At 31.9% G+C, this 58,534-nt stretch overlaps 8 protein-coding genes and 1 non-coding gene across 13 annotated transcripts; 4 read left to right on the forward strand and 5 right to left on the reverse strand.

Annotated features, from left to right (window-relative positions):
• Positions 1 to 5,071: 5,071 nt before the first annotated feature.
• On the forward strand, positions 5,072 to 8,066 carry LOC108340401 (4-hydroxy-3-methylbut-2-enyl diphosphate reductase, chloroplastic). Its single transcript, XM_017577761.2, has 10 exons — positions 5,072 to 5,420; positions 5,755 to 5,951; positions 6,127 to 6,306; positions 6,419 to 6,550; positions 6,643 to 6,717; positions 6,806 to 6,911; positions 7,007 to 7,101; positions 7,247 to 7,432; positions 7,523 to 7,609; positions 7,876 to 8,066. The coding sequence occupies exons 1-10, from the start codon at positions 5,156 to 5,158 to the stop codon at positions 7,939 to 7,941; spliced, it is 1,389 nt and encodes a 462-aa protein (XP_017433250.1). The 5' UTR covers positions 5,072 to 5,155; the 3' UTR covers positions 7,942 to 8,066.
• A 294-nt stretch (positions 8,067 to 8,360) lies between these two features.
• On the reverse strand, positions 8,361 to 13,407 carry LOC108340399 (cytochrome c biogenesis protein CCS1, chloroplastic). 2 transcript variants are annotated; one of them, XM_052877421.1, is made up of 9 exons: positions 12,873 to 13,407; positions 11,241 to 11,460; positions 11,049 to 11,160; positions 10,104 to 10,376; positions 9,752 to 10,017; positions 9,506 to 9,662; positions 9,353 to 9,436; positions 8,928 to 9,101; positions 8,361 to 8,565 (listed from the first exon to the last, which is right to left on the reverse strand). In XM_052877421.1, the coding sequence occupies exons 1-8, from the start codon at positions 13,390 to 13,392 to the stop codon at positions 8,946 to 8,948; spliced, it is 1,788 nt and encodes a 595-aa protein (XP_052733381.1). In that variant the 5' UTR covers positions 13,393 to 13,407; the 3' UTR covers positions 8,361 to 8,565; positions 8,928 to 8,945. The 2 variants fall into 2 exon arrangements, with proteins under 2 accessions (XP_052733381.1, XP_017433249.2); XM_017577760.2 differs by having other exon boundaries at positions 8,361 to 9,101.
• A 713-nt stretch (positions 13,408 to 14,120) lies between these two features.
• Positions 14,121 to 25,333, reverse strand: LOC108340503 (uncharacterized). Of its 3 annotated transcripts, XM_017577949.2 has the most exons (23): positions 25,177 to 25,332; positions 24,733 to 25,058; positions 24,476 to 24,579; positions 24,195 to 24,263; positions 23,713 to 23,773; positions 23,470 to 23,609; positions 22,720 to 22,909; positions 22,363 to 22,424; positions 21,833 to 21,921; positions 21,629 to 21,698; positions 21,483 to 21,542; positions 20,520 to 20,666; positions 20,376 to 20,414; positions 20,222 to 20,259; positions 19,333 to 19,419; positions 18,742 to 18,907; positions 18,486 to 18,563; positions 17,791 to 17,927; positions 17,320 to 17,396; positions 16,650 to 16,719; positions 15,963 to 16,028; positions 15,056 to 15,222; positions 14,121 to 14,486 (listed from the first exon to the last, which is right to left on the reverse strand). In XM_017577949.2, the coding sequence occupies exons 1-22, from the start codon at positions 25,234 to 25,236 to the stop codon at positions 15,088 to 15,090; spliced, it is 2,271 nt and encodes a 756-aa protein (XP_017433438.1). In that variant the 5' UTR covers positions 25,237 to 25,332; the 3' UTR covers positions 14,121 to 14,486; positions 15,056 to 15,087. The 3 variants fall into 3 exon arrangements, with proteins under 3 accessions (XP_017433438.1, XP_017433437.1, XP_052733589.1); XM_017577948.2 differs by lacking the exon at positions 14,121 to 14,486 and having other exon boundaries at positions 14,777 to 15,222; XM_052877629.1 differs by lacking the exons at positions 14,121 to 14,486; positions 19,333 to 19,419 and having other exon boundaries at positions 14,777 to 15,222; positions 25,177 to 25,333.
• Positions 25,334 to 28,343: 3,010 nt separating this feature from the next.
• LOC108339639 (probable 1-acyl-sn-glycerol-3-phosphate acyltransferase 5) lies at positions 28,344 to 32,078 on the forward strand. Of its 2 annotated transcripts, none has more exons than XM_017576814.2 (4): positions 28,344 to 28,620; positions 29,752 to 30,579; positions 30,885 to 31,015; positions 31,390 to 32,078. In XM_017576814.2, exons 2-4 carry the CDS (start codon positions 30,008 to 30,010, stop codon positions 31,830 to 31,832), a joined length of 1,146 nt encoding a protein of 381 aa, XP_017432303.1. In that variant the 5' UTR covers positions 28,344 to 28,620; positions 29,752 to 30,007; the 3' UTR covers positions 31,833 to 32,078. The 2 variants fall into 2 exon arrangements, with proteins under 2 accessions (XP_017432303.1, XP_052733228.1); XM_052877268.1 differs by lacking the exon at positions 28,344 to 28,620 and adding an exon at positions 28,665 to 29,161.
• A 1,330-nt stretch (positions 32,079 to 33,408) lies between these two features.
• LOC108339905 (UPF0496 protein At4g34320) lies at positions 33,409 to 35,514 on the reverse strand. The gene is made up of 2 exons (XM_017577131.2): positions 34,985 to 35,514; positions 33,409 to 34,769 (listed from the first exon to the last, which is right to left on the reverse strand). The coding sequence occupies exon 2, from the start codon at positions 34,747 to 34,749 to the stop codon at positions 33,628 to 33,630; it is 1,122 nt and encodes a 373-aa protein (XP_017432620.1). The 5' UTR covers positions 34,750 to 34,769; positions 34,985 to 35,514; the 3' UTR covers positions 33,409 to 33,627.
• Positions 35,515 to 42,424: 6,910 nt separating this feature from the next.
• Positions 42,425 to 42,910, forward strand: LOC108340076 (putative lipid-transfer protein DIR1). Its single transcript, XM_017577303.2, has one exon. The coding sequence runs from the start codon at positions 42,484 to 42,486 to the stop codon at positions 42,787 to 42,789; it is 306 nt and encodes a 101-aa protein (XP_017432792.1). The 5' UTR covers positions 42,425 to 42,483; the 3' UTR covers positions 42,790 to 42,910.
• Positions 42,911 to 44,886: 1,976 nt separating this feature from the next.
• On the forward strand, positions 44,887 to 45,023 carry LOC128196880 (small nucleolar RNA snoR83). The gene has a single exon (XR_008249286.1). It is a non-coding gene; the product is annotated as a small nucleolar RNA snoR83 (small nucleolar RNA).
• Positions 45,024 to 47,051: 2,028 nt separating this feature from the next.
• Positions 47,052 to 51,459, reverse strand: LOC108340473 (dolichyl-diphosphooligosaccharide--protein glycosyltransferase 48 kDa subunit). The gene is made up of 13 exons (XM_017577882.2): positions 51,130 to 51,459; positions 50,817 to 50,953; positions 50,105 to 50,230; positions 49,834 to 49,887; positions 49,620 to 49,733; positions 49,199 to 49,254; positions 49,063 to 49,104; positions 48,778 to 48,853; positions 48,574 to 48,645; positions 48,348 to 48,473; positions 48,155 to 48,259; positions 47,661 to 47,744; positions 47,052 to 47,277 (listed from the first exon to the last, which is right to left on the reverse strand). The coding sequence occupies exons 1-13, from the start codon at positions 51,389 to 51,391 to the stop codon at positions 47,230 to 47,232; spliced, it is 1,302 nt and encodes a 433-aa protein (XP_017433371.1). The 5' UTR covers positions 51,392 to 51,459; the 3' UTR covers positions 47,052 to 47,229.
• A 1,385-nt stretch (positions 51,460 to 52,844) lies between these two features.
• Positions 52,845 to 54,464, reverse strand: LOC108340474 (probable NAD(P)H dehydrogenase (quinone) FQR1-like 2). The gene is made up of 2 exons (XM_017577883.2): positions 53,659 to 54,464; positions 52,845 to 53,290 (listed from the first exon to the last, which is right to left on the reverse strand). The coding sequence occupies exons 1-2, from the start codon at positions 54,207 to 54,209 to the stop codon at positions 53,065 to 53,067; spliced, it is 777 nt and encodes a 258-aa protein (XP_017433372.1). The 5' UTR covers positions 54,210 to 54,464; the 3' UTR covers positions 52,845 to 53,064.
• Positions 54,465 to 58,534: the final 4,070 nt, after the last annotated feature.

Below are 58,534 nucleotides of genomic sequence, written 5' to 3' on the forward strand. Positions count from 1 at the left end.
ATAACTCACCTAAATTCCTTTAGGCTAGGACCTTCTGCTATTCTCACAACATGACTTATCCATCTCTATTTGAGAATTGGTAATCATTAGAATCTCAGGATGAACGCCGTGGATTTCGCTATCCATATTCATACTTTACCACTTTGATAACTAACCACTAAGACATTCCTCCTTGGAACTCTCTTTCATATTCACAGTACAAATCTCATACCATTCTTTAATATCAACATTATTTCTCATACATAATACGTTTAAACAACTGGAATAAACACTCAGAGTACAACATAATCACAACATTTTTAAAAATCGAAAGCTTCCTAGCAAGGTCAAATCGAATGGTAAAAACCACCACTACCCATGAACACTACCGAACGGGGCAGATCCACTTAGCCCATGAACAAGACCGAACGAAAAACACTGATAACATGTAAACATGACCGATCACTAAAGCATGGTTGAACGATCATTAACAGGTAAGGCCCATAGGAGGCCTAATACCGAACACCAGTACGAGACCGAGTACTAGTGTAAGATTGAGGACCTAAACTAAACCGAACACTTAAAGCAAACCGAATACTAAGGTTATACTGAACACCAAGACTTAGACCAAGTCCTGAGAACCATCTAACACTAGAATTAGTACTATTACTAATATCAAAGTTGAACACTTAGAGCGAAACTAGATACTAATATAAGATCGAATGCTATACTAGACCGAATACTAGTACAAGACCGAACGCTAGTGTAAGATCGAACACTAGTGTAAGACCAAATACTAGAGCGAGACTGAACGCTAGTGTAAGACCGAACACTAGTGTAATACTGAATACTAGAGCGAGACCGAACGGTCATTAACTGTAATATTCCGCAAAGGCTGAACACAGCTAAGATCGAACACAAGAGTAAGGTCGAACGGTCATCGACTTCCTCTTCTCATACTGCATAATTCTGCAATATAACTACAAAATTATGAACTACATTTTTACTCATTCCCAACATTTTTCCCAACTTATAATTCTCCAGACTTATATCATATACCTATTTACATTCTTCTAAGGATATCAAAACCTTTCTATACATTTTCTAAAGGGTTTGCTACCAGATTCACGATCTAAAATTGCATTATCATCAACTTAAAGACTCAAATTCGATTCTGCTGGTTTTAGCACATTTTGAATGACTTAGAGACTCTAACAGATCCTAAATAATTCCTCTAAGCTCTCCCAACTGACCAATTTAACGTCTGACCCCAAATTCCCATTTCACTACTCCACTTCCTCACAATTCACTCGGCACAGTAACAAAGAACTTTGCAGAAGAAATCAACATGATCACAAAATTTTGACAGTTCATACAAACAATACCGATCACAAAAAAAATTCAATTTCATACACATGCAAAACCAGCAAACAACATTCACATACGCCATAGACTCATCAATTAAATTAACTAGCTTCCCTTACCTCTTAATCGAACCGAACAACTTATACCTTTCCAGAAATTTGCTCACACCTCTAAAAAATCCTAAGAACACATATAGCTCACTGATTTGTGAGAATAGACCAATCAAAGGACCAAGAACGAAGTCAGAATTGAGGAGAGAAAGCTGATTAACACATGCAAACCGAAATGTTGCTTGCATGTGCCAAAAAGTTTCAGAATTTCACAAGACTCAAGGGAAACAAAACTTATCAGCTCTAAACATGAAACTGATCGGTGGAATGGAAAACTCTTGACAATAGGATTGCTTAGGTTCTGCCTGATTGTTGAATAGATGAATTGAGATTGAAGGAATCTAAAGAGAAGGAAGAGAAAAGAAGAAAGTAGAAGTTTTGGAGAGAGATAGCTGTATTCAGAAAAAATGAGACGAAACTTTTGAAATTTTCATTTATATATCACTCTTGTTTTAATATAAACCGCTCAGTCTTATTCTTTGTCTACACCTATCTGCTCCAAAATTTATTTAAACCTCTCACTCTTACAATTACAAAATTCAAAAATAAAATGAAAAAATAATAAAATAAAATAATTTTGTTGGAGATCCAAATTAAAATTATGCAATTATGTAGATTAGTTTTTCCTGTCCCACCATTAATTTACTTGAACTACAAATTATGTGAACACAAACTTAGCTTATATTAACATACTAAAATATTCAACCAACTTACATATCTCATCCTTATTACCAATTTTTTTTGGGATAAATTGTATAAACACAGTCAACATACGCATTAATAATATTCAATTTAATTCACAATTTACTAGATTTTTCAACTTTTTATACTTTAAATAACTATCTACTTTGTTTACAATAAAAAATCGCAAATAATAAACAACAAACTAAAATAAACTAAATATTTCAATTTAAAATTTTAAAATTGTTCACACAATTTATTTCATAAATAATAAACAAATAAGAAATTTAAATAAAATAATTTTAATTTAAAATTTAAAGATTCAATTTTATATGTAATTTGTCTGTTTTACAAATACACCTGATATATATATATATATATATATATATATATATATATATATATATATATATATATATATATATATATATATATATATATATATATATATATATATATATATATATATATATATATATATATATATATATATATATATATATATATATATATATATATATATATATATATATATATATATATATATATATATAGGAATCGTGTGAACCTGAATTAAAGAGTTTGCTTCAAAATATCCAAATTAAATTAAAAACATTGGATCCACGCCAAACATGACATATCTGCGTGCAAAACAGTTGATACAGGTACCATACGAGGTTCAATTCAAATACCTACTACATATATATCTTCTCAAACATTTTTTATTTCTAAAAAATATTATTATAACTTTGACCTGGTAAAGAGAAAATAATTATTTAATTTAGGGTGCTTCTTTAGTCAATAATGACCAAGTCCTCATATTTCTTTCTTCACAATTTATGGTCTGTGCTTTCAAACCAATAAAGTCTTCATACAAATTGACTAAATAAATTAAAAATAAAAAATAATATTTATTTATTTATTTATTTTTAGAGGAAAGTTTATTTTTCTATATGTTATTTTAAAAAAATCCGGATAGAAAATAAAATAAGGAAATTTATAGATAATTTATTTAAAATTACATTAAAAACAGAACAATTAAATACTATCAAGAGAATATTAACATATTAGTTAGACGATTATTCTGAAAGTCTGATCTGTTATATAGTCAAAAACGCCACAACAAATCAAGTCAAAGCTACCCGATCTTGAAAACCCTAATGAAAATTTAAACATAGTTTTACGCAGCCAGTCAGCAAAATTTAAAAAATTATATAGCTTGGACTTTGTTTGCGATATATATTTTAATTAAATTAATTTGACTATTATGAGAAATTTTTATGGATGAAATTCTAGAAAAGAAAAATATCAGAGTTCTGATAAAGTTGTTCAATTATCGCCAGTTGTTAGACATGCAGTACCTACCTAGTTTTTGTCCCATTAAATTAGACTCGGTTTTTAAGAAACTAGGCCCGGTCTTTCAGGCACATGAATTGTATTTTAATTGCTTTAATATCTTATATTTTTAATAGTTACGATGTATGGTTTGTGGTGAAAACATAAATTTCTCAGTGAAGATCTAAGAAAATAATTAATTATTGTTAGAGTTAATTATTGTATAAGGTATTATTTATTTTGAAATTTTATTTATCATAGTTTTATTTTATAAAACGTCTCATAAGATAAAAATGAAAATATATTTAAATGATATCTGATATAATTTTAAATAATATAAAATTATTAAATGTGATAGAAATAATATGCTTTATCCAAAATTTCCCTTTACATAAAAAAATAGTAGTTGTATAATAGCTGTCTCCCAGCAAACTTAATAATTTTCAACCGTTTGCTTATCCAATTAAACAGTAGTTACAGTAGTTCCTCAGATGTGTCAGTAAAAGAGTTCTTTTACACACTTTTTAAGGTATAGGAAGATACACGTGAAATACAATTTTTGAATTCTTAATTAATTTTTAATGTATTTTTTAATTCTTTTTCTTTCTCTGTCAAATTATTTTAGAGAAAAATAAATTATTTAGAGTATTGTAAGAAATTGGGTGGCAGCCTATTCACCACTCTTTAAAGTAAAAAATAAGTAAAAACTATTTTTTTATTATGAAAACTGCTTTAGAGATGTCTAGTTTTCTCTTAAAGGACACATCAATACATGAATCTCATGTTTATGTTTTATATTTTTAAAGAAAATAACATGTGGTAATATTTTTATGTTCTTATTTTTTGTTAATTACTTTATATATATATATATATATATATATATATATATATATATATAACAATTATTGAAATAATATACTTGGATCTATTTCCTATTTATCCACCACCTTAAGGTGTGTTTGGTCATCAGTTGCATTCAATGCAACTTTAGAATCCACCTTTATTGAAATGCCAAAAAGAACCCTTGAAAGTGATTTAAATGGTTTTCCAAATACATATTATTTATTAACAATAAATTTTTAATAAGTGACATTAAGTATAACATAATATCATATTCATAATAATATTATTTATTTTAAATATATATTATAAAATATAAAAAGCTGTACTATATGACATGTTAGGTTAATTTCCACATTGAAAGGATAAATTGAATTTGTAAAATTTGTATCAATGCATCACTTGGTAACCCTAAACAAAAAAAGGGGGATTTTTTTTCACAAATGAAAATTAAGATTATTAAAGGGGGATATTTTTTAATGTTTATAGATTCAGGAAACAAATAAAAGAAAAAATAATTTTTAATCCCAGACATGGCTTGTCACGGGGGCATTGGGAACTGTTTAATATGGTTAGCATCCTAGTCAGCTAAAAAAACAACGGGAACCTAACCAGAAAAAAGGGAAACATTATAAAAAAACAAATTTCAAAATGAATTGTGAGATTTCATATTACATTTCATCATATTAGAATGTATAATAATAATAATAATATAAAAAAAAGCTGCTTTGAACATAAATAAAATAAATAAAGAAAAGTTGAAAAATAAAGCAGGGAAGACGAGTTTGCAGCCATAAAAAACTGACGCACATTGAGACATTGTTGTGTTGGGTTGAAGTTCTGTAATGCTATCTGTCATGGCTTTCTCTGCGCATCTTTGCCGTCTCCCTGCCTCACGTGCCGACATCGCTTTACCAGAATCTCTCACCAGAATCCGCTGCCGGAAACCTTTCTCCATCCGATGCTCCGGAGATTCCCCTTCCGCGTCTGTGGATTCCGAGTTCAACCCAAAGGTGTTTCGGAAGAATCTTACTAGGAGTAAGAATTATAATCGCAAAGGCTTTGGGTACAAGGAAGAGACCCTCCAACTCATGAATAGCGAATACACCAGTATGTCTCCTTAAATTGAGTTCCAAATTAGTGTCTGACTTCTTTTTATGTGATTTTGAATTGATTTGCATGAAAAAGCTTGGTACTTTCTTTCTGGGCATGCGTTTATTTGGGTCCCGAGTTGGAGCGGAGAGAGATTGGATAACTTGTCGTTGGTTGTATTCTTGTGTTGGGACGGGTTTCTTACGTTTCATGGAAATTGAACTCTTTGTTAGTTTTTAAATGTTTTTATTATTGGGGGTTTACCTAAGATATGCTCCTCTGTAATTGCATGTCATGTTTTGTTCGTTGTTGTAGTGATTTTTTTCATGTGTACTATTTTGTGTAATTGTAGGTGACATCATTAAGACTTTGAAGGAAAATGGGTTCGAGTATACATGGGGTAATGTGACAGTGAAGCTGGCTGAAGCATTTGGATTCTGTTGGGGAGTTGAGAGGGCTGTTCAAATTGCTTACGAGGCCAGAAAACAGTTTCCTACTGAGACAATATGGCTCACCAATGAAATCATTCACAATCCTACCGTTTCTAAGGTCTCTTTGGATTTCCTTAACCATAAATAATGTCGATTTTTTTAGTAGGTAGTTTGAAGTTATGCCATTGTTCAGGAAGTTGGTAAAAAAATTTATTCGTGTCCTGAATTTGATGGTCGATTGCCGCCCTTTTTCTTGTACACTGTTTTCTAATGTTCATGAGTTTTTCATGCAGAGGCTAGAGGATATGAAAGTGCAGAATCTTCCTCTGGAAGAAGGTTCTAAACAATTTGATGTTATCGACAATGGTGATGTAGTCATATTGCCAGCTTTTGGAGCAGCAGTGGAAGAGATGTTGACTTTGAGTGAGAAAAATGTTCGGATTGTTGATACAACTTGTCCATGGGTTGCAAAGGTACTCTTTTTTGTATATATGGTTTGATATTGTGCTGATCTGCACAACTTCAATTCATATTGTCATGTATCACCAAATACTGAGATTACTTCTTCAATAAATTGTCTTTAAGGTTTGGAATTCCGTTGAAAAGCACAAGCAAGGAGATTATACCTCTGTAATTCATGGTAAATACGCCCATGAGGAAACTGTGGCAACTGCTTCTTTTGCTGGAAAATATATAATTGTGAAGAATATGTCAGAGGTCTGTCCTAGGCTGCTGCTTTACTCAATATGTGTGTGGTGAATGCCTTCAAGAATTTGTTGTAATTTTTGTATGACTGTTACTTTATACAGGCTGAATATGTTTGTGACTATGTTCTTGGTGGTGAACTTAATGGGTCCAGTTCAACCAAAGAAGCATTGTTAGAGGTACGGTTTTGTTATCATGTGATTAATCTTGTTTTCTAAACCCTGTAGTTTTCACTATCATGATTGTTTATTATTTATTTATGTGCAGAAATTTAAATTTGCTGTTTCCAAGGGGTTTGATCCAGACAAGGACCTGCTAAAGCTTGGCATCGCAAATCAGACAACGATGCTCAAGGGAGAGACAGAAGAGATTGGTTTGTATTATTTTTGGAGGTTTTGTTGTGGGTGGTGTGTAACTCACATATCTTTATCTTAAGTCCTTATGGTATGTATTTTACTGATTATGCAGGGAAACTATTGGAGAGGACTATGATGCGCAAATATGGTGTGGAGAACGTCAACGAGCACTTCATGAGCTTCAACACAATTTGTGATGCTACACAGGTGTGGTTTCACTCCCCTTGTCTATTGTGATTTGACATGCTTGTTCAGTCAGTAGCATATATTATATATCTATGACTTAATTGCGGGTCAGTTCTGTTCTGTACGCTTTCTGTCTATTCAACAGCTAAGTTGAATTTTCTATCAGGAACGACAAGATGCTATGTACAAACTGGTGGAGGAACATGTGGATCTTATATTAGTAGTTGGTGGATGGAACTCTAGCAATACATCACACCTGCAAGAGATAGCTGAGGAATATGGAATCCCTTCTTATTGGATTGACAGTGATCAAAGAATTGGTCCCGGAAACAAAATAGCACACAAGTTGAACGTAAGCGTGCATACAGAGATTTGTAGCTTGTTAAAGTTATTAACTCATTTTAGCCTTATTATTAATAGAATGTTTTTTCTGGACTATCAGCATGGAGAGCTAGTGGAGACAGAAAACTGGTTGCCAGAAGGTCCAATAACAATTGGTGTAACATCTGGTGCATCCACTCCAGACAAGGTAACTTGTAGCCTTTCATTCTTCTTTTTTGTGGATTTCTCCAGCATAGTTCTGCATTTTTTAAACTTGTAGCAAATGTATTTTCATCTCCTATTTTAAACTATCGTGCTATATCCAACTCAGATGGTTACTTACCCATGAAATATCTGATACAAGTGACCTTTGTCATATTTATTTAAATTTCTAATGACGCGGTGTGCTTACTTTTTGTTAGTATTCTATTCAATTTCGTTTGATACTATTTTGCATAATTGGTTTTCAAACAGGCTGTTGAAGATGCGCTCATCAAGATTTTTGAGTTGAAACGTAAAGAAGCTATGCAACTTGTGTAGAGTAGGTCTGCATACATACATTGTCAATGTATACATGAAACGAGGGATTTATTTTATAGGAGTTTTATAGCCCTATGTATTGTTGGATTTATTATCAATAACAAAAGTTCAAGAGTTCTTATAAATGTTGCCATGTTACCTTACAAGATCTCTGATTATGCCTTTGTCACTACAACGGAAATGGGAATATCTTAATAAAATAAAAGGAAAAGACAAGAGGTTCATCTTAATGCAGTTAGAATAGTACCCTGTACATTATGGACTAATCAAATTTAGAAAAAGCTTGATTAGCAGAAGTCACTCTCCGCGAGCATATAGATATATATTTTGCTTGTGGGTTTCGGAATATTTTGTGGATCATGTTTATGAAAAATATTTCTAATTCTACTTGATTCTCTGTTCAATGAGGAGCTAAAATAACACAAGACATATGAATGTTGATTAAACTGGCTCTATAGCAAAAAAAATTACAGGAAATATACATGTATGTTGAACTGAGTGTACTTGAAATATACATGTATGTTGAACTGAGTGTGTATCTAAATAAGGTCATGCAATATAACTGTAAAAGTTTTCTTGAGTTGCTTCTGGAAGGCATCCTTCGAGCATTTGTAAAATCCTTGGCTGATCAAGTAACAGGGCACTTCATTGATGGAGTTCATGTATTTGTATACCAAAGTACTCTATCACTTCTATATAGGTCTAATTGGATAAAATTTGCAATAACTACTTATGAACAAGAAATAAAGAAGTGAAATGAACTAAACTTATTCGAGATGATAAAATCAACCAAAACATCCCCAACTTTTGAAAAAAGTAATGAAAAGCTTGCAAAAAGATTGAGATGCATAAGTTGATTTTAATTCATAAGTTTGATTCATTTACTTTTTGTTTTCTTTTCTGTAAGTGTTAATGAACGAATTTATCCAAATTGATCATAATAATCCATTATAAGTTGCAGTCATCCAACTGAAGAGCAACTTTACCCATCTTGATGTCTCAAGCTAACCACTAATGCTATCAGCTTGCTTAGACAGAGTTGATTCAACAATTTCGGGGACTTTATCAAGTAAGAGGTTCATCTCCTCCGGAAACTCCATCTTTGCTCTGTTAGTCTTTCCTCCAATGAAGACTGTTGTTCCATCTTGTAAAGCCCATATCTGAGTTGACCAATAAAAAATTGACGGTCAATAATATGCAATTTTTCAGTCCTGGTCATATAAATCATGCTATTTGTTAAAAAATGTATGTGCTACATTGACATTGACATTTCCTTGAAAGGAAAATTTCAGATGATATAGCAATATTATTTAGCCAAAAGTCACTATCACTTGTTTCTTCGTCAGAAAAAAAACGCCATTATCACATGGAGAGAGAATGGACAATGTCAAACAATTAGAAGAAAATTCACCTGTGAATGAGATAAATAGCTGATGCAAGTAGTGATCATTAGAGCACCAAATCCAGCATATACAACTGGCACACCTGGATCAGTCTGTATAAATAAAACGAGTTAATGACAGAGTTGAAACACCTGCTGAATGTTTTGAGTTTAAGGTGGTACCTTCAAGTCCAAGCCACTACTTCCTATTGCATCAACAATGACAATTTCTGATCCATCAATATTGATTGGGAGCTTTGAATTAGGGCGTCTAACTCCCACAAATTTTCCTTCTTTATCATAAAGGACGATTGATTGTAGATCACGAGCAAGCATAGATCTAAAATTCAACACAACACAAGAAAGTAAAAGGGATGAGATGAGATGAAGATGATGTTTTGGTATCACACCTAATTTCCAAAAACTTACATTCCCTTAACGTCAGGAGAGTTAATATCTCCAACCGGTAGAAAAGTACCAAAAAGTTTCTTATCTCCATTGATCTGTAAAGGTGCCATAGCCAAGTTATACGGTCCTTCATTATCCTTAAGAATTTGCAGAGCCGAAATACTCCAATCTGTTTGATATATGGTGATACCACCGTATCTTAAAGGATCATTTACACTGATTGTCTTCCTCATTACTTCTTTCCCATCCATGTTACGAAGGGAAAGATCAGTGTAGAACTGTGAAACCTGTAAAATAAACCAAGAATCAACATTTTACTGACCTTTTCAAGTATCATTATGACAATTTCATAGAAAACAAAAATCTCTTTTACCTCTCCACTCTCATAATAATCCATTGAGAATCTGTTGACATGAATTTCTGTATTAAAAGCCTCAGTTGGAGAGGAGAGAAAGCCAGAAGGAACCAGAACATCACCAACAACAAAATTCAGGCCCTGGGGCACAGTGACCGAACCTCTGAAGCTCCCAGCAGCACTAACAGTTCCTCCAGCCATTACAAGTAATAGTGCTATATGAACTCCAACAGGGGCCAACCTACCTGCAAGTCCTTTAAAGGCATATAAAGATGGTCCTTTCAAGAATACCTATCATCCAAATTACACTTTATCAGCCCAAAAATATTCAAGTTCATTGTTGGCCAGTAACAATGAGAATGAAGTAATATTTTATGGTAGTGAATATTAGATTTTAAAGGGATAACAGAACAACAGAAAAAAGGTTGGAAGAGCAAGGATGAGAATGTTAAGATAGATAGATTTGTGAACAGTTATATATATATATATATATATATATATATATATATATATATATATATATATATATATATATATATATATAAAAGACAAAACATAAAATGATTGAGTATGATGACGCATGGTGTGGCACCGATTGATGAAAGATTGCAAAAAAATCAGTTAAAGTGGTCTTAACATGTGCAAAGGAGATCACTAGACACACTGGTAAAAAGAGTATTGCATGGTTTTTGAGTCTATGAAGAGGGAAACCCATAAAGACATTGAAGGGAATTATTAACAGAGATCCTATGATGAGTAAGTATATTATTGATAATTTGGCCTTTAACTGACTACAGTAAAGTTATGTAAAGCATGTAGCAGTCTCACTAACTGATATAATGTTTTGTTGTTACTGTTGTTGGTTAATAAAAGATCATTTCCTAAATATGTCTAATGGGAATGTTTGATTCTATAGGATATAAGGAAAAGCAAATAGTTGAACATGAGTAGGGGAACTACAACCTCGTATCCAGCTCCCATCAAAAGAGTACCAACATCTTGGATTGATGCTCTTGGCAATGATTCTGAAAATTCTTGCTTGCGTATAGCCTCAGCGGAATGCAAAAATGACCATCTGTGGAACAATTTAGGCCTTCAGTGGAAAAGAAACTTCCCAACTCAGGCATTATGGATACATAAAAATGAGAAACAAACCTTCTTGAAACCGTGATAAGGGGGAGTTGAGTTGTGTATGTGCAGGCCATGAGGGATGCACCCAGGAGAGCCAACACTCCAAGAAATACAGGGGACGAAAACATGTGATCAAAACCAAGGGCGAGAATCCATCTCCAAGTAAAAAATCCAAACACAGGATCATCTTCAGGGTATTTCTGGATATAAAAGTCAGGAGCTTCACCTTGTTCAATAATTGTTCCTGGCATAGAAGCATAAGTTTAAGTCATTGTGATCATATTAAAGCACATTTTGCAGTCACAGAAAATTCAAGTGATGGTATGTAAAGTTACAATGGCACCCCTTAAGCCATCATAAGATCTCCCAAAAATTTCAGGAGCTTCTGCTTCTGCTTCATCATCAATCCTCTAAATAGAAACAAGGATAAACGTGCAAACATTTATACAGAGCACATTGTGATTTCCAGCGCACTTCACCACCAATAAAATAATTGGGCATGAGCTATATGATCATGATTTTATATGTAGCAAGAGAAGTAAAAGATGTTTGGTTCATTTGAACAAACTTATCATATACATGAATGGAAAAACTAGAATGAAAGTGAAATCAATTATTCTATAAACTAAAAATAACTTATAATTTGTAGAAGCTATTTTTGTATTAGTTACAATAAAATTATTGTTTTAACTGAGACATAAGCTAATTTAGCTTATAGAATTTTATTTTTTTCTCTTCTAAGTTTGATGGATGAGTTTTCTCTCCACATGCCCGTTGTCTCTAAAAGGATTGTAATGTTAATCTTCTAGAATACACTTGGGAAAGAAAAGTTAGGATAGTTCACTAAGTTCTATACTTGTATACTTTAATCTTCTTGTTCCAATTGCAGTAACAAAAGAGAGGGAAACAGAAAGAATCTCAATTAAGGAATACTCTTAATTCAAGAATCTAAAAAAAGTTCATTGAATTAGAGAAGAAGGAACTGAAATAGAATCAAGAAAAGTAATAATCAATTATCTTCTAGGAATTGGTTTCATCATAATAAGCATAGATGAATCCACAAAGACCACTACTTGTTTGTTTCGAGTAGACATTTCATGTTTTCATCTCCTATTCTACTAACAGTTACAAAATGGTACTCATTTCGTTCTTTTTACATATAAATCAACAACCAACTTTCATGAAAATATTAAAAAATTTTATTCTTTCTATGTCTATTTAAATTAATTATAGATTAGATAAGCGATGAAGGTCTAATAAATTAAGAATAATTAATGTCGTCTTAAACTTCAAAACTTATAGCTAAATAAAAATAGAAAAACTTTAAAAAATGACACTTTAAATATATAAAAACACAGTTTTTACATTGCCCAAAATACAAAATTACTCCTACATCACTATTCATAACATTTTTCTCAGAAATCTGATGTAAGATATTTTTAGTTGAATGATGCATTAATTATATTTTCCCTAAAATTCTCTTAACCAATTGAGAATGTTTTTATATCTTACAAAACGGTATGTTTAATGAAGAAAAATATCGGATAGGTTTGGAAACTTGATACATACTAATGACTTATCATTGAAGCAAAGGTAACATATGGTTAATTGATGGTAATAGAAAGAAAAGAGGAAAAGTGAAGCATATATGCATACCCAAAGCCATCAAAGCAGCAGCAGCAAACATGTCCGCAATAGCCAATGGCAAACTAGAGAGAATCTGCAAAGTCTTTCTTCTGAGTATGTTGAGCAACCCAAAAGGGCCACCCTTTTTTTTCTTTGAGCTCTGTGGAACTTCCCCAGTGTCACCATTGGTGACACCATCCTCAGTAAGCGGTGGAGAGGAAGCTTCTGATAAGACAATCTTCTGGGACACGCTCTTCCCTTTGTTTTCGACATCTTGGGAGCTTTTCAGCTTGCAGCTGATGGTGAATGGGAGCTTGTGAGCTCTGTTTGCATCATGGCCGAATGGATTGAATTTGAAGAAGGGATGAAAGATAGGGACTTTGAGGAAATGGGTATTGGGAAGACATGGATTTGTGGAATTTATGGCACTGAAAGCCTTCATGGATCCAAACTTTGGGAACACTCTGTGTTGAGGATTCGTGATTAGCTCTCTGCGTGTGACCCATAACGACCACACCAGTTTCTTTATCCATATGCTAGATATTTCCATATAATATATAAAATAATAAACACGAACTTACTTCACATAATAGTTTTTCTTGGGAAAACAAATATTATTGTTATTCTTGTTGGTACTCTTTTGATTTTATAAGGCACCTTTTTCTTAATCTAGATTTTTCTGTAACAAAAAAAATGTGCTTTTCATATATAAGCAAGTTTTGATTATAAGATTATATAGATATAAATTCAAATTATATAAAAGTTTACATACTTCATCATTATTTAAGATAATATCGTAGGTTTTCAATGATTAGATTAGTAAATTTTTACATGATAAAAGTTACAGGGTGGAGTAAGTGTAGAGTAAGTTAATTCCTTCTTTATTGTGGCAATATATTAAAGAAAAGTATGTGATAATTATATTTAACATCACAGTGCATATAAAATAAAAATTATTTCACACACGTTAAATGTACTCATACTCCGTAAATATTTAAAAGATATACAAGATTCTTCGTAAATATTTTTTAAAAAATACAAGATTTCGAAAATTATTAACGAATCAAGATTAATCTATAATTGGATAACTTCCACTTTTTGGGTTTAAATTTAAAGGGGTAAAACGAATGTAACTGTGATTATAAATACAGTATAGGAATTATTAATTACATATTCATATATAAAGCATGTTAAAACATTTGATAGTTTAAATTATTGAACACAACAGACATTAAAAAGAAATTTTTTAGTTGAAGCATGGTCCGTCTGTTTGATGGATAAGATCAAAACGTGCACTCTTAAATAGAAAAAACAAACACGCTGGTAGCACACATACTTCATTCACGTCCCCAAATGTTAAATAACTAATAACCTAACATTAAAGCAAATTATAGAAAAAGACTAGAATGTTCTCAATTGCTCAATTGGCTTACACAATCTATCTGATAAACGTCTCATGGTTTTTCAACTATAATTATGTCAGTAGGGAGTGGAAATCTGTATTGTAGGTTACTGCTGCTGAGCCACTTTCAATGAATCTTCTAAAATGAAACAGCTCCTTGTTTTTAAATAGAAAAAGATGACAATTTTACACTCTAAACGGTGATATTGGTTGCTGACTTCCTTTTAGTACAAAAAGTAATCCTGCAAATACAGAAAATGCAAATTAACAGCGTAAATCTAAGCATGACTATGATAACGTGTTCAAAAGTGCCCCCTCTTGGCAGGAACTAACGACGAAGTTTAATAATTTAATTATCGTTATGAATTTTATTTTGTATGAAACTTGGTTACTCAGAACGAAATATTACACAAACTTAAAGCTCAATTGACGGTTCTCTCTTCTCCCATACTTGGTATGTATGATGACAAGATTTTATCCCAAGCCAGACTTCCATTCTATTTTCCATGATGATCATGATGGAGTCTAGTAGTAAAAGAATGGAGGGTGAACATGTAGACAATGAAAATAATACAATATGTACCAAATTGAATTTGGAATGAAGCTGAAAATTCAATATATATGCGACAGAATTTGGAAAATGATTTAGAAATGCTGTACACTGAATAATTTCCGTTTCCAAAGAAGTCTAGACCAGATGCTTTGACCCTCACCCCCAAAGACAACGCCAAGAACAATAAAAAAAAGGAACCTTGTGTGCATGTGCCTGGTACGGGGCACTAACATGGGCGTAAATCGTTCTTCTTTTTACCTTCATTTTATTTGGAGGAGCGGAACACCATTTCAGGTCTGCTTTGTTAACAGCTCAATGTCAGATCCGACTTCAGCAATCTTGGCATCCTTAGAACCCTTAGCTGCTTTTGCAATGTTCAAAACATCAAAATCCAGAGCTATTTTTCTGACGAGACCCTTAAGCATCTGTTTGAAGAAGATTAGACAAATAAAAAAATTGAGTGAAGATATTTAGAGGTAGATATGCTTCAAAGCACATGAGTTTATCATAAAAAAAATATTGTCTAGCGTGAAATTTTGTTGAATAATAAGCTTCCTTATTAGTTTCCCAGATTCATGGATTGTCTGCATATATAAATATTTAGACACACAAAGAAGGATGTTTTTGAAATTGTTAGCTCTGGATTTCGTAATAAACAAAGTGTTAGTTTTTATTCTAGACCCGTAGTATAGTATATAATAACATAATGTCATATCTTATTCAAGTAAATCGTGTCTTTAAGACAAAGGTGATCCACTGACTAGGATATGAAACACACCTGCAGCCAAAATAATCTGCAAATAGGTTGAGTAGCAGCGAGAGTAGAATAGTGTGATAAAAGGATTGGATTATTGAGTTTTAAAAAAAGAGTAAATTGTAACAAATAGGCAAAAATCATACAGTCACAAAGTTGGGACACAAATGCAGACTAGCTTGGCTTCCATCCTCAATAAAAGAAATTGAATTTATGCACAAATACAAGATATGTAACAGTAACAACGGATATATACTATAAAGGATTTGGAAAATCTGTAATCACAAAAGCATATATTAACAAACATGCAAAACCGCGTATTTAAATGACACTGAAATGCAACAGTTTGCCTTATATAGATACAAGAGAATGTTATCAAACACAAGACATCAGATAAAAACTAAAAATTACCAGAGATCCAACAGCAACCAAAGCACGAAATTTGGAATCAACTTCCACATTTTCATCCTCGGCAAGCTACACAAAAACAAAATGCGTAGTTTAGAAATAATAACATCTGACGGTAGGATATTTGATTTTGAATAATCCAGACGCGTACAAAATGTAAATCAACACTGACTAGGTCCTTTTTTAGCAAGTGTGGAGAAAGAAGCTTTGAATTTGGAGGTTTTCCATTTATGGGGAATATGGCAGTGCATGAGAAATGCAGGTTTATTATAACAAAAATTAGCATTGTTTAGGGCTAGAAATTTGCACTAATTAGATGACATTAACAAATATTTTAGATGTCATTGTAGTTGCGACGTCCCTCAAGCCTTGATTTTGAAATTCTACAAGACAAGTATAATAGACCCAAAGATTGTCCTACAAGCGGTTTGATCATGTGAAAGGAACAATAGAGCCAACAGTAAGAGGAGGGAGAGAGTCCAAGATAATCTAATTAACAAGAGTAGAAGCCTAGAAGGAATACTGAAGAAAAAGGAGGAATAATTTAAAAGACCTTGTCCTAAATGATTTTATTGAAATCTTGTTTTTTGACAGAGACTAATGGAATTGATAAAGTCAAATTAACCTAGTAGAAGGTTTGGGGATGTAGTGGCAATTGTCATAGCTAGGTAAAAACAGTATAAGCAATACCTCAAGAGCTGCTGATAGAACTTGAGATTGACCTTCTTGATCATTTGATTCAATCAACAGCACAGCATAACTGCGAGGACCACATAAGAAAAAGTTACTGCATACTTAAATTCTGGACTATTAATATTGCATTTCTAAAGGGAAAATAGCTGCAATGATAAAATGTGAACTGAGATCTAAATACATAAAAGCCACCACCACTTTTCGTATCTATACTTTTGTTCATGCAGCAGGATGGTGAAGTAGAGTGACAAACCAAGCAAAAAAGAAATCATATGCCAATTACCCTCGCTTCCATTTTTTTCACCCACAAAGATAATAGAATTCATTTGATCTTTCTTTTATTTTCTTGGAGTGGGAAGAGGTAATAAAAGAACCAGAAAGCACTAAAGCACTTCAGCACCTGAACATAGAGACAGTATCTTCTATTTGGAATTAACACAACCAAAAGAGAGAGAGAGAGAGAGAGAGAGAGAGAGAGAGAGAAAGAGAGAGAACTTCCAAAAGCTAAACTAAAATTACAAAAGAAATTAAATTTAGATGAAAAAATAATAGTGGAATTATGTCAGCCAAATAATAATAATTGATCATACAGTTTTTTTCCAAAACAATGTTCACTAACTTATAGTCAAGATAAGACTAGATCATTTGTCCCAAACAAAGGACTTACTTTAGTAACAAGGTAGAGTATGACAACTGCAAATTTTTGTTTGGAGATGAACTACAACTTGAGAAAGCGTCAAGTATCTGCCCAAGTAAAAGATGAACAAAGAATTGTAGTCCTTCAGAAATGAATTTTGTAAAGCAAAAATAACAGTATAAGATAGCCCTGGTCATTGAATTAATGAATTGACACCTGTCAGTAGAGATGAATTGTGAAAAATTATTAAAAGACATTGAGAAGTATATCTTCAAATTAATGAATATCACTAAAAACACATGAACACAGGAAAAATAAAAAACTCTAAACTCATCACAGAAGGTACGTATTTATGAATCTTTTTTTTTAACTTTACTGTAATTGAATTTTTTTTTTACAGCAATGTTGCGTAAGAAAAATTTCTATAATAATGATAGTCTACCAAGCACTTCTTCAAATCCTTCAAAATTCCAAAAAAAAATACAATGAAGAGGTGCTAACCTCACTACGATGTTTCTGCAACCAATTGTAGTAGCATGAATTCCTGAAGAGATTAGTCACAGCACGAATGCTGGTCAACAGATTCGCAGGAACTGTCGGACTTACAGTGACTTTCTTAATCACTTCCACTACAATGTCTGGATATAACACACGAGAAAATCAATGAAAGATTACACACCAGCAGAAGGTAGAGAAAAAAATATTCTACAAGATCAAGGAGTATCAGAACTTGTGCATATTTCTGGTAGAAAGACAAGGATAACCAAAATGTATAATCAAGGGGTCAAAAGGGGCACAATGTGGAGGAACAAACTAAGGGAGAGAAAAGATAACTAACTACTAAGGTAACTGCTGAAAGCATATATAGTAACTGGTATAAATCTTTTCTCCGTCAACTGCAAACAAGCAGTGTGGGGTGGTACCACTTACATAACAATGCTTACGTGTGACTAGTCAAAGAGTTAGTGTACAGACAGCCCACGTGATCATTGGTGCAGGGGAAGCATGATGAGATGCTACTATGCTAGGATTCAATTAAAAGGTATGGGACGGGAGTCTCACACTACAAGCATGGGAGTCTAGAGTGGTTCTCACTTCTCTCAATTTTCAGACCAATTTCACATAAAAAAATGGGATTCTATTGATTGCTATCATAATTTAATGTCAGAAAACAAAATTATGGTTAACATTGATACCGTTTTCTGCTTCAAAATGCTTGTTAAGTAAAATAGCCCCATCTGGATGAAGAACTATCATCCTTATCATATCAATGACTGCATAGAAAAAGCACAATAAGTAAGGAGACCATTTTCCTAAAGACTAGAGAAGTTCACTGATATAAGTGAGGACAAAAAATTGAAAAAAAAAGAAATTCCAATGATTTTCTCAAATTAGCAACGAAAGCTTCTTGAAGTACAACAAAAAGGAGCAACACATGAGACAATAACTAACCAGGAAATATCATTGCAATAGGCCATGATCGAAGCAGATTCAGTAACAAGTCTATATCAGAGTCTGCAAATTTACTAGAATGATAATGTGAAGTATCTTTCAGAATTTTAACAATGGCACCCAGTCTGGAAACATTGAGCTCAGTCAAAGACAAGTTCTGCTTTTCCTGCATGAGATTGAAAAAATATAACCAATTTACACAGCACACTTTATTTTTGAATTCATGTATGCTCCGTAAAAGTTGAAGCCCACTTGCTAAAATATGCAGCTTTATTGTTATTAATTCTTATACATAGTTCATATGCAGAGTTTCTCATTAGGTAGTTGGAAATCGTGTTTAAGTCCGTTGTATTAAAGGACATCATAAACTTCAGATCTCAAGTCTTTAATCAAAAGGCAGTTTAAGTTATCATCATCAACAAGCACATTGGAGTTCGAAATGATCATGGGTAAAGCAGACATGTAAGATTAAAACATTCCCCAATCCTGAACATCGCAACTTTGAAGTTCCTTTGGCCAAAAGTATATGATTTTAACAGTATCTATAACAAATTAATAACCAAAGAAGAATAAAACATCTACCATATCTACCTGGTCAGATTGTAATGCATTATTGAACTCAATAATCTTTTTAAGGATCCCGTCAAACTGAGCAGCATCAAAAACAAGCATCCCTTTCTGACAACAGAATTTAATATCAGGGTATGAGCTAAAAAATTACATAATAAGTCAAAGAGGGAAAAAGTACAAAGTTCCTCACAGAAATTGTGTTAAAAGAACTATTACACTACTTTTAGTACCATCCACTTCCAAATGGAATCAAATTACTCGTCCATTGAGCAACATTCTATAAAGATGATATGCTGGCCTTCTTGTAATAGTAGCAGTAAAAATGAGCTAATAATAGCAAGACCATAAAGGCCAAATTACGATGAAAGCAAAACTTTGGAGTTACTTGACACCAATTTTCTAAAGTGAAGCCCCATTTGGAACTAATAAACAAGGGCATCATCAAGAAACATTAATAGTCATTTCTTCCTATTGAGCTCCATTTAGAGTAATATTCTCCATGTACCGATTCAAGGGATCCCTATCTTTAATACAAAGAAACAGTAGGATACATAGACCACAATTACATCAAAGTAAAAAATTTACAAATTGCTTATGCCACAACATAACAGATCAGATGCTAATATTATACATAAATTTACACTTAGGTTAGGGCACACAAAATATAACATGCTGGGATCAAGGACTTTGCTACATAGCTGGACTTTAACTGCCCACAGAACATGTAACCCAAGCTAAAAATTAAAAATGCATTTTTTTATTTAATAAAAAGGAAAAAAAAAAGTACTACTAAGTAAAAGATAAAACAGATCATTTTCATTTTCCAGACTTAAGGACTCCCAGGTTGAAATGTATTTCCCCAAGACAAAATATGTCAACCACCTCCAATACAAAGGGTATGAAAGCACACCTTAGGAATATGCTTGAAAGTGGGTTTTGCAGAAATATCTGTCATTAAATATTAAAAAAAAACAAAAATTGGATGAGTCATACAAGGATGAGATAAATACAAGATGAACATGATGAAACTCATGAATGGCAACATAAAGCTGAATTTTTATTACCAGACAAATGAGAAGGTTGTCCTGGTACGTAAGCATGGGCTGAAACAGAAAGTAAAAAGCAATTAAGTAAAAAAGGAGGACTACAAGGATAATGGACGTCATTAACCACCATCAATTCTGTTATTTAACAAACACTATTCTTACAGCCAGTATAGGGATCACGAAATGAGGCATCAAAAGTAACATTGTTTTGTCCGGTATTTTGAAGAATGAACTGTACAACTTGTTCACGAAAAGAAAGTGGAAGATTCTCCTTGAGTAGCCATTTATCAGCAACATCATATGGATTATCTGGAGACATATTAAAGTTTTATTTATTAGTCAGCAATTTTCATTCACAGGCATAAAATTCTTACCATCTTGCATGGGTCAAATAAGACAAACAATTGCAAGTGACAAGAAGGCTTAAAGCATAAAATGGGCAAGAAAGTGTCCTATCAAGCTTAATGGATAAGTACATCAAAATGATGTTGTAGAAACCACATTAATCTTTCAAGGTCCTAATAATTAAACCATTCATAAAAGAGGATGGTATATTCACATCAGACATAGGGACAAATATTTTGAAAAGATTGACACATTCTCTTCTACATAAATATCTCTCTACTATCTTAGGTACTGTGACTCCAGACTACAGAGCATAAGCGAAAATCAAATGCAAGGAAAACAAAAATATTTGAGTGCTATTTTACTACCACACCTCATTTTTTTCTATACAGGACAGGGCAAAACAACTGCTTTATTTTCCTTAGTACATTGACCAAGTATGCACACACGCGCACACATTCTAGAAACTGATGCAATCTACCATAACAGTTTTGATACCTTGGACCAGAGTAGTTCATGATACACAATCCAGATTTTCTAGTGGAATATGAATAAATCCATCTACTTCTCCAAGTTTTCATAGTTGAATTATACAACACATAAGAAACTAATGAAATAATAATTAATACGTTTCTACTGACCCTATTAAGTCAGTTAAAGTCACTATTCCAAAACATTCATAGAACAACAAGATAACTTCTCCTGATGTGGCACAAGAAAGTGAGTCTGTTCATTATTAAATCAGGATTAAACATGCTGCCTGGAGGTAAAAACATGTACCTGATCGATTGTATGGCAGCTTACGGATAGGCATACCATCACCAATATCCACATCAAACACTGAATAAACACAGGCAAAGTTTATAAGAAATGAATCTGAAGAAGGCAAACCTAATTAAGTATTCAGGGAAACAAAGAAAACTGACCATAATCATACTGAATACCATCAAACAGTTGGCGATTTGATTCCTCAGGTCCATCAACAACTTCACCGATCTTTAAGTAAACGAGAATTGTTAATAAAAGATCTTATAATATCATCTATATTTGCCACTGTAACTTGGATTTGAATTAGGCAACAGAAATAGCGAGTTTAAGTGAAACACAAAATATAGAACAGAGGGAATTACTTTATCCCACTTCTGTTCTCTCTTGTTCCATCCATATGCCACCCCATTATCCCCCTCTCTCACTATTTTTGTCTGGCCATCAGTTGTTCCTGTTAAGAACCAGAAGATGCTTAAAACAGAAACCATGTCAAAGACGAGTGCTCGAAATGCAAGAAAGTTATAACACAGTTAAAAAGAGGAGGGGATGTTCATTCTCTAACCACGTATCATGCAAATGTATAAATTACAGAATGTCATTAGCCAACAGGTATAACAGAACTGTGGAAAACCTGTAAGTTATGACTCATTTAATGCTACAATTTCATTCAATCAAGCTTGGCTCTCCTATCTGAAAAGACATTCAAAGCTGAAAATAGCATCTGATTTACAAAAGATGAGCAATCTTCAACCAATGTGATGCCATTACTAGCAAATTATATCTGTCTCCCCAACCCCGATTCCAACACTCCAAAAGAAGAAACAAATGGTGGGGGTAAGGGGTAATGCTCATGCTAAATGGAATTTAAAGAGAAAAACAGTTAAAAGTATACCTGGGATCTTTAGTGCCTCCAAGCCTGGTAACTCTTCTAATTTCAATCCTCCAACCCTCTTCCTAGCAAAAATAAAAAGATCAAGCTGAGTTCATCAATAATAGCAAGACATAGTTAATCCAAGCATAACATAATATATATAGATTAAAATTTAAAAAAAAAATGGATTTTCAAGTTGTAAAATGTTCACATGAAACGGAAGTCATTTATTCACCAAGGAGAAATGAACCATATATTACCATGGTCAAGTGAAAATCTTGGTTAAGAAATTATCAATATGGACAGACAAGAAAAGGAAAAAGTGATGTTACAAAGGAGTAGCCAGCACATTCTGACGACCAAATAAAATAAACATACCTACTAGATTTGTATAGAGAAAGTTGTGAAGTGTATAAATCAAGCTCTTGCTGTTCAGCAACATTATTCTGATCTACAGTCCAAATGCGTACGACTCCATCTGAACACGCTGTCACAATATCCCCATTTTCCATAAACTTTGCATCCCAAACACAACCAGGATGTTCTATGCTCTGAACACAAACTCCATCTGGAAAAGTTTCAAGAGAAAAAAGTCTGTAATTTCAAACCTGAGATACATAACTTAAGGCAAAAAACCGAAATAATAGCCCGGTGAACTAAAAATTGATGCCTTTGAGCTTCTTACAACCTTGGAAGATTCATGTACATGGCAAGTTGAATGGTGAAAATGAAAGAGAAAGGTCTCTTCATATGACACTACAAAATAAAACCTGTACTCTTGTAAAAAATAATTTATATTTGAAAAAACAGTTGCGAAATTGTGGATATTGACATAAACCCAAACCTGTGAATTGTAAAATTTATGGCAAATGAAATATAATATAACTGATTATAGTTTTCTAAACGTAAGAAACAATAGAAGACACACGCCCCCTCCAAAAATGCCTTCCCTTAAACTTCCTGAAGACCAAACACTGACATTAATTTTGTAGCTCACTTAGAACTCCCAAAACTGAACCAGGGCCATTAAACTCGTAAGTTTTCATTATTGTCACTGAAGTAATATATGCTGATAATATTCCATATGATCTCTGTCACGATTCACGAGAAGCGATAAAAAGGTATTACCTTTCCAAACTTTGGCAAAACGATCTTCGCTACCACTGACAATAAGTCCCGATGCATGTGAATCAACTGAATAAACAATAGCAGTATGACCAACCATCTCCATTAACACTTCACCACTTACTGCCCATAATCTAAGAGAACTGTAACAACAAAAACAAGAAAGGCAAGGCACATATATTTTCTGAAGCACAACCAGGGATTCACTAATTAGATCAAGAGGAGTTTGTGTAGACATGAACCTACCCGTCATGGGATGCAGATAGGATTCCAAGACCAGACATCACAGACAAGCCACGAACTGTATCTGTACACTCCTCAAAGGTCATCAGCATTAGCAGATACATTAACAACAACAGGTGGAAGGGAATGTAGTCCCTAAAGACATAAAAGAATATAGTATGACTGCTAAAACATGTTACCAAGGTAGCATAATTGCTACTAGCTTACAACCTCTCGGACGTTCACTTATTTCGAAAACACAAGCCAAATTGGCAGAAAACCACCAATTTGATAAGATAATACGTTTACAAGATAAAATCCACTCACAAATATGACAAGCAATATATTAAACTTCAAGATCAAATTATAAATTCCTCACCGCCCAAAGAAATGTATAAGGAAGATCTAAAAACTACAACGAACATGCATAAAGAAACAAATTAAATTTCCGAAAAAAGATAAAAGATTAAAATACAACGTGCATGTCGAAACACAGGAAAACAAACCTGAATGTCCTTCAAAGGTATGTACGCAAGTTTTTCCTCTCCAAAGCTTTAAAGTACTGTCACTTGAACCTAAAATTGTGAGACCATAAGTTTAACAAACTTAATTCACTCCATATCCTTCCCATAAAATAAAAGCCTTATAGGTAACAAGATCTCACTACACGTAGGCAAAAACCCAAGTATAAATTCTCGCTTTCGAACATTACTATAAACTGACAAAGGGTAATAAAAAAAATTCCTGCCAAATGAATTAACGAGTAGCTATACTATACTATGCCTACCAGTAACAAACTCTCCTGATGGCAACTTTATAACTGCTTGGACTGGTGCCTTGTGAGCTTCCCACGTCTCTACAGTTTGCCCATTTCTCCACCGCCTTAAGGTACTACGCAGCAGTGAAGAGTGCAAAAAATGGATCAAAATTGAAGCAAAATCGGTTTCAACTTTTAGAAGACTTTGAAACAAGGAATCCAAGCAAACTGAAAACGAACTACAATAAAAATAATTGATATTGTTAAAAAAAAAACGAAAACCCTACCAGTCAACAGAAGAGGACACAACATCCCCTTCATCAAACACAATGCCAGTGACCTGCAACTGATGGCCTTTGAGAGTATGAACCGTCTCACCAGTGTTCAAGTCCCAGACAAAGACCAAAGTGTCCATGCCGCCAGACACAATCCCACCAAGCGGAAACTCCGAATTCGGGGGAATCCATGCCAAGGGTCCCACAAAGCTCGTGTGCCCCAAAAGAATCTTGGAACTTACGAACTTGCGGTTGCTGTCCAGAGACCACAATCTAACCGCCCGGTCCCTCGACGAGGTCGCAATGGCCTCACTGCCGCAAACGCATATTCCGCGAACCTGAATTCAACCAATCAATGCAAATTGAAATGAAAAAAAGGAAAAGAAGGGAAAACGACGGTGTTTGAGTTTTGGAAGTTTGAGGATTTTACATGAAGATTTGAAAGATAAATCTTACATCGTCTTCGTGGCCGCGAAGCTCGCAGCGCAATTGGTAGTCTTTGAAATCAATGTCCATTTGAATGTTATGAAAGAAGAGAGAAGGTTTGAGGATCGCTACACAACACAGAAAAATGCTTCCTTGCTTCTCTTGTTTTACTTCCTTTTTATTTCAGTTTTTCTTTTTTTTTTTTCGTGTTTTGGGCTACAGAGTTCACTTCTTTGAGTCCACGGAGAGATAAAATAAAAAGTTTTATTTTAGGAGGTTATTTTGAGATCAAATAGAATTATTTTTTAAAATGCATTGGTTTATATTTATTTTTTTGTTAATCGATAATTATTTTAACAGTCATTATCAATGTATATTTTTATCATTGTAAATAAGTTCACTTTTAATATTTATAGAAATATGTTTTCAATAGTTAATAGTTAAAAGTAATCTTAAATGATAATTTACTGTAATTAAAAATTATTGGTAAAATCATGGGTGTTCAGTTTTATGATAAAAATAATAATAAACTTTTAATTATTATTTACTTAAAATTATTAAAAATAGTTATTTTAGTTTAAAAAATATTCAAATAAAATAATGATTAAATTTAAAAAACAATCATACCAAATAGTAAAACAGATAAAATAATTATTTTAATTTTAAAAAATGTAATTTAAAGACTAAAAGTAAAAAAAAAAAACATGTGCATCAAAAAGGAAAAATTCCTTTATAATAGTTATAAATGAAATTTAATTATAATATGCTTTATATGTACATGAGCTCTCAAAACTCGAAAAATAAAAATAAGGTGAAAACTGAATGTGTTTATAGGTGAACAAACTTTATAATATGTTTTATGATATGTAACAAGTTTACAATCAACGTATTAATAATCTAGCATTAGATTGGTATTAATAACTTATAATTATGTAATGAAAATGTAAAAGTATTTCTTTTGACTTGTATGCAATAAATTGTGTTTCTTAAAAACAATGAAATAAAACCAATTTTAATAAGTTATGTTGTTATATTAAATTGTAGTGTTGTTACATATTTTTAGTTTTAATGTGTTTTGATCTAAGACGCTTTTAAATTTTGATGTGTTTCAACCTGAGACGTTTTTAACATGTTATATTAAGATATATCTCAACTTGGGTGCTTTTAGATGTTTTTATATCTAAATGTATTTTAATTTAAATGTGTTTTAATTTAGGGCGCTTTTAGAAGTCTTTGTATTGAAGCGTATTTTTAGATTCGAATATATTTTAATCCTCGTATATTTTTTCAATCTTAGTGTTTTTAAACATTTTGATGTTTAATTATCTTTCAATTTGAGTTTGTACAGGACTTTGTCTCTTACTTGGAGTCATGTTTCAAATGTTGTCAAAGTTCATTTATTCGCTTAAAGTTGTGTCTTGATGATGTGTGTCGATTGAATCCAACACCTTGTTTTATATGTGGCATTAGTTTAAAATATGTTATTTGTCTATACCAAATTATTGATAAACTTAATAATATGTATAAGCACAATAATGTGAATTTTCTTTATTATCTCATAATTGGGCACCATCTTCAATGATGACAACATGATTCACGTCGTGCAATTTATGAATGACATCACAGCTACACATTTCACTTCACAATATTGTAGTAACGAACAAAGACATTAGCTTACCATAGTTATAGTCATAGCCAAAACCAAGAGGAAGGAGTAACTTTGTCATGACTCACTAGAATTAGGTTTACCAGAAGTTTCTACGATAATGCAAATGTTGAGAAATTAACCAAAAGGTTTAGGTCAAAGATAATGAATTAGTTAATCAAAGGATTTGAGGAAACGACTAATAAAGTTTTGTCGTTGTCATTAAAGGATGAGTATTTGGATATGTTAGATAGCAATGATGCTATTGAACTTTGATGATAATAATTGGTGAATAAAGCATTGATGGATGATGTGATACACACAATTGTGGACCAATTAAGAGGGTGAAGTCATTCCTTTAAGGTTAGGAGAGCAATTTGAACATGATGCTTAGTGAGTATTATAATTTCAAAAACATGTTTGGTTAATTATAAAGAGTTTATGACTATCCACTATATGTAATATGGTGGGGGAAAATTTTACTTGATTTTAAGGTGAATGCTAAATATTCATATATGAATTCGTTAAATAGTCTTAAAGGTAAATGAAAGATTTTAATAGTTTAGAATTATGTTAATTCAAGTTTGGCCTGGGAGAAAAATTAACATATAAAAACTTTATAATATTTAAGTTAATAAAAATAGGTGGATAATATGATAATAATAAATAATATCAAATAAAAATAATGTATATATATATATATATATATTATGAAATTAACTATTTATTCAACTTATAAATAAAATATTAATAAATTATGTTGACATATATTATAAATAGTAATAAAAATATATTTAACATTATTTTCAATATTTTAAGACAATTATCAAGTGAGATTATTGTTATTTTTAAACTTATAAATTAAGGCGAGTATGTACAATAAATATAACAAATATATAAATATTTTAAGATGTGTTATTTTTATATGTATCTCATATTAATAAAAAGATTAAAAAAAGTTGATATTACGATAATCAAATAAATTATTTCTGAACTAAATATAAAACACATATATTTGGAGTCTTTTTCTTTCTTTTTTTACTCTTTAAAAAATTCAGAAAAATGTAAAACTTACTTGTCTCACTTCATTATCCAGAACCAACTAGACTCTTCATAACAATGAGTTAACATGTTAACAAAGAAAAAAGCTTTTAACATTTCCCAAAATCGCTTTTACCACTGCAAACGAACATCAACGTATCTGTTACCAAGTCTCTGTTAATCCTTCAACTCCTAACTATCATTTTCTATTGTCAAGACAATCATAAACGCATTCGACATCAATTACAAACAAGAAAAAAAATTGTCAAAATCATCCGCATAATAAATCTAGAAAAATGTGTTTAAATTTTAGAGGAAAAACATATTTTACAAAACGTATTTAAGATACATATTTCATAATAATAATATTTTATTCTAATTGAATATATGAGATTAGTGGTGAAAAGATTATTTAATAAAAAGCTTATTTCAAATAATAACACCGTACAGATTTTAGTTACCTGTGTGTTGAAACAAATGAAACTTCTTTGGAACATTAAAACGTACCGTGAAAGCAGGTGGCACGCTTTGTAGTTTCCTAGATTTTGGAGGCTTTTCTTTCACCAGTACTGTGTATGTTGTTAAACTCGAAACATCAATAGTGGAGATGAGGGTACTATTATTGCAGGAAGAACACTCCCCTACCCACATTCTACACCTTGCTTCTAACTTCTATCCAATCTCACTGTTCAACCAAACCAGCTGCAACCTCACTTTTCACCTTGTGTTTTGTTGATATCACTCAGTGTCTTTCTGGGGCCGAAAAAGTGCCACAACATTGATCAAAGGTGAGGATGTTCAGCCTCATTGCATCATTACACCTCAGAGGTTTTGCTGTTTTCCAACTTTGCAAGAGATCAGTGTTCTTTTCCAAAATTATAAGCTTTTAATTAAAAAAGATCCGAGCTTGTATAACAGTGTCTGCAAATGTAAGGTTTTTGGAAATGGGGCTTCATCCATCTTGTCCCTTATTTTCTAAAATGGCAAAAAAGAAGAAGAAAATACCCTTTCTGCATAATGTGGTTTTGTTTTATACACAAGGTCGTCAACAGTGTCCCAAGTGGTCGTGTTTTTTTTTAGCTGTGATCATTCTTGGTATCATAATGTTGTGTTTCTAGGATGCTGGATGCATGCCATTTTTATCTGTTTTAATCATGTTTATGTTTTTGTTCCCTATCTGATGTTACCGTATGTTGAGATTGAGGGAGATTGTGTCTTTATTTGGGTGGAGTTTGACTTGACCTACATAGGGGTTTCCATGACGCCTTGTTGCAAGGATCACCAGAAATAAAGGACAAGGAAAGATACCGTCTAGTCATACATTTGGATGTGAGTTTGTGTCTTAGTTGGTGGTAAAATCCCGATTTTAGTGCATCATGTCTTTATGATATAGAACAAATGTTTCTCTCATGCTCCCACACTCTCCTCTTATAACTTATCCAAACAGTGGTGTTATTATTGTGATAACAAAGTTGGTTGATTTTCCCCACAGCAAACCCCTTTTGCATCATAAGCTACTTATCTCGTTGCTACTCTAACACATCACACATGCTGGATGCTTTGATTGTCTTTCCTATAGTATAGTATATAGTGTTGTCAAACAATTGAATTATTTTGGCCCAGCTGGAAAAGAATGTTACTCTGGCATCCTTTCTATTCGTTGCATATGTTTCCCTCATACATTGGCTTTATGGAAAGGTTGATTTTTCTTAAGATCACTGTTTATTTACTCCTTGATCTTCGTCTAGTCGAGTTATTACAAGTAATAATACCTTGCCATTTTTTATTTTGCATATGCTGAAGTTGTTCTCTATTAGTAATGTGTAGGCTTTCTTTTTTTGATTTCTTTTGTTCTCCACTTTCATGCTTCATGATACTCGATGTCCTTCATGGTAAAGATATGCTGGACTTTCTTTCAGGTGCATTCATTTTGTACCAAAAGTGTCAAAGATCATTCTCTTATTGAGTCATCAACTACAAGGTCAAAACAGCTGGCAGAGTCCAGCTGTTCTGGTCAGCGTCACTACCAGAAACCCAGTTGCCAGAGCAATTCTTTCTGTTTTGCCAATCCAGGATCATTGATATCTCATATTTGGTCTATATTGAGGAGGCAATTCTGGAAGAGGCAGTGCAGTATTTTCCTCTTGTATTCTGTGATTGCTTTTGATATAGGATATGGCTGTTCATACACCTGCAAGTTCATGTTTTGGAGCAAAGTATCAGACTCTAGCACCATTGAGAATTTTAAGGGGTCTGGTGTGTCTACTGGTTCTGCTTTCAACAGCATTTATAATGTTAGTGTTCTTTGGCTTTATAAGTGCTGTTATAGTTCGACTTTTTAGTGTCCGTTACAGCAGGAGAGCAACTTCCTTTTTCTTTGGTGCCTGGCTTGCCTTGTGGCCCTTTCTGTTTGAAAAGATCAACAAGACTAAAGTTGTGTTTTCTGGAGATGATGTTCCTTCGAGAGAACGGATCTTACTGATCGCAAATCATAGAACTGAGGTTGATTGGATGTATTTATGGGACCTTGCCTTGAGGAAGGGATGCCTTGGATATATAAAATATATACTTAAGAGCAGCTTGATGAGACTTCCAGTTTTTGGTTGGTCATTTCACATACTAGAGTTCATCCCAGTGGAAAGAAAGTGGGAGGCAGATGAGTCAATCATGCGCCGTATGCTTTCAACATTCAATGATCCACAAGATCCTCTCTGGCTTGCTCTTTTCCCAGAAGGCACTGATTTTACGTAAGAAACTTGCCAATGCCTTTTCTTTTTACCTAATGGCAATCATCAGCTAAATCTTTGTTGATACACTGTTAAATATCTTTGATTATGATCATTGCTATTCTGGCATAAAAAGTCAGGTTTATTTTAGTTGATAATCTTGCTATTTTTCTCTTGAAACATCCATAAAACAAGTTAGGAAAAAAATATGCTGTCACCACTCTTCAAATGGTTACTTTCAAACTAAACAATCTTCTCTCCCAGTTTGAGTTGATGTAGCATATGTAACTCTGTATGTGTGTTCTGTTAATTTTTTTTTCTTGCAGTGACCAAAAGTGCCTTCGGAGTCAAAAGTATGCTGCTGAACATGGGTTACCAGTTCTGAAAAATGTTCTACTTCCAAAGACAAAGGGCTTCTGCGCCTGTTTGCAAGAACTGAGGGAATCTCTCACTGCAGGTTATCTTGTTTGTCCTTATTTCCTGTCTATATAATTATTGGTAAAGTGTTTGACACTAGTTTTATTCATAGTTAGTCCGTATACTCTTTCAAGAATTGTTCATGGGCTACTTTGCTTTTCCCTTTTGATACTATAATGCAAAATCTGCAGCATTGTCATCTGTCTATATCTTTTAGCATTTGCAAGAAAATAAACTTGTGTAGAAGCCACCTGATAAATGTAGGAGATCTTAAATAAGCCTTTTTTTTTTCCTTTTGTATAAAATGACATATATAATGTTATTTGCAATGATATCAATCAATAGAAAGTTGAAAGTGTAACAGTTGTAAATCATATCATCCTGCCACTAAAATTCTTGTAACTTTTCATTCAGTTTATGATGTTACCATTGGCTACAAAAACCGCTGCCCATCTTTCTTGGACAATGTCTTTGGGGTGGATCCTTCTGAAGTTCATATGCATATTCGTTGCATCCCCATCGATACTATCCCAGTATCTGAAAGTGAAATGTCCACTTGGTTGATAAATAGATTCCAGTTGAAGGATCAGTTGCTTTCCAATTTTCAAATCCAAGGTCAGTTTCCTGATCCAGCAACACAAAGGGACCTCTCTGGTGTGAAGAGTATTTTAAATTGTATGACAATTGTTGCCGTGACAGGCACATGCATGTACTACAGTTTTTCCTCTGTCTGGTTTAAACTTTACGTGTCTCTAGTATGTGCTTATTTGGTTCCAGCCACCTATTTCAATATTCGGCCACAGCCCATTCATACCCTTTTGAAGATGAGATCAAATTACCACCTTTCAAATACATGAATAGGTGGAAGGTACTGTCTTTTGTTGTATGACTGCTGTTATAGTATACAAGTATGAAACTTGATATTACCACGTTTTGGCTTATTGTTGCTCAAGCATAATTTGCAACTTCACAGGTCTTACGTTTTTTATACCACCCATTTCCTGTTTCATATGTAACAAGTTCTTGTCACAATTAATATTTCGGTGCCAGTGGTTTTATCTGAACAAGATCTTCGCGTGTCAAAGCAATAAAATAAGTGGTTGTGCAGTTACAAGTATGAGAAGTAAAAGTAGTAACTATACTAAGCAAGCAAAGGTACAGTTTTGATAAATGTTAAGACATCAAAATGAGTGCTTGTGCCTTCTCCTTCTTTGGGTGCCCATAAAAAGGTGCATGTGCTTTAAAAACACAGGTAAACATTAATTGTTTTTCACATCTTACCGTTGATTTCAACTTGAGTTGTACATACGAAAGCTCCATCTCCAAAGCTGACGGTGAACATTTGCAACGTCATTGGCCTAACGTTAAGAACTATTTAAGGGAATTTCGGATAAAGTTAGTGGAAACTACCATTTTCTTATATTAAACAATAAAAAACGATGCAAACCAAATTTGGTAGCCATTTTCAGTTTCTGTAATCCTTATGCTCCATCACCTTTAACATTTATCAATCAGCACTTCCGTGTTAGTTCCAACTTAGTATATTTTTTTACGAAGGAGAATTAAAGGAAGTTATAACTTATAAGATACCGCCCCAAGATCACGTTCCAAGAGTTCCTTCGGGGGAAAGTTTACTCGCATTTGGCAATAATTATTCCCTTTAAGGAGAAACTCAACCGATCTTTATAAGACATATTGTTATAAATTAGGGGGTCCCATTATCTTGAAAAATATATAATAACTTTTTTTCCCATTTAAGAAGATATGTATAATTGTATATTATTTGCTAAATATTTTAGGACTTATCCTGAGGGAATTCATCATTCACAGAAAAAAGGTAAGACAATAAATGTTAATAAAAAAAGGTCAAAGAATAAATTTTACAATGGTAAACAACCAGTTATATTTTTTTTTTCACAGAGTGAAAGTGCATTTGAAAAAAATAAATACATAAAGACGTTTTTACATCAACTTAATTACATATTGCATGTAACAAGAATCCATGCATCACGTAATGCATGAATAGACTAACACAAGTTTCGTTGTTTTAATTTAACTCGCAATTCTAAGATATATATAATTGTGCTAAATATTTGGGAAGAGAGTTTATTGTTCTTAAAAACTGTAAACATGGCGTTCTTACCATACTCTAGCAAGATTACCTTAAGTAAAGGACAAAAAGAAAACAAGTATATCACAGTGATAATGAAAAGATACCGTTTGGGAGATTATTCCAAGAACAAGCTCTCTGAAAGAAAATTATCACAGGTTCGGTCAATCTCACGTCAAACTTAGCATGCAAGTATTTGTTTGTTTGCAGCTCAACGTTGATTGCATTATCAACTCGGTTGTTGAATTGATTTGAGAATGTATTTCGAGATATATATATATATATATAAAGACTAGCAATTTAGTTTCACATTTCAGCAAAGATCCAAATCAAGTCATAAAATGAGCAAAGAATAAATATGTACATTAGTGCACTATTATGACATGAATTAAAGAATAGATGCAAGAATGAGGCATATCAAATATGCCAGGTAATTATTCCTTTAATATGAACCTATGAATCTAGAAAATTTATTATAGGAGAAGGTGTATTCTCCATCTAAGAGTTTCTACTGGCAGATTAGACATGACACGAGACTGTCTTTAGTTGTGGGGATGCTTTATGATCCTCTGCAGGACCACTGTCCTTGCCCTCCTAATGTCACGGCTGCACATATCAGCTTGAACTCCCAAGTCTTCAACATTCTTCATGAACACTCCAAGCTTTTTTTTTATTTCTTCTATTGCAACTTTCACAGCTCCTTCTTCAATGGCAAAATTCACATTACGCAATAGAGATTCAATCTCAATTTCTAGCCTGTCAATGAGAACCCTAATGCTGTCCAAGTCCTTTATAGCAACATAGGTTCCAGCCTGCATTGAGCTAATCACTTCCTTCTGCCCCTTCAATGCATTTTCATAGTTCTTCCAGAGGGAGTCCATCCACTTTCCCATTGATCCTATCGGGATCGATGTAGCTGCAGCTATTGCAGCTGCAACAGGTGGTGCTGCTATAGCTGCTGCAACAACGGAGCAGATCAAGACTGCAGCAAAAGTAGCCACAAAGATCATACTGGAAACCTTCCTCCAAGACTTGATGTATTTGAGCTTCTTATCAAGCTTGTTCTTCCTGAGTTGCAACTTCTCAAACATGAGTATGTGGTGCTTGTAAACAGATTGAAATATCTGGAAGAATTCTTCGGTGAAAGGGTCACCAGCTGCCTTGAAATTCTTAAATTCTTGCAATGTCCTCACGTACCGGTTGTCACCCAATCCTGTTTCCTCCTCAAACTGTTGAAGAGCCACAAGGATTAGCAGCTGACTGTCACGAGAACGTTTGAGGCACTTTTCCAATGCAGTGCAGAAGTCCAAAGTTTGCAGACTGTTCTCAAAGTATTCCTCAACCAGTTCAAACAGTTCTTGACTTTTCCATATGTCTTTCTTGCAGTCCAAGATTACCTTCACAATTTCCTGGTTCATCTCCAGAAGGCACTCTGTGACTTGTTTTAGAGACTCAAATGAAAGGGCCCGAACTTCAACACCAGCAGCAAGAGTATTGATAACCTCATTTGTTCTAGCTTGAAGTGTGATGTCAAAGAACTGCAAATCAGAATCAAGCTTGCAAGCAGCCTCATAAGAACTCAGCTCAGTTTTGTAGTGCAACAATTCGGTGCCGAGGCCAACAGTAGAAGTTTCAGGCATCTTCTTGCTCATGTGACTCCCCATTCCGCTATAATTCAAATGATCTAATAACCAAAATAAGCCAGAACTCAGAAGTCAGAATCATGTGCTATTAATTCCTTACCCAAGCAATCAAGAGAATGATAACCAAATTTACTATTTTCGGTCCAGATTTCACAGAAAAGAAATATGATTTAAAAGAACTGCCATCAGAAACATAAATATCATTCCAGTCACTCCAAAAAGACTATAAAAAGTGAATAAGAAAATTGAAACAGACCCAAATGGAGATATAGAAAAAGTTGAGGCCTTTGAAAACGATTGAAGAAAAGGAATCCGGGACAAGGACAATGAAAGGCGAAGGAGCAAAAGGTTGGTTTTTTATTTTTGTGTTGTGTGTGGGGAGAGAGGAAAGGAAGAGGATGAAGCAATGAAGTTGAGATGGAGGAGGGTATGCAGAATCTTAAAGGCAATTAAAGCGATTAAGAACCAAGAAATGTGGGTGGGTTGAAATTATAGAATGGCTTGCACGCATGAGGAAAATGAGGTGTTAAAAGATGGAAAACGCTGCAAGCAACGAAATGGCCCTTCTTCTCTCTCTTGAAACTGGACCCTTATTGTTCTGTGTTCCCCTTCTTCCCGTTTACACCACAGAGTGCACAATTTTAACGCGCAAAGCAACCAAGTTGGCGACGAGAGAAGGCGTCAGAAGCAACTTAACGAAGCTCGAGAACCAGAAGAGCTAGCTTCACCTTAACACCACACATTTACTGAACAACCGACTAAGGTTGTTTGCTCAACAAGTCCCAATGGCTGTCTCAAAACGCGGTGGGGGCGCCCAAATTTCTCTGCTCAAATTAGTTTAAGGAAAAAGTTTCTTACAGCACCACTTTACAAGCACCACTTTACAAGCACCACTTACAGAGTATTTTAATTATTACAAAAGTTATCTTTGGTATATACAAAAATAATAATAAATATAAAATATGTGTAAAAATTTATTGGGCGTTAAATATAGTTGGACTCCAACCTTTTTTCTCCATATTTCATTTAGAAAGGAAAAGTCACACAGAAACATACACACCCTTTATTAATATTTTATTTTATTTTTTCATGTGTTTTTTATTGATAGGAATAAACCACTTTGTTTGTTGTAGATTTACTATTTATGTACGTGTTCTATGATTAAGTAATACTTTTGTTTGGAGTGTGATTTAGAAGAGTTGTAGGAGATGACTTTTATCCATCCGTACGTATTGGAAGAGATTTTCTGGTAAGATGTATTACGAAGGATGCATTCAAAGATAAAAATAACTTTGTATTTTATTTGAAACTATATTGTCTAACGTACGTGAAGAGATGACTCTCGTGGTATGAATAGTAAGATTTCCTGCTGAACAAGGAGATTCTTTTGTACATCACAACCTTTAACAAAAAATGAGGGGTAAATGGTTGTATTAAAAGGCCATCAATGTGATCGTTTTTCAAACTCATTTATGTGTTAAATGACTTATGGGAATGTCCTCCTCGTATGTTGAAATAAGTTGTATAAGATGATGACAGAAGATAGTGGTAGTTTGGGTGGTGATTCTTTAAATTAGTTTTTCTAACAATTAGTTATATGTAATATTCTATGGTTATGGTACATTGATATTTGACTTATCTTTGATATGATACGTTATAACTCATGTTTTGTGGTTAACTAAATTGAAATGTTTTATTGGCTTTTAGTATGTATTATTTTATTTTTATGTAATGATTAGAATGTTGTAATGACTTTATGAATGAATTACACCTTTAATGACTTGATACCATTTCTTATATTTACTATAACACAAACAATTTATTATGAGATATGATTTCGTCTTTTTCAAGTAAAAGATAAAAAGTGGTAAAACATGTAAGAAAAAATTACATGCAATTTTTGTTGATTACTTACCTAAACAATACTTAGATCGACTATAGTAGACAAAGTGGTTCACATCCTCAACCTAGATGAAAAAATATAATGTCCATTTCTTTGTACGAAATGTATTGTCACCTAAAATCATAGTGTCATGGTTCATTGACAAATTGATGTTGGAGTTCATACAACCTCTATTGTTTCAAGGTTTAACATTTTTTGGGCAGTTTCATAGTCTTCATTATTATGATAGACTCTTTGAAGTATTTTACACAAACTGAGTTATGAAATGCAACACATGGTAAAATGAAACATCATGTCTTTTCTATATTGAGTTATGAAAGTCACACTAGATTGGATCGAAATCACTACTTTGGTACCAAAACATTGTCCAAATTGGACATTGTTAATGTCGATGACATTTGACATGGAAGGGTAGATGATGCAGATGATGATGATGATAATGACATTCCAAATGTTGCAGAAGATGTTGTTGACATTGGACCACAAGTCCAAATTCAATAACAAGCAATACAACAATATGAAGTCTAGAATAAAGATGACAAGTTTATGCAAATTTTGGACAAAATTGATGACATCTAAAATAGTCTTTCCAATTTGTCATTGGTTATGAACAATGATTCAACAATACCTACCCAATATTGCAAATTTTGGAAGATCGAATTGATATATTGTATTAAATAACTTTTCAAAATTGTTAAGTTTAATTTATTAGATTTATATTAATGAATTATATTTTGTGTTTAAAACTTATCTCAATTTACGGTTTTTATTTACTATGTCAAATTTAATATATTTTTAGTTAACAATAATTTAAATAATAATATATAAATTATTATGTAAGAAAATATATTTAAAAATTATTCCTACAAATTCCTTTTAAAAAATTTAATTTTATTTTTGCAATTTTATTTTTTATCAATAACATTTCAATTTCATTTTAATATAATTCTCGCTACTTAAATTTAAATTTATATCAAATTTTTAAACAAAGGTAAATTTATAATCATTTATTTTTATCAATTACTATTTTTTAAATTTATCACACTCATCGTATCATTCACAAACTCTTACAATTTTTTTCTTCAAATCCCTCCATCAATCCTCCAAATCTCTTAATCAAAACAATACCACAATCCCATCTTTATCTCCTAAAACACATCCATTCACTCTCCCTTACATTCATTTTCCAATCCAAACACTATCCAAGAAAATAAAATTGTGTATAAATGTTTAAAAAAAAAAATGTAGGGGAAATTATTATTGGACATCTCTACATCGCCAGAAAAATAAAAAGGAGAAAAGATAAACAAAAAAAATCTTCTTTTTACTTAAGTCTTATAATTTATAAGTTTCTAAATATCACATCTAGATATATATTATTTAAAGAAACATCCAAATAAATATGATACGCAACATATATAATACGATGAGAAAATATAGTGAAAAATGGTAGACATTGATAATTTAAAATAATAGAATATATTACTCTCTGCCTGTTTAAGAGATAATTAGAATGAAAGCGTTCATCAAATTTAATTATCCAGAATGACGACATTTTCATCAAATATTTTTCACAATATTTCTATTATTTTTATTTCATACTTATTATTTTTCACTTTATTTTTTAGATTATAGAATAGGTTTAATTAAAACAGCGTTACTTTCATTTACTTTGAAATATGAAAAAAATGGGAAATAAATTTAGATATAATATTTTTATCAGGGTTATTTGGTTAGTTTTTAACTTATTTTTATTATTTAAGAAGCTTGGTTAATAAATAGCGTCAAACGTTTAACAATTTTTCATGATAACTTTTAACGCTATTTGAAGTAGTTTTTTTTTTAATATTAACTTCTATTTTTTTTATAATTATTCTATTTTTATTTTTTAAATATTTATCAAATATTCCGGTTACTATTTTTTTTTCAGCTAAAGTGAGTTATTTCTAACTAGTTTTGTAAAAGTTTTAATGGAGTTCCCAACTAAAAATATTTTATAAGCATTTAATTATATAAGGTGACTAATAAGTGTGTATGAGATTAAAAAAAAGTTCATTTAGTTTGATATTTGGCAGAATTAATTGATTATACTTGTAAGTCTTGTAAACATGATTTCCTGGGGCTTGTGGAAGAAATTTGAATAATTTTGCATTAACTAGAAAACAAAAATACTATAATTATGAACATAGCTTTAAAGTTGTAGTTGTAGAAGAGTATACACATATGTAAACCAACCTATGAGTTCCTCCAAACGTTATTACTTTACGTAGCGCCCGCAAAACATACCACCATTTTTGCATTCGTGTTTACATAATAAAATTCCAATAATGTTTTTTTTTTCTCCACACGAATTTACTGATAATAAACGCAATAATTAGTTGTGATAATACACAAAACATTGAACAGATAATAGTATTTTTTTTTTCTATCTTTCTATTCTTATTTACGACATCATATTTTCAATTATGTACTTTTCCAAGCAAAAACATGATGGGAGAAATTATTGTTTTCACCTAAAACAGAAAACCAATTCGAATACAAACATATACCATTATTATTATATATCCACCACGTTCCTTTCACTTTCTCTGTCAGAAAGTGTTAAGTATTAGATATTCATTCAATAAAATAAAATTCATACGTAATCTTTATCCTAATAGAAAAGTGATTTGATAATTTAAAATAATTTGCTTCAACTAATCACCCTTGATTATGATCACTAAAATATTATTTTCTTCATCATCATTATTATTGTATGTATTAATTTAACAGTTTACAAAACACAAATCGAATACATATTTTGGTTCCAAAATCAAACTGATCCAAACTTAATTAATTTTTGTAAGATAATTATAAGATATTCACAATCTACCAATATCACTGAACTTATCAAATATAATTTCTTTCTTGATCAAGGTTGGTGAATTGAACTTGTAGTGAATAATCCGATGTATCCATTGAACTATAATTTTGCTTGTGAGTTAACAATAAAGCTTAAAAATTGAATAAGTTTAATCTAATCATACAAAATCAATTTGTAAAATAAAATTTATATTTATATAATTTAAATTTGTCTTTTACATGTAAAATTAAATAATGATTTGATAAAAAATTGAATAATATTATATATGTTCAATAAATATAAATCTCGTTAAAATAAATTTTAATTCAAGTTTAATATTATATTAAAAAATAAACTTTAAATTTAATTTAATATTATAAAATTGACTTATAACATAAATTTTATATGATATATATACTTTAAATTAATTTTATTTTTAATCAACAACTTCCAACCAACCAAGCTATAATGAGAAGATGATCATGGATAACAAAATGGGGAAGTTGTTGTGTGGCAAGGCATATCCGCGTGCTCCGACCAACTGGGTGTTTTTTAACGGAAAAATGAAATCTGAGACCTCGTTCTTGTGAAACGTGTTGCCAATTCATTGGTTTTCACTTTCCAGGAGTTGAAACTGATTGAACTGGATGGTATGTTGCTGACTTTACTAATTCTATTTGCTGACTATGATCCTATGTTTTGAAATATGCACTAGATGCTTTGTATGTGGCCTTAAAACATAGAAAAATATGTGTAAGGGATCTAAAACTATACATCTTAATCTAAATGCTTTGAAGCAACGCATTTTCTTCATAACTTTATATTCTTTTCTATCATCTCCCCTCACTTGCCACCTTCTTACATTTTCCAACCTTATTTTCATCAAATAATAAATCCCAATGACCAAGAAACATAATATATTAAACAATGCACATGAAGTCGATGGAGATGGCCATCGACTAATTCACCCAATTTATCTAATCCAATGCTCTTCTTCTTTTCGTTTCGGACTTTCCCTTTTGTTTTAACTAATTCTTAGTCTTCATTTTTGCCACATAATTAATCTAATATCTACCAATATTAAAAGTGTGATTTCTTGTGAACATAGATTTGAAAAAAAATAATGGATGAATTTAAAAATAAAGCTTTTGTATTTTTTTAAAAAAATTTAAAAATGAAATGATGAAATTTGTGAAAAAATTGATGTATGATAGAATAAAATAAAATATACTAATAATAATAATTATACATATATATATATATATATATATATTAATGAAATTGATCCGCAGAATTAATTTTTCAATTTTCATAATCAATTCTAAAACCAATTTTAATTAAAGTCTCTTTCACTACAAATGAACAAAAATTAAGAATAATATTATAAAAAATTATTATTTCTCACCTACAAATCTCCTCATCTCAATGTGAGAGGATAATCTCGTAAATCTATTATCTGATTTGCTATAAGATATTTGAATACAAATACTACACTCATTCGCATATCTACCTGTGCAATTTTTTTACAATATAAAATCATTATAAAATAACACGGAATAAAAGCTATACATGATTATTTGTTTTGGACATTTTTTGCATGTTACGCATTTAAATCGTTGTGATTGCACTTGCGTAATAGAGCTAACTAATTTCACTTACGGAAGAACGGGGAAGTATAAGTAAGGATTTGAAGAATGGGTCATAGTACGAGGGTCCGTAATCCATTAAGATTATCTGATAAATTTGGAGATAATTAAGTATTACATGTTGGAATATTTTAAATTAACTGATATGATTATGGATGTTGATAGTTGTGATAATTGCATGTGTTATATAAGTGGTCACGTCAATCTAAACTCGTGACGTTTCACTTTGGTAGTGTAACGGAATGAACTGATCCATTCATTATTATTATTTATGGAAAGCAAAGCAATAATCACTCTAATTATCAAACCCATACTACCTCAAAAAATAATGTAAGTTAGGCACTCACATTCCAAACACGTGGATCATTTCGTTGAGTTAATTATAAGGTTAATTATAAGGTTGGTTGGTCAATTTAAATTACATTCCGTCTATTATCTTTATTTATTTATTATTAATGTAGTTTTGAAATTATCTTATTACTTGATATTGTTGATGTCTTGATTATTCTTTCTAAATTATGGATAAATTATCTTTTCTTCATTTATGTTTTTGTTTGGAGGAAAACTCACTATAATCCTTACAAGGAAAGGGATAACGTAATATAAAAGGTAGAGTCCATTATGAAAATTAAATTAAATTATATTTATATATTTATGTTCCACTACGAATAAAGTTTGACTATTTTTATATTATTTCTAACACGAATATATATATATATATATATATGGAATAATAATCGAAATATGATTTTGATATAATATTAAGAAGTAAATTTTAAATTTAATTTAATTTTATAGATCTAGTGTGTAAGATAGAGTTTATATTTTATTTATCTGTGGATGCAAAACTTTCACTAACGTTGGAGATAATATTTAGGAATACGCTTTGTCCTCTACTGTCCACTGTGAAGCTTCTTCTCCCATGGAACTTGACATGTGACTATGTTACATATTAATATTAGGAAAATATCTTTTTAACAAGTTTTTTTTTTTGACAATTTTTAACAATCATCTATGTGATAAGTTCTGTTTCAAATATACAGATGAATAAAATAGTGACACATATTTTATTTTCAAAACGTTATTAAAAAAAGTTATTAAAATATTATGTTGGTGATACTATACATTAAAAAAGCAAAAACCACCTAGAATACTGCGAACATGGAGTTATTCCATGAAAGCAAGAAACAAACACTTGCATGCCCGTGATAGGTGGCCCCATATACTCCCATGGTATTGCGAATCAGCCAGCACGCACTTTGTCACGGACTTGTATACTCTCTCTATATAATAACTCTGAGACTTGCAATGAGAGTGAATGTGAATGAGATTGAGCAGAGAAGTTAAATAGCATATCGAGAGTGATGGAGGCATGGAAGAAGAAGGTTTTGATTGTGGTGATGATGGTGTTGGGCATGGTGATGATCGAAGTGAATGCGCAATCGTTTTGCCACATGCCGAAAGATGGGTTGAAGGCATGCATGGCGAGTGTGAGTGGGGACAACCCTGTCGATCCAAACTCTGATTGTTGCTCAGCCATTGCAAAGGCTGATCTTCAGTGCTTCTGTCGCTACAAGGATTCGGGATTGCTCTCTCTCTATGGCGTTGATCCCAACAAATGCATGCAACTCCCTGTTAAGTGCAAGGTTGTCGACTCCTTCCACTGCTAGACCATTTCTTATCTGCTCTTTAATTATGTTTTTTATGCTTTCTAATGTTATGTTTGTTTGCTGTTCATGTTGTTGTAATGATGCCATTTGCTTCTTTCGCTACTAGTTCCTACTTTCTGTGTACATCTTATCTTATTTTGGTTTGTTCTTGTTAATGTACTTTGTCGTTTTCTTTCCAAGAGCTTTTCGTTTTTTTTATGCCAAATAACTTCAACCACATACTTATATTAACGATACAAAAAAACAAACCAGAAAAATATTATACAAAAATTTATTGTACGGATACGGATGGTTGAAAATACAAGTGCGATATAAATCTTATATTGGATAAAAATAGACTTATAAAATGTGAAAGACCTGTTAATTGATTGTTTTAAGTTTTTGGATAAAAAGTGATGTCAATCTTTTTTATGTGATTGGACTCAAATCTCATTAGTATTTATATCTCTCCAGCTTTTCCTCAATAAACATAACTGTGATTGATTGTCAGTCATAATCCTAATTAACCATCTCTAATCAAATTTATTGGTAAATTTTTATTAATTTGAGCGTTCGTGTTTGGTGAAAATACTCTGCCTATGACCAAAACAACAAAGAAAAGAAAATTATTAGTTGAAGTTGTTGAAAAATACATGCTAGACAATATCATGGGACTGTTAAATAAAGGAATGAAAAGGATATCAGTTGAAAACATTCCCGACCGTGTACAACAATCAACAAGTGACCATAAAAGTACCTTATTGGACAAGTCAGTTGCATAAAATAATTAAACAAAAAACATAAAATTAGTGTCTCAACTCTCAGATTTCTCAATCGAATAAAATCTCTATACTTGTTAAATAAGGTTTTTTTTATCGGTTCTATCACTAAATTCACTTAACTTTTTTGGTTGATTACTAAATAATTCATAAAATAAGTTCTGCTTACTATTTATGCAAACTTTTTGGGCCGATTATAAATAATTGAAATAATAAGTTATAACTTATTATATTGGTTTACAAAAGATTGACACGAAAAATAATTTATGTTGCAAACATAATTGGGAGAATCATTTTTCAGTATAATAAGATGTTCAAATAACTTGGCATAAATAATTGATATAAAAAAAACAATGAAAAATGGAAAGAAAATAAAAAATAATGGAAAAGTAAATACATGTTTATATTTATTGTACATGTCACGTGATATACATTTATTTTATGAAAGACCATTATAAATAGTTATATTTATTGATTTTTTAATTATTTATTTTAACATTTAGTTGAACACTGCTTTTAAAACTAATTATGATAAAGTACATTTGTACCCAAATCCTATACATGTTTTAAAATAATTTATTATATAATGTGACACATATACCTAGTAATTTGGAAGATACATAGTAATTTGTCTAACAATTGGGCTTAGAGTTTCACTTAAAAAATATCACAAGTTGGGTGAAAACGTGGGAATACTAGAAGGTTCCAAATACTGAAATACAATAATAGCCATTTAAATAAATAAAAAAGGAAAGAAAAAAGAAAAAAATATAATTTAAATTAGGATTTGAATATATTTTTTTAGATCTAACAAATTATCAAATTTTATGTTCAATTCAATAATTATTTCAAAAAAATCCTTTGATGATTCTTTTAATTTATTTATTTTTTATTTTAACATTTAAATAAAATAATTTAAATAGCGCTTTTGAAACTAAAAATTATTTGAAAAGTTTTAGAAAAAAAAGTAATATTTGGTAATTATTTGGAATTAAATACATAATTAAATAAATAAAAGAATCATTTAAAAAAAAATCCTTTCGTTTTCTTTATTTTTTGAAACATGAAAAAATAACTATAATGTTATTTTTCTTTTCTTTTCTCTTAATAAAACAAATACTTTGGGCCGGGTTTCCTCTGTGCTTTTGCTTTCTTGGGCCTAACGATAATGAGCTCAGCTTGGCAACTCTATATATGTCTATGATAGAAGCCTAATTTGCAGATAAACCCTAATGTATCTTTCTTCTTCGCTCCTTAAACTCTGTAGCAGCGTTTCGTTTTCCTTTACATTGTTGTTTGAGATTCTGATTTGGTTTTATATCTGGCATAGGCCTTCATAATCCCAGATAAGCTTTCAGTGTGAAGTGCTTATTCTGATTCATGGGAGGCCGAAATTGAATCCTGGAAGTTTCGCTGATAAATGCCTATTTCTGATTCTTACATCAAGGCGTTTACTAGTAACTTTACCATACACTTTCCACTGAAATCATCAAATACCATTATTCATCATTTCAATTCCAAATTTTTCTTTAACTTTTTCATACACGATTTCAGAGTTTTTGAACTAGGTTTGCCAAATTGCATTTTTGTTCGTTGCTCTGTCTGTTTCAGAAATTAGCAATGATTTTATTTCAATATGTGCATAGGATCAAATGACAGATTCTTTTTTGTTTTTAGTTACTACATAAAGTTTTTGTTTACCAACACTATATTATTTTCAGTACACTTTTTGTTTAGCTATAAAGTTCTTCTTTTTCCGATGAGATTGAGATATCTAGTTTGAGTTGGAGCTGATGAACTTGTGAACTTTATTTCTTAATCATTTATACAAAGAAATACATAATAATGTTCGGAAAAATTAAATAAGAGATTATAATTTTTTTATTTTCATACAGTATTTATAATTTGTAAATTTATTAATAACAATAAAACATTTATAATGTGATATTAAGTAAGAGAAAAAAGGATACTAATAAATCAGTAAAGGCATCTTATAAAAGCATTTCTTTTATAAATTGAAAAATAAGATGTATTTGAATTGTAAGTTTATGGAGAGTTGTTTCCAATTTATCTTTAAAATTTATATTGTTTTAATCAATTATAATAAATAAATTCTATCAGGGATAAAAGATAGTAATAGTTACTTTAGTATATAAATAAATACAACTGTGTGACAGAATTTGAATTTTATACTGTAATTTGAATTTGAATTTGAATTTTATTAGTTCGTTCTGTTTTAGTTTTCTTCACTGGGAAAAAATATTTCTTTATATTCTTTTTTTTTTAATTTTGAAATACATATATAATAATTTTTTTCTTATTACATACCCTTATGTGTAATATTTTTGAGATATTTTACTCATTCATTTATTACATAATAAATGAGAAGAAATAATAACATAACTATTTATTAGAACAAAAAATATTTCTTTGTTCCTGCAAAACATCCTAAAAAAATAAACCACAAACGGACATGAACAGAAAATACAAATTTCTTCTTTTAAATTTGGAAAGATATTTTAACCTACAATTCTTTCAATTACAAAAGAAGAATGTTGGCAACACCTTTTAACATACTTTTAATTAGTTATTAATAACATCTCTCAAATATTTAAAACATGAAGAAAAGTGACCAAAGAAATATATTAGTCACAGAAAAGATCAAATTTAACTTTTAAATTCATATATATATATATATATATATCAAATCTTAAATCATGATTAAAACATAGCCCCGCAAAAATCCATTATAAACATGAAAAAAAGAAAAACAGATACCTTATTAATTTTTAAGTATGGATTTATTTCAATTTTGTTTTCTTAGTGCTACTATCACACTTTATTATATAAAACAACAAAACTATTTTGAATCAAGGCCCATAAACTCAACAGACTAAAGGAAACCCTAAGTTTCATCTCTCACCAAACTCTACTCTTATCCATAGCAGAACAACATGAGCATGACAATAACACAACACCAACACAGGAAGATCGCAACATTGCAACAGTCGTAAGAGTGACAATTGCAGAAAACTTGGAACCCTAATCGCAGTGACAATGGAAAAGAACGTCAAGCTAATTTCACATAAGGAAATTATAATCTTTTTTTTTTAGATTTGAAGAAAAGTCATATGACTCAACAACTAGTTTATTACATCACAAATTTAGTCGAGCTCATTAAATTCATGACAAATTTAACAAGTCTCCTAAAAAACAAGCAAGTTTACTCCCAAATTAATTTGAGAGATGTGTGAGAACGTAAAGTAAGACAGTTCAACTTGAATCGCTAGTTTGATAACCATGATAACTCATATTGCCTCCTTCACTAGCCAGTGGTGTTGATTACTCCAAACATAAACCAATGTCAAAATCCATAAATTTAACTTGGTTATATCATCCTTTCAAACAGTGTAAATGATTATTTTAAAGCTAATTCTTAGATCTCATAAAAAAGACGGCTAGACAAATGGGCAAATCTTTACAGTTAAATATCACAAATGATGCTTACTGTAAAATAAAAATAGTATTATGATGTTAGAATGCAAGGCCAACTAAGAGGATTTAAGAAAGTAACGCATCTATCATAAATTAGAAACCATATGTTTATATGCCTAATCAAAATTTTCGAACTCAAAATAGGTCCGTACTACAGACTAAAGTATCTTCAAGCAAAGGTTCACATCTACTTGTTGTATAGATGAACGGCAGTGAAGATGAAGAAACCTGCCATCTGCATCACAATCAAAAGGTTACATTACCCAAAAGCCATTTAGAGATAGAACAGAACATACATAGACACAATACCAACTTCACAACTGAAAATTACAGAACCTCCATGCAAGGAAAACAGGGACATTAACAGAAGGGCCAACAATATTTCGTCAAAACTGTTTAAAGCAGTTCAGTCATTAGAAGAAAAGGGTGAACTCTCCCATTTCTATTTTGAAGGGAATTATTAGGTGGTTTAGAACTCCGAACCACCTCAGTTACCACACAAGCTTCAAGTTAGCTGCTTGGTTGAACTATTTTTCCAAATCGTGTACAGAGATCATGTCCCAATTTGTAGATTAACTTAATCCAACGAGAATGAAATAATGGGAGAGAGATCCTTACCATCGAAAATGCTGCTCCGTAATAGGGATAAGCTGCTGGTATAAATCTTTCATATTCATTGTGTCTGAAGGGGCGAACAGGAATCTACATGGAAAATTCAACATTCTTTATAAATACTGTTTACAAGACTCTTTATTATAATGTATTTACTCCCGCGAAGAAGTTTCACAACTGACGCCAAAGATTAGCATTCAAGCTGATTTAGTTGGAAGGAACTCTAATTTGGCAATTAATTCTGAAATACAACTGCTTGAACTCTATACGCTTGGAAAAACTACGTACCATAAAGTCAACTTTAAAGAGATAGAGATAGTCATCAGAAAGAGATATTCTTAAACACAACGGTGCAGGTGTTACTGTGTTTGTAAAGTTTTTATATACGGATGCATGCAAAGATGTAAAACACAAGTAAAACTAAATGATGAAGAAAAGGGGGGTTTTGGTAAAATGGCACTTAGAAATACAAAAAAATAATTTAGAGCACCAGCAATTACCTGCTTTGATAGAGATAAGCTTGTATATCCTAGTTTTTCGTACTCAACTTTAAATTGGAAAACACCATAGACATCTGGAACCTTAAATGATGTGAAATAACGGCCCTGAAAGAGATCAGACAATCCAGTGAACTTTACATAAGGGTTTATTAGAGAAAAATATGAGTATGGCCATTAGGAAATTTCAAAGCACCTTCCCATTAGTTGATAAAGTCTTCAAGACATAGGGGCTCATCATGTAAAATTGCACTTGAACATCATCAGCTACGTAAGGCTCCCAAGATGTCCCAGACCACTCGAAAATTTCAACAGAGAATTCCTTTACAACAAGATTGGACAAATGAGTGACAACAGAAAGAAATGTAATGAATAGAGAAAACGTGACGAACAATATATCAAATTTGGAACATTTTGATCACCAAATCATCATTGATCCTATAGATGGCTGGTTCACTAGCTTCCCCAACTTTGTGATGTTGCAACTGCAATGCCTATATATATATATATATATCAAAACATGAAGCGTAAACATATTAATTAGTAGTAATGATGCTAAATGAGATGTCAAATATCAAATAAATGAACAATGACAATAAAATTGTCTTCCAGATCTTTTTTCTTACCTTGAGGTGACCTCTTTCATGGAAAACCCATTTGCTAAGTTCAGTAAAGAACTGCTCATTACCTGACTTTTCATGTCTGTTATTAAAAAAAAAAAAAGAGTTAGCAAGTATTTCTTAATTTTAGGTGGGAAAGACAGTCCACAGTATGTTGGGCATAGGGCAAGAATTGTGCAATATCGCTGGTAGAAATCATATATTGATAATATTAAGAGAGAAGGCAGCTAATAAAGCAGTGAAAAATTGACAGAAAACAGAGAGTAAGAAAAGGCTTAATTCTTTACTCACTTGGTTGGACTCCCAGCCTTCTGCACACCTGACCTGAAAAATCTGCAGAAAAATTCCAGTTTACAGAAAAATGAGCTTCGGATCTTACATATTAGTAAGTACAAAACAACCCTGATAGACTAGTGAGCTTCCCTACCGGTTGCTGAACATGCTCAATGAGCCAGATACCAATATGCGGGCATTATTTCTTGCCTACCAAAAAGAAAAAGAGGAGAATACGTGAGGAATTACTGCAAAGGTTCCCAATCAAAGTCCACAAAAACATGCAATGAACAGCAAAATGTTTTTAGCACATTAAATGAAACCGGTTATTGTATTCTGTAAACTTAACAACGGATATTTTGAAACTACCTTTTTATTTATAACTACTGTAAATTGTACTACCAAAAGGGTAATAGCAATTAAAAGAATGAAAAGAACATCAAGAATCAGGCCTTGCTTGTGTATTTCAAATCCATAAGAGGTAGGGTATGTTAAAAGACAACCAAAAATTAACAAATGAGGGAAGTAAATAACACACACAAGCAATAAAAGTGGAGGATGAAATAATAATATACCTGTATAACTGAAACTAAAGAGATCGAAGATCCAGTGAGTGATGGAGGACTTGTCAGTTTAGATTTCGGGTTAGCAGAAAAGGCTGAAGGAGATGCAGAGAGAGCTTTCAACACCTGGATTGAAACACAAGAAAAAGTGTAACCAAACAAAATGTAAACTTATAAATGCAATATGGCTAATGCCAACATGTGAACTGTGATAAATAAATATTACCAGCCTATTGGTAGGATTTAGTGAATGCCCAATCCCTTGGAAAAGTACTGGAGCCTGTCATACGTAGTGAGAAAATTCATAAAAGAACACTGCAATGTGCAAGAAGCATTTGCCGCTAACATACAAACCTCACCCCATTTAGAAAAAGGGAAAAAACGGCAAAGGAATAAAAAACATAAACTTTATGACCTCAAGCAACAGTGCAAGTATACGTGCTTCAAACACTCAGTGTGCAAAACACAGTTCTTAACAAATTTAACAAATCACTTGCCTCAATCTTTTTGCTTCCCAATATCACGTCAGACTTGATAAAATCATCACTAGCAATCAACGTATGATCCCCTTCAGTAGCAGATACGGCATATCCAGAATGATCCACAACCATGGCAGCCAGATCCTAGAAAAAAATACTAGCAAACTGTAGGGCTTGAAAGTTGAATGCGCTAACATAACATACAAATAACACCTAAGGAAATTACAGCACCACTAGTAGCAAATCAGGCTCAATTGGTCAAGGTACATGGGCGGGGAGTGAGGCTACTGATCTTACTGAGGATCAGAGGCCTAAGATAACGATTATGCGCCCTCATGGTTGCGATGGTTTGCCCATCAATTAATGCATTGTAATTTTTCTCTTTTCTCCTATTTCATTATGTTTGTAATTTTGTTATTCTGTCAGAAACCGTTATGTTTGTGTGGGTGTAGTTTGGCATATATGTTAATGGATTGTAAGAAGGTTGCAGGCAAAGAATATTTAGAAAACCTATTATTCTCCTACGCATTTCTATAGGTTCCTCCAGGCCTCAAACTCAGAAAATTTCTACTTAATTTCATTTTGGATTCCCTTCCTTATCGTTTGAGTTGAAAACACAAAAATAACAACAACTAAGCAAATTACAGGACCGTAGTACTGGAACACGACACCCTTACAGGAAGGAAAACCATCTACACAAAATCAATTCAGCTAATAAGATCGCAAGCACCTCATCGAAGTCCACTCCACACTCGGTGGCGATTTCCCTGATTAAATCAGAAGCATTGCTATCAGCAGCAACAATCAAATCATGACCCGAATCAACAAAATCCAAAATTGCTGCAGCATCAATGGATCCTCCAAAACCTATTAAAACACCTTCGTTTCAGCTAGCTAAACATAAAAACTTCGAAACACAGACAAGAAAAAACCCGCACATCCTCGAGACCCAATAGCAAAATGGCAACACAAATCAAGATCTCAAAAACGTTCAGAAAAAAAGGAAAATCATAGCAACGAGGGGTGGGGAATGGAAAACTCACGTTCAACGGTGGGGGAAAAGAGAATTAGGGCATCGTAGAGATACTGGCCGTATCTCTGAAGCGCAATTTTGGGGTCATCAGCAAGATGGAAATGGAGATCGAAGCCTCGAGATTTGAGGGAGTTGAAGAAGAGAGAGTGTGAGGATTTGACGGCGAAGTCATCGAGCAAAACGAGGACGCGCCGATCTGAGGGTCGCTCTGGGGTGAAGGAAGTGCAGAGAAGAGGAATGAAAGCGAGGAAGATGAAGATGAGCTTCGACATTGCTACCAACAACACTGCCACACCTCTCTCCACTGCGAGTCAATCACAGACTTTTTCACAGTCCTCTTCTTCTACCGTCATCTTTCACAAATTACCTTTTCAGCCCCTCAATTAATCAAAATTATCATTTTCCCCATAGTTAATGGACTCGGGCCGCTACAGCCCAATTCTGCCTCCACCCCCATAAGTTTTTTCCTGCACTCCCATATAAAGAAAACTTTTAATTTTGTCCTTTTTTATTGTGCAAAAAATAATTGTACAATTTAAATTTATTTATATAGATTATAGGAAGAAACTACCCAGAATGTACTGTGTTAGATTAAGTTTTTCCATTGTATTGGATTATTGTATATATACGAAATATTGTTAAATCAAATCATTATAATTTTAAGATGTAGTTATCTTTTTGTTGAGATAAAGTTTGTAGTTGTTTTTTAATTTCTTTATTTTTTTTAACAAAAAATAATGGAATAATTATTATATTTAAGTAAATAATTATAAATGTTTCTTAGTAGGAACTTATAGTTATTTACTTAAATATAATATATGTATCTGTTTATAAGCATTCCATATACATGTGGTCGATGGAAACAGCCATCTACACTTTTGGCGCCAAAAAAAAGAAGCACAGTGTCAAAAGGAATATGTGTCAAATTTTTAGATAGGAACTAAAAGACTAAAAAGCCCCTCTTTTTAGACAGGTGTCGACATTTTAGACGGGTAATAATATAATTTACCTGGTATGCCATCTTTCCAGTTGAAAAATGAGAAAGCTCATCATTATGAAAAAAAAAAGTAGTTCTAAAAATTACTAGAATAAGATATAAATTATGGAAAGAGAAAGGATTCCCTTGTAAATTTGGATCCACTTCTCATTTATTTTAGAATTATTTTTCCTAATTATATAATTTTCATTTCAGGTAGAAGTGGTAAAAAAAAATATTTTTAAAATTTTGCGGATTAAACAAAAATGGATTTCTGCTTCCAAACGATAAAAAAGCATACTTTTTATTTATTTTTTTTTTAAAATATACGCGATCTTATTGATCTTTTGCTTATTGAGTGATACTTTAAATTATACTGAATTTAATATATTAATAATCCTTTGAAACATTAAAATCAATAAAAATCATCAAAAAAATCCTAATTTCTTCAAGAAAATCAATCAATAACTTCTTGTTAAGTTTATTGAGGAGAATTCACTAAAAACATATAAAGAATTAAAGACAATAAATTAATGAATTTTTATTTTATTTTCTCATTTTTATTTATATCTAACTTCAAATTTAGACTCAACACTTATATTCCCAAATTAGACATGGATCAGTTTCACGCCACTTATCATAGATTTTGAATGTCACATCCTATTCCTCCGTTCTTCAAGAAATAATGGGAGCACTTTCTGCAATTAAAACATCTATTTCTGAAAAAAAAAACATTGAAAATTTCTGAATCCCGACCAAGAATACCTCAATTATAAATGTATGAAACATAACAGAACGACGAACATGAAGTTTACAATGTGTACAATTCATGAATATCAGACAATGTGTTAAAAACAACAGAAACTATGTTGTTCTTAACTTTTGTCTTGTGATGATTAATCTTGTAGAAATAATAAACACAACAATTGAAAATCCCTGAAGACTGAATGAGAATTTGAAAAGCCAAGTTCAGTGGCTTAACTTCTTGACCACTGTGGCCATGTGTTTTCCTTGATACTCTGCAAGGGCATGTTCTGTTTGACTAGCTTGCCTTGAGCCATCGCCAGCAAAAACTCCAGCTCCATATGGTGACCCACCTCTGATTGAGTCCATTTCGAACATTCCAGCACCAAAGGTATAACCAATAGGAACATAGAGCATTCCATGGTGGACTAACTGTGTGATTGCTGTCCATCTATAATAATAGTCATAAAAAGCAATCTTAATCATTGTTCGTCTGTCTCCCAATCATGATGTTTACCATTAAAATACCAACAGTACTACATAACTATAATTGCTATGTTTCACTGGTTCACACTACACAACAGTGCATATGGTATTGCACACAACTTATTCGCTCAATTGTCTCTGACAGGACATCGAACATTTTCAAACAAGGTTTGCTAAATTCAAAGTAGTTCAAAACCAGTTTTTATGCCAGATATTTTAAATTTAATTCAATCTCACAAAACTAGTTTCTAAACTGATATTTATACCATATAATATATTGACTATTTGTAACATGCATCAATCAAGGCTGAAATAAAGGTTTTTTTTTCTTACGCGGTTGTTTCTTGACCTCCACCCTGTGTGCCAGTGCTGACAAAGAAGCCAGCAGGGACCCCTGCCAGCTTCTGCTCTCTCCACAACTGACCTGTTGAATCGAAAAACGCCTTCATCTGTGCTGCCATGCTTCCATACCTTGTTGGAAATCCAAACAGCAAGCCATCAGCCTCCACCAAGTTTTCAGCAGATATGAGTGGCACCGAATCATCCTTCTCAGGTGCCTTCATGAGTTGCAAGACCTCCTCAGGAAGCGTCTCCACCACACGGTACAACACCCCTTCAACTCCTTCAATTGAATCAACCCCTTTCTTCAAGGACTTTGCCAATGACTCCACATGACCATAAGTAGAGTAGAACACAATGAAAACTTTCAGCTTTTTCACTGTTGCTGGTGCTGTTGCAGGTGCTGTTGCTGTTGCTGCCCCGTCTTGGTTTGTGGAAATTGGATCATTTGCTGGGATTGGACTTTCAACACTAACTGGATCTCTTTCTGATACAGAAACTGGTGCCTTTGTCTTGCTTGGAAAGCAACCACCTCCTTTCCCCATTGAAATTCAAGTCTGTGAGAATACTGTCAGATATATTCGTTGATGAAGATTCTAAAGTATAAGGCTACTCTTGTCTTACTTGCCAAACAAGATACAGAGACAGATATTGGAAGAAGAAGAAGAAGAAGGAAACAGATAGAATGGAATAAAATGTTGGTTAACTTTGCATCATAAGTCTGCCTAAACTGCAATAACAAAACAAAAAGAAAAGAGCAGAAAAGGAAGAGAGAAAACGTGTAACGTGAAGAAGATTGGATTTGACTTTACCTACGAACTACTTTAATTATTAAAATAAGATGAATTATAAATTGGCTATTGGCTGGCATGCTACTTCTTGAATTATTAAGTCAATAATCACTCTTCAAGTAATTGTAAAAGGGTATATTTAATTTACCAAATAATTACAACATTTCATAAAAATAGCTTAAACACATTGTTTTTTCTGATTTATTTGTTGGTGAAAGAGTGCAGTGTGGCATCTTAATAAAACTATAGCAGCCTAATTAGACAAAATGGAAAAGAATCAAATGATAAGTGTGGACTCACAAGAAGTTAGTTGGAGTCTCTAAGAACATATTAGTAAATGAAAACTTCCTTTTCATTGACAGTTTCAAAGTGCTATTTCTTAAAGGATAATATTTCTTTTTTAGTGGTCAGGAGGTAGAAACTGAAACTCTGATTATTCTTTTCCTTGACAGATAGCAAATAATTTCTATGAAAATAATACATTAGTTTCCTTAATGATGTGTAACAAGCCATTATTTTTAAGCAATTATTAGTAAGTTCTACCTAACTCGGAGTTGGGATTATTCCTTGCACAAATGCAAGTGCACAAGCTTTCAAATTTTAAGTCAACAAAGACTTCTTTTTTCAAACATCATCATCATTTTCAAACATAATTCATAATAACTTATCCAAACTTTCACGCATATACTTCAATCAGTTTAGTAATTTTACATTGTTCTTTTTATGTGTTTAACACTGGATATTGATGCAATTTGTACACATATTCATTCAAATGGATCAATCCATTTCGGTGTTAAATTCTCTGTAAGATTGTGACAAATGTTTTCTCAAAAAAAGGCTGCATACCTTCACAACTAAGTGACAAGTATGATTTTTGTTGCAGTTTGCCTATGATGTTACATGAATAATGATCTCCTAAACACAATGATTAATCATTCAGATTCCATAACTAGATTATGCTCATAACCGGTTTTAGCTCCTTTTAAGAGATGAAATTTAGAAGCAAAAAGAATCTTCAATGATTTATGATCACCGTGTGACATTAATGTAATATTGGGATGCAAAAATAGTCAAGCCCCACGGATCAGTAAGTATGCTAATTTGGTAAAAAAAAAAATGGCTAGGACGACGTTTTTAACCTGTGAGCTCGTTCCAATCCATCCTGGCATGCCAATCCGGCATCACTAATTATTTAATGTGTAAAATGATTAATATCACTATCACTTTACTTGTGTTCTTAGGAAATTCAAATATAGCTCTCGTTTTGACAGTTTGTCCGACAGTTCGACAACTTGGCATAAACATGTGTGAGTTCATCTATTTGTTATGAGAAATTACATTTTCGATGATTGAAAAAAAAAAATTCGATTACCTAGTCTATAAAGCTGTAATCCAACATCTTGACAAGCTAGACTATAAAAGTCAATCCATTCTTAAATAATAAGTCAATTTAGCTCAATTGTTTTTAGCAAATTTTCTACTAAACTTAAATGAGTTAAATTTATCATGAGTTAAATTTATCTGTTTCGTTACTTTATTTGTTTTGTTATTGTTCCTGCTGAAATGGGACAAGGATAATCGTCTGTCTAAAAGTCCTGGATGTCGAACGTCTCTCTACTTCTTGCTCTGGTAACTGACCGGTGTAGGAAATGACCTGAATACACTCCGATGCTTTAAGTCAGAATTTTTCCTCGGTAGGCCTTTAGTAATTCAATAGTGAGTAATAGGAATCTGACCAATTAATTTACAACCTTAACAACTTAACGGTAGCCGTTATGACATTAATTGTGTCTTACTTTGCTCAACGGTTATCGGAATCGAGCGGTCATCAGATGCTTCCTGATACTCATCCCGTTTGTCACCTACCCGATCGGTCAGTTATAAGTCCATACTAACAGTTACCCATATTTTTTTTATTAATAAAATGTTTCATAACTTATAAGATAACAAAAATAAAGTTAAATATATTTTTTATTATAATATTAGGATGATTTTTTTCTCACGATTTGAATATTCTTAATATTTGTTTCATTTTTTATAAGAATAAATTTTATGATTTTGGTATCAACATGTGATGTGTTAAATTCTTAACCAATTTTATTTATTTGGTTGTTTCATCTTTTGCCCATCAACCCAATAACGAGTTGGTCAATTCTTTTTTTTTTTCACTCAATTTTTCTTTCTAATTTTCTATCAAAGAATAAATCGACACCACTCTTAAATCTTTTTCCTCTAAAACAAAGACTTTATGTGGGTTCACCTCTTAATTTAAAAAGGCTGAGATACCATTTTATCATAATTTATCAATGTAAACGCTTAAATTTAATATAATATTTTTATTAATTGTAATCATGTGTTTGTTATTTAATCATTAAAATTAAAAAAAATAAATCAATTATAACACAAATTAATTGTTATCAAGTGCATGTACCTGGTTTTGTTTATAAAGTATAATAGAAAAAAACTGAGAAATGAGAGGTTCTCATAAGGTCAAACAAAGGGAATGACATGAATTAGAAATAGTTACGTGCCAATGTTTATGAATACATTTAATTTTATAGCTTTAACTAGATAGCTCTAGTTATAATAAAGTTAAATTTGATTGTTCTATTTAATATTTTTTTATTATTTTTCTTGTATTGAATATCATTTTACTTTTCAATTCCTACATGCCTATATGAAAATAATTGTACTTTATTTGATTTGGTGATTTCTTGTAAAAAAAAAAAATTTAAACACCCTGATCTTTATTTTGATATTCGTACAAACATATTTTATCAATATTATGCTTTCATTAATCAGTATCGAAACTAATTTATATTTCTTATATAAATATAATTTTTTTTGTGTAAATTAGAGAAAAGGAAAAACTATCAATGTCTACACTTTTTTAAGTGGAGTGGGTGGAAATAAGAGAAAAAAAAACAAATAATATAAATAATGAGTTGGTGGTGCAGTTAGAAATCTTGGGGTTGCAGATGCAAAACCCGATAAGATCTACATGTGCCCATTTTACATTACCATTGATGTGGCCACATGAATGAGATGAAGAAAACTTCCATTAACTTGTTTTGACATAGAATATTAAGTTCATTAAGTAATATATTTAAATTTTTATATTAAATATTTAATTATAGTTTAAATAAAGATTGACTGAACCATAAATAAGTGGTATGAGATTACTTAATAATTTTCTACTCACAGGCTTTTAACATTTTACATATAAAGAATATTTTTATTTTAAATGATTTAATACTAAATTTATTTTATTGTTTATATTTTGTTTATTATAACTAAGATTACGCAATTTAAATTGGTGTATACATATAGGAATGTTGTTAAAGATTTTATGAAGAGCTCTTTATAGTTACTCCTTTGAAGTGGTTTAAGAAAAAAAAATAGTTTATATTTACTTTAATTTCAAACATAAAATAACATTATATGAGTATAACCACTACAAAATATTAGATTTTTACCGGGGGTTATTTTTTTCGTTTCCGGCGGTTTTAACCCCCGGAAAATATGTTACACGCGGTTAGGAAAACCGCTGGGAAAACCTGCGTCGCTAAGTAATTACCGGCGGTTTTTTTAAAAACCGCCGCAATTAGCGGGGGTTTTGAAAAACCGCCGGTAGTAGTAGGGGTTTTACTAAAACCGCCGGAAATAACCGGGGTTAAGCAAAACCGCCGAAAATAACCGGAGTTAAGCAAAACCGCCGGTAATTTGTGAGGGTTTATGAAAATCGCCGGTACTTTTGAGGGTTTTCCAAAAACGCCGAAAATGTAAATAATTTAATTTTTTTTTATTCAAATGACTTGATTATCATTAATAAACCAAAATTAAATAATATGAAACTAAAATTAAATGTAAACATTAAATATAAACCAAAATATTATTATATAAATTGTAAACATTAGAAATACAATTAATGTTTCTTAAAAATTAAAATTAACATGATATGAATAATAATTATAGTTTTGTACTTCTTCAATTGTCTTCATCATTTGATACTTTTTCATTGTCTTCGTCATTTGGTACTTCTTCATTTTTGCCATCATTTGATATGCTTCCTTTTTCAA

This window comes from Vigna angularis, chromosome 5 (genome assembly GCF_016808095.1).
Source record: "Vigna angularis cultivar LongXiaoDou No.4 chromosome 5, ASM1680809v1, whole genome shotgun sequence".
Taxonomy (NCBI): Eukaryota; Viridiplantae; Streptophyta; class Magnoliopsida; order Fabales; family Fabaceae; genus Vigna; species Vigna angularis.

Excerpts from the sequence above, each read along its gene's own strand:
- LOC108339639 (XM_017576814.2), top strand. The coding sequence starts at position 30,008 with ATGGCTGTTCATACACCTGCAAGTTCATGTTTTGGAGCAAAGTATCAG. Across the intron at positions 30,580-30,884 it reads CCAGAAGGCACTGATTTTAC|TGACCAAAAGTGCCTTCGGA; the intron begins GTAAGAAACTTG and ends TTTTTCTTGCAG. Across the intron at positions 31,016-31,389 it reads GAGGGAATCTCTCACTGCAG|TTTATGATGTTACCATTGGC; the intron begins GTTATCTTGTTT and ends CTTTTCATTCAG.
- LOC108340399 (XM_052877421.1), bottom strand. The coding sequence starts at position 13,392 with ATGGAAATATCTAGCATATGGATAAAGAAACTGGTGTGGTCGTTATGG. Across the intron at positions 11,461-12,872 it reads TGCTGCTTTGATGGCTTTGG|GAACAATTATTGAACAAGGT; the intron begins GTATGCATATAT and ends CTTCTATGCCAG. Across the intron at positions 9,102-9,352 it reads GCTATTTATCTCATTCACAG|ATATGGGCTTTACAAGATGG; the intron begins GTGAATTTTCTT and ends TGGTCAACTCAG.
- LOC108340401 (XM_017577761.2), top strand. The coding sequence starts at position 5,156 with ATGCTATCTGTCATGGCTTTCTCTGCGCATCTTTGCCGTCTCCCTGCC. Across the intron at positions 5,952-6,126 it reads ACAATCCTACCGTTTCTAAG|AGGCTAGAGGATATGAAAGT; the intron begins GTCTCTTTGGAT and ends TTTTTCATGCAG. Across the intron at positions 6,718-6,805 it reads CCAAAGAAGCATTGTTAGAG|AAATTTAAATTTGCTGTTTC; the intron begins GTACGGTTTTGT and ends ATTTATGTGCAG.
- LOC108340503 (XM_017577949.2), bottom strand. The coding sequence starts at position 25,236 with ATGGACATTGATTTCAAAGACTACCAATTGCGCTGCGAGCTTCGCGGC. Across the intron at positions 20,667-21,482 it reads GCTGCCATACAATCGATCAG|ATAATCCATATGATGTTGCT; the intron begins GTACATGTTTTT and ends ATATGTCTCCAG. Across the intron at positions 16,029-16,649 it reads TTCTATCAGCAGCTCTTGAG|CTTGCCGAGGATGAAAATGT; the intron begins GTATTGCTTATA and ends GTTTTTGTGTAG.
- LOC108340474 (XM_017577883.2), bottom strand. The coding sequence starts at position 54,209 with ATGGGGAAAGGAGGTGGTTGCTTTCCAAGCAAGACAAAGGCACCAGTT. Across the intron at positions 53,291-53,658 it reads GGAGGTCAAGAAACAACCGC|ATGGACAGCAATCACACAGT; the intron begins GTAAGAAAAAAA and ends CTATTATTATAG.
- LOC108340473 (XM_017577882.2), bottom strand. The coding sequence starts at position 51,391 with ATGTCGAAGCTCATCTTCATCTTCCTCGCTTTCATTCCTCTTCTCTGC. Across the intron at positions 49,734-49,833 it reads TAAATCCTACCAATAGGCTG|GTGTTGAAAGCTCTCTCTGC; the intron begins GTAATATTTATT and ends GTTTCAATCCAG. Across the intron at positions 48,854-49,062 it reads AAGGCTGGGAGTCCAACCAA|ACATGAAAAGTCAGGTAATG; the intron begins GTGAGTAAAGAA and ends TTTTAATAACAG.
- LOC108339905 (XM_017577131.2), bottom strand. The coding sequence starts at position 34,749 with ATGGGGAGTCACATGAGCAAGAAGATGCCTGAAACTTCTACTGTTGGC.
- LOC108340076 (XM_017577303.2), top strand. The coding sequence starts at position 42,484 with ATGGAGGCATGGAAGAAGAAGGTTTTGATTGTGGTGATGATGGTGTTG.